The sequence below is a fragment of the Aegilops tauschii genome, chromosome 5, assembly GCF_002575655.3.
Source record: "Aegilops tauschii subsp. strangulata cultivar AL8/78 chromosome 5, Aet v6.0, whole genome shotgun sequence".
NCBI lineage: Eukaryota > Viridiplantae > Streptophyta > Magnoliopsida > Poales > Poaceae > Aegilops > Aegilops tauschii.
The window spans coordinates 204,150,108-204,222,196 of record NC_053039.3 but is presented as its reverse complement, the minus strand read 5'-3'; the positions used below and the strand labels follow the sequence as shown (position 1 = coordinate 204,222,196).

Sequence of the window (72,089 nt, the reverse complement as noted above, 5' to 3'; positions counted from 1 at the left end):
TGATGTGAAACAACAGCCAAGCAGGATATATCAACAACTTTCTCTCCAACTTTTCTCTGGAAAAGTTTGTGCCAATTTTCTAATAATTTTTCTCAAGAATGGCACTGACTCAAGCTTTCAAACGCAAAAAGAATCACTCAATTCCGAGTTGATATGAGGAGTCAAAAAATTCTAAAACTGGCTTGAAAAACTGGAATAAGTTGTGTTCGCGAATTTCAGAGGGCAAAAAGACCTATTTAGAAGCCGATTTTGAGGTGCCAAATATTGAACAAGCCTCTGCAACTATTTAGGTGAGGCTCATCGCTAGCTTTCATTTGAGTACTTGTGGAGCCAAAACGGACTTCGTATGAGGAAGTTATGCATGTTTTCCTGAATAGTGCACAAGACAGATTCCAATCCAAATTCAACTACGAGATTGAGTCTAGATAGATCCGAATTTTGGGTTTTTTTTCCTCACACTTTTTTTCTTTTCTTCCTCTCTTTTTTTCTCTGACTTTTTTGTTTACTTTTTTTCTCTCTTTTTTCTGTCTTTTTTTCTCTCTCTCCCTCTTTCCAAAACAAACTAGATAAGATGCAGATTGGATCAAGCGAAGATGTGAACGATCTCAACTATGATTATGACAATGAACGATGGGTAGCACGTGCAGGAAACTGATGGATGGGTGGTGGACAGCGGAAGTGATAACGATGCAGCGGCGGCGTGACTAATGTGAACAGAAGTCGAAACTCTAAGCAAACTAGACACTAAGACCAGCAACTCGACTCGATGATGCAACCGATAATTCAACTATGCAAGCAATAAAAAGAAAATTGCAAAGGCTCAAACTGGCTTGGACAAAGGATGAATAGATCTAACTTTTTTGTGCCTTTTCCTTGGACAATAGATAAGAAAATAAATCTAATCTAGTAAAACCTGGAAGTTCTCATCGAGCAACCTAAAACTGTACCACTTGATAGAGGCGGGGTGTCCCAATCTTTCAATGAGATGATAACTATCGATTTGGTGGAGACGACTTTGATGATCCGACTACAAACGTTCAACGACGTGGCGCCTTAGCAATCGCTAAACAAATCTCCCGAGGTTACTGATGATGCTAGAAGCAAGATCAGCCTGACCACGAAGGTCTATACCTGCAAACAATCGAACAACGAGCAAGAATATGATAAAGCAATATGAATATTGCAAATATATATGAAGTATTGATAATGGTGGCGATCCGTAAGCAGTCTTGGTCTGGTCGTTGAACACAAACGCAGTACACGAAGTTTCAATGGCTAACTTCTAACTAAACAAATCCCAAGGAAAAAGCTACTAGATGGATCTACTTATATAGGAGTAAGGGGTGGCGGCCAAGGAGGTGGGAGGATGTAACACCCCCAGTGTCATGCTACAGTGACCTCACCCTAATGGTGCCATGTCATCATGTTTAACTAAGACAAATTGCCACTTGATAAAAATCAAAGCCATTTTCATATATAAATTATTTTTCAAATAAAACATTCTACAAACTGAAAAACTAAAATGTTTGAGATGTTGCAAGTATTCACTAAGTAATTGCCGTGTAGAAACCAGCATCTTTTGAATTTTTAAAATGCCCTTAACCTATTTAAAATAGGGCTAGCAGCATTAAATATACGCACATAAATTCAAAACTGAATTTGAACAGCTCCTTTTGGCCCCAAACTTTTTGTGCCAGCCTAGAACGTAGCCAAGTATTTTTGTGTTAAATATCACATCTAACAAAGATTAAATGGTGACCAAATTAATTGCAAAGCAATAGCTTTTTAAATTACAGATAAATTAAAGAGAAAAGCACACACTGTGCACCTAAAGCCTAGTGCTACAGTGTGAAGCCCAACACTTAACTGTATCAGGCCCAGCCCACCTGGCTGGTCTTTTCCCCTACCTCTGGACAGAGGCAGAGGTCATGGCACCGAGCACGCGCGCACGCCGTCCAGGCTATAGATGACCACCTGTCGACCATCCACCGGTGCCCCGATATGGATAAGCACACCCCTGACCCCCTTGACAAACCCTAGCCCTCATTTTCCCCTCGTCCGCTCGCTCTCGTCAAAATAGTCATCGCACGAACGGTGCTTGCCATGGTTGCGGTCGTCGTCGTGCCCACTGGCGTCCCCGGCGCCCGGGAGGATGCCCAGGAGCTTCCTCGTCGTCCACTACTTCGCCTACGTGCCTTGAATTGAGTCGGACCGCCTCGTACGCTCGCCATCGCCGGTCTTCTTCACCACGGCCGTCGCATCTTGTCATCGGGCTCGACATATCCGGCCACCCCTGCACTCCCTAACCTCGTCCATGAGCTCCACGGTGAGCTTCTCCGCCGATTCCCCTCTTCCCCAACCTCGATTCGGTCGTCGTTTGTCGTCCCCGAGCACATCCGAGCTCGCGTGTACGCGTACATACGTGTGTGCGTGAGCTGCTGCTGCTTAACAGCCATCTTTGCTGCTGCGTACTGCTGCCACCGCGCGCCCGCCCTGACCTGGCCTCCGTGTGCCGCTGCTCGCCGGCCATCGCCTTCTGCCGCCCCTACTGTCGCCCGCCGCCTAGCGCCGCCCCTGCTGCCGCCCGCCGCCTAGCGCTGCCCCTGTTGCTGCCTTCTGCTTCTGTCGTTGCTTAGCTGCTTAGCTTCCGCCGCTGCTGCTATTGCTTAGTTGCTGCCGCTGCTATGTGCTACTTTGCTGCTGCTAATGGCCATGGCGGCCATGTTGTGTGCGTGGGTGTGCACAGCCACACTGGCCGGCCGAGCAAGTTAGATTAGGAGTAATTGGTAGTAGTAGTTAGGTTAGTTGCTACACTATGACGTATGGACCCCATTTGATTAAGTTAATTTTTATTAGATTAGATATAGCCTTAAGACGGGTGGGCCACCCTCTAATAAGCCTAATTAGAAATTAACTAAACACTGTTAAAATATTACAGGGTACGACAACCCGGTCTTACAGGACCTTTGACTGGCCAACCGTGGACCAGTCAACTGCTTAGTCAGCAGTTGACTGGGCCCACTGGTCAGCCTCACTGGTGCACCTCTGGTGCACTGCACCGGGTGCACCCAGTTTTTAACTGCTGATTTTCGAAATAAAAAAACAAATAAGAAAATTTAGAAAAACATTTAAAACTTTGAAAAATTATAGAAAATAAATCGTAGCTCGGATGGAAATGTTTTCTACATGAAAGTTGCTCAGAACGACGAGACGAATCCGAATATGCGGTCCGTTCGTTCGCCACATGTCCCTAGCATAGTGAACATGCAACTTTCCCCCTCCGGATCATCTGCCCAAAAACGCGAAACACCGGGAATACTTTACCAGATGTCCCCCCCCTTCGCCGGTAGCACCTAATACTGCGTTAGGTCATTCCTAGCACCGCGTATTGCCATGCTATGCTTTGTGATGATTTGATTGCTCTGTTATTTATTGTGTTCCCCCTTCGTTACTTCTTTCTGGTAGACCCTGAGACCGATGCCGGTACCCCTGTGATCGACTACATCGACGACGAACCCTTCTTGCCAGAGCAACCAGGCAAGCCCCCCCCCCCCTGATCACCAGATATCGCCTATTCCTTCTCTCTACTGCTTGCATTAGAGTAGTGTAGCATGTTACTGCTTTCGGTTAATCCTATTCTGCTGCATAGCCTGTCATTGTTGCTACAGTTATTACCCTTACCTGCAATCCCAAATGCTTAGTATAGGATGCTAGTATTCCATCAGTGGCCCTACACTCTTGTCCGTCTGCCATGCTATACTACTGGGCCGTGATCACTTAGGGAGGTGATCACGGGCATATGATATATACTTTATACTGTTACATTACTTATGATACTGTTCGGAGATGGGGGCTGAAGGGGCAGGTGGCTCCATCTCGGTAGAGGTGGGTCTGGGTTCCCGACGGCCCCCGACTGCTACTTTGTGGCGGAGCGGCAGGGCAGGTTGAGACCACCTAGGAGAGAGGTGGGCCTGGCCCTGGTTGGCATTCGAGGATACTTAACACGCTTAACGAGATCTTGGTATTTGATCTGAGTCTGGCCACTGGCCTATACGCACTAACCAACTACGCGGGAACAGTTATGGGCACTCGGCGTCGTGGTATCAGCCGAAGCCTTCATGACGTCAGCGACTGAGCGGCGCGCGCCGGATTGGACTGGAACGCCTGCTAGGCTAGGTCTGCTTCCGGCCCCCACGCAACGTGAAGGTGTGCAATGGGCGATGGGCCCAGACCCCTGCGCCATAGGATTTAGACCGGCGTGTTGACCTCTCTGTTGTGCCTAGGTAGGGCTGCGACGTGTTGATCTTCCGAGGCCGGGCATGACCCAGGAAAGTGTGTCCGGCCAAATGGGATCGAGCGTGTTGGATTATGTGGTGCACCCCTGCAGGAAAGTTTATCTATTCGAATAGCCGTGATCTTCGGTAACAGGACGACTTGGAGTTGTACCTTGACCTTATGACAACTAGAACCGGATACTTAATAAAACACACCCTTCCAAGTGCCAGATATAACACGGTGATCGCTCTCTAACAGGGCGACGAGGAGGGGATCGCCGGGTAGGATTATGCTATGCGATGCTACTTGGTGAACTTACCATCTACTCTCTTCTACATGCTGCAAGATGGAGGTGGCCAGAAGCGTAGTCTTCGACAGGACTAGCTATCCCCCTCTTATTCTGGCATTCTATAGTTTAGTCCACCGATATTGCCCCTTTACACAGATAGCCATGCATATGTAGTGTAGATCCTTGCTTGCGAGTACTTTGGATGAGTACTCACGGTTGCTTTCTCCCTCTTTTCCCCCTCTCCTTTCTACCTGGTTGTCGCAACCAGATGCTGGAGCCCAGTAGCCAGACGCCACCGTCGACGACGACTCCTACTACACCGGAGATGTCTACTACTACGTGCAGGCTGCTGACGATGCTCAGGAGTAGTTTAGGAGGATCCCAGGTAGGAGGCATGCGCCTCTTTCGATCTGTATCCCAGTTTGTGCTAGCCATCTTATGGCAACTTGTTTAACTTATGTCGGTACTCAGATATTGTTGCTTCCGCTGACTCGTCTATGATCGAGCACCTGTATTCGAGCCCTCGAGGCCCCTGGCTTGTATTATGATGCTTGTATGACTTATTTATGTTTTTAGAGTTGTGTTGTGATATCTTCCCGTGAGTCCCTGATCTTGATCGTACACGTTTGCGTGCATAATTAGTGTAAGATTGAATCGGGGGCGCCACAAGTTGGTATCAAAGCCGACTGCCTGTAGGAATCCCCCTCCCAACTCCTTGGCCGAAGTTGAGTCTAGTCATTGCAAAACCTTTACTAACATGGCTGTGTGGCCTATGGGCCCACGTCGCCATTGGGTGGTATTAGGATCTTTTATTCCTCGTCTATACTCTGGGACTCTGATCTCTCTTCTATTCGGTTTAAATGATTTTACTAACTCTGACTCTAGGTTCTCATAATTACTTCCTCCCGGAGAGCCCTTCACTCCAGATGATCGGTTGGTGCACCAGAAGATTCTGAAGATACTCTCCGATGTTCTCTCGAGACTTTGTGCCCACCGCTTTTGCTATTCCTGACCACCGATAAATCCTTATGGATAACTTCTTACCCTTGCCATTCTTACATTCATCCCTAGCTGCTCTTGTTATTACAAGATGCATCGAATTGTTCTTCGACTTTTAAGAATCTCTTGAGCCATTGCATTACAGATCTTTGCCACATGAATACCCCTACGGATAATTCCTCGCACTTATCGAGTATCCGCTCATTCCCAGTTGTTCATGTGTTTCGCAAAAGACTTTGAAATACCATCGATCTTCCGAAAATCATGAGCGACCTATTGCTCTTGAAATTCTTGCTTGCTTGCATTATGGTTAATCCCATAAGTCTCGTAATCTTATTGGCATCCCTTGCCTTTATCATCTTGAGTCCCTTGATTCAATATGTCGCGAATGTTCGCAATCCTTAATCAGATCCTAGAATTCATCCTTTCGGCTCAGACGTCATTTTAACATGAGCTGGATCTCGACCAATCAAATTGCCATCGATTATTCCCCTAAGCCTACTCGACTTATCTATGCTTAACAGAGCCCTTTGCTCCTGATCCCTTGATTTGGAAATCTTAGTTCCTTTGCCTTTGAGCTTTGAATTAGTCAGTTGTTTTTATAATCTGATCCCCTTGCATTCCTTATTATGGTTGAGTACCGTTATTCACATTATATCCTTTGCGGTCCGCTATATCCTTTGGTGGATTATTATCCGGTCGTTCTTGCATATTCTCAAAACCTGGAGTTCTTTCCTTGATACATGATGCCATTAGTAAATCCTATTCTCTGATTGGCCAACCATGCTATGCTTTTGAACTGGTGGTATTTACTCTCGAAGCTTGGTATATGTTTCTAAGATGCCCATATGGGTCGAACCTATGCCTTCTTTAGTCTGTGTGAACCCGAAGTTTATGCGGGTTATATCTATTGGTGTTTTGTCGGATAAATTTTCAACTCTATAACTTCTTCGAAGACGGGAAGTGAATGAAAGATTATGCATTGGAGAAGTGGGAGTCGACCTTGAACTTTGTGTTCATGCCCATGGACACGATGTAAATCTTATCATGGAAGCTTCTCGTAAAATAGTTACCCCCTTGTTACAAGTTCTTGTATCCGTGGTTTGATCATTTACAAATGTGGTTCTGACCATATTGTTCCCCTTGATTCAATTTCTCAGACAAGTTAAACCACTTGTCCTCTGCAATTGCACTTGTCCAACCTTTACTTTGATCTATCGCCGAGTATTACACTCTGGTATCCCAAGAATATCATGGAACTGCATAACTTCTTATGGGTTCTTCATCAACTGTTATTTCTCACCGATTCCAATTTTCCCGGGTTCTCGGTTGTCGTCAACCGAGAACACCGATATGTGAACCAATCCCGCATTCCGGTTTGATAATCCTAAGTAATTTTCATTTCTTATGAGTTTAATAATCCTTCAAGACATTCCTAGCCTGATCGGCTATATCATTATCGTGCTGATTTTAACTGTGCTACCTGGTCCTTAATCCCGGAGCACGACTTCCGATGATGAGCTAAGCTTCCGTCGGTTTCCTCGTATTATCGTTCCACCTCAAACAACAATGCTTGATCCCGAGTTGATGTTGTATCCGTGGATCCAATAATCTATCGCTGCAACAGTCCCTTTGTTTGATGCAGTCGTTGTTCGATTGCTTCTTCGTGCAGCCTCTCGACAAAATTTGTCGTGATCATCATCAACCTTTTGGGTTCTTCCGGGATATCTATCGAATTCTTGATGAGAAATACCATCCTTGCCCCTTGACGATTTGTGTTATCATCGGCATCTTTGTTGTCCTCCCTCCAACACAAACTTATTCATGTTTCGTGTAGTACCTTGAGTTCCTTACTATCCACCTTATGTTATGTTCTACCTTGGAGTATTACCATCTTTTACATCAAGGATGTTGTGAGGATTGCTCCACCTCTTAAGAATTCTTGAAATAGTGACACTTCTCACCATCACCATTCTTTCTTGGTTCCCGTTTTGATTCTAACCGGGATACCAACAAGTGAACGGTGTTGTTTGGATTCTGTACTTCTAGCAACCCTATTGCTTCAAAGTTAATGGTTGACATTTCATTCTTAGACCATTGGTTGTCGAATCACCATTCTAACATTGATCATGCTACCTAAGCTCATATTTCGGGTGCAACTTTCAACCAATGTTTACTCGTGGATGTTCTCCTCGAGCATACATCATTATATCATTTGATCTAACCAATGTTATCTCCTTATTCACATAATTGTGGAAAATCCATCTTTTTGGAAATCTTGACGAAATGATGCTGAATCCATCAGCCACCTCCTCATCCTCTCCTTGGATTAATGATGAACTCTTGTTTCGGAACTCGCTTCCATAGTTCATTTCCTGGAAATCTTACAATGTTATCTCGTCAATTGTGTTGCACCTTTTCTTCTCAGGCATCCCGAGTCTGAGGTATCCTGACACCAATCAGATCTGAATCTCGGTCAGATATGATGGTTAGAAAATATTTCCAAGAGTTATAACTTTGATCTTTATATGCCCGGTAAGGTGATGTCATGCCTAGCACACCTGGCTGAAGGCCCTATTGATATAGTTTCCTCTTAACAAGGTTATCCGTTCTTCCATGAGGAAATGGTAAGACTTATCCTACAAATTGTTCCTGATGAATCCTTCGTGTATCCAAGGTTTGACCTTTGCTTGAAGACCATGTCAATGCTATCCCGAAGCATGTCTGTGGTAATCCGATTTTCAACAAGAACATTTGAAGCCCAATGCTAAAATGTTTCTCACTCGATTATCCAAACACCGTTGTTTGGGTAATGTCATGAAATTCCTCTCCCCTTACCTAAAAGGGTTTTCTACGTTATATCCTGTCATGGATATCATGCTCTGCTTGTCCTTGGGAAGGATATACCCCTGGAATATGTGTTTCAACACATTTTCCTTTCCATTGTTCTGTTTAATCTGATAATCATATTTTCCTTTCCATTGTTTGGTTTAACCTTTCTTGTGATCTATATGATCTAAGCAGTAATATTCTCCTGCTTATGTAAATGCCTTGTTGTACAATTCTGTCAGCAAGACCCTGTACTATTTTTGATGACATTTCGGTAGCCATCGATAGACGAGAACTTTGCCTATTGGTCCGCCTCGTTCAATGAGCAGGAAAATGGTTCTCTTCGTCCCTCGCCCTTGGTACTGATGTTGTTGCCGACATAACTGATAGGCTATCCTCTGGCATACCTTGCTTACATGATCGTGCAAAACATCATCACCCTTCCTACTTTTAACCCACATGGTGGGCCCATAACCCACAGTTCCACAGGATCGAAACCTGACTCTCCTGTGCACCCCTGGTTGCCAAAGCTATTCCTCGCGCGTGGCCCCATATGTAATTCACGAGCCACCTTCCAACATATCATCAATTCTGGTATCAGACACAAAACTTATTCCCATTGCTCTAGACCCCTTTTACACTTTGTTTCAGGCATCGAACGATTGCCTACCCGCTTGAAACTTCTCATGGTACCTTCTTACTTTGCTCTCGATATTTTCTTAAGTTTCAGTTCGAGAGTTACTTTCCGCCACCTTCCCCGATGTAAGCTACCAGATAGTCAACCTTGCAGAGGTCCGTTCTCCCGGAATATGCCCACCTTTTATTCTTTCGTAAGTATGATGGAGTTCCCGAAGAAAGGATAACAACTTCATCATGTTGGCTTGAAGCAGAGAAATGAAGACATCAACGTAAAGGATCGACCTCTTCGAGAAGAGCAACCAAGACTGACAAGATTCGTTAGAATTTCGTAACCAGATCTTTCCCCCTTATTTCACGTCTTAAATCTCGGGACGAGATTTCTTGTAGTGGGGGAGATTTGTAACACCCCCAGTGTCATGCTACAGTGACCTCACCCTAATGGTGACATGTCATCATGTTTAACTAAGACAAATTGCCACTTGATAAAAATCAAAGCCATTTTCATATATAAATTATTTTCCAAATAAGATATTCTACAAACTGAAAAACTAAAATGTTCGAGATGTTGCAAGTATTCACTAAGTAATTGCCGTGTAGAAACCAGCATCTTTTGAATTTTTAAAATGCCCTTAACCTATTTAAAATAGGGCTAGCAGCATTAAATATACGCACATAAATTCAAAACTGAATTTGAACAGCTCCTTTTGGCCCCAAACTTTTTGTGCCAGCCTAGAACGTAGCCAAGTATTTTTGTGTTAAATATCACATCTAACAAAGATCAAATGGTGACCAAATTGATTGCAAAGCAATAGCTTTTTAAATTACAGATAGATTAAAGAGAAAAGCACATACTGTGCACCTAAAGCCTAGTGCTACAGTGTGAAGCCCAACACTTAACTGTATCAGGCCCAGCCCACCTGGCCAGCCTTTTCCCCTACCTCTGGACAGAGGCACAGGTCATGGCACCGAGCACGTGCGCACGCCGTCCAGGCCATAGATGGCCACCTGTCGACCATCCACCGGTGCCCCGATATGGATAAGCACACCCCTGACCCCCTTGACAAACCCTAGCCCTCATTTTCCCCTCGTCCGCTCGCTCTCGTCAAAATAGTCATCGCACGAACGGTGCTTGCCATGGTTGCGGTCGTCGTCGTGCCCACTGGCCTCCCCGGCGCCTGGGAGGATGCCTAGGAGCTTCCTCGTCGCCCACTACTTCGCCTACGTGCCTTGAATTGAGTCGGGCCGCGTCGTACGCTCGCCATCGCCGGTCTTCTTCGCCACGGCCGTCGCATCTCGTCATCGGGCTCAACATATCCGGCCACCCCTGCACTCCCTAACCTCGTCCATGAGCTCCACGGTGAGCTTCTCCGCCGATTCCCCTCTTCCTCAACCTTGATTCGGTCGCCGTTTGCCGTCCCCGAGCACATCCGAGCTCGCGTGTATGCATACATACGTGTGTGCGTGAGCTGCTGCTGCTTAACAGCCATCTGTTGCTGCTGCGTACAGCTGCCACCGCGCGCCCGCCCTGACCTGGCCTCCGCGTGCCGCGGCTCGCCGGCCATCGCCTACTGCCGCCCCTACTGTCGCCCGCCGCCTAGCGCCGCCCCTGCTGCCGCCCGCCGCCTAGCACTGCCCCTATTGCCGCCTTCTGCTTCTCCCGTTGCTTAGCTGCTTAGCTTCTGCCGCTGCTGCTATTGCTTAGTTGCTGCCGCTGCTATGCGCTACTTTGCTGCTGCTAATGGCCATGGCGGCCATGCTGTGTGCGTGGGTGTGCACAGCCACACTGGCCGGCCGAGCAAGTTAGATTAGGACTAATTGGTAGTAGTAGTAGTTAGGTTAGTTGCTACACTATGACGTATGGACCCCATTTGATTAAGTTAATTTTTATTAGATTAGATATATAGCCTTAAGACGGGTGGGCCACCCTCTAATAAGCCTAATTAGACATTAACTAAACACTGTTAAAATATACAGGGTATGACAACCGGGTCCCACAGGACCTTTGACTGGTCAACCGTGGACGAGTCAACTGCTTAGTCAGCAGTTGACTGGACCCACTGGTCAGCCTCACTGGTGCACTGCACCGGGTGCACCCAGTTTTTAACTGCTGATTTTCGAAATAAAAAAAACAAATAAGAAAATTTAGAAAATCATTTAAAACTTTGAAAAATCATAGAAAATAAATCGTAGCTCGGATGGAAATGTTTTCTACATGAAAGTTGCTCAGAACGACGAGACGAATCCGAATACGCGGTCCGTTCGTTCGCCACATGTCCCTAGCATAGTGAACATGCAACTTTCCCCCTCCGGATCATCTGCCCGAAAATGCGAAACACCGGGAATACTTTCCTAGATGTCCCCCCTTTGCCGGTAGCACCTAATACTGCGTTAGGTCATTCCTAGCACCGTGTATTGCCATGTTATGCTTTGTGATGATTTGATTGCTCTGTTATTTATTGTGTTCCCCCTTCGTTACTTCTTTTTGGTAGACCCTGAGACCGATGTCGGTACCCCTGTGATCGACTACATCGACGACGAACCCTTGTTGCCAGAGCAACCAGGCAAGACCCCCCCCCTTGATCACCAGATATCGCCTATTCCTTCTCTCTACTGCTTGCATTAGAGTAGTGTAGCATGTTACTGCTTTCGGTTAATCCTACTCTGCTGCATAGCCTGTCATTGTTGCTACAGTTGTTACCCTTACCTGCAATCCTAAATTCTTAGTATAGGATGCTAGTATTCCATCAGTGGCCCTACACTCTTGTCCGTCTGCCATGCTATACTACTGGGCCGTGATCACTTAGGGAGGTGATCACGGGCATATGATATATACTTTATACTGTTACATTACTTATGATACTGTTCGGAGATGGGGGCTGAAGGGGCAGGTGGCTCCATCCCGGTAGAGGTGGGCCTGGGTTCCCGACGGCCCCCGACTGTTACTTTGTGGCGGAGCGGCAGGGCAGGTTGAGACCACCTAGGAGAGAGGTGGGCCTGGCCCTGGTCGGCATTCGAGGATACTTAACATGCTTAACGAGATCTTGGTATTTGATCTGAGTCTGGCCACTGGCCTATACGCACTAACCAACTACGCGGGAACATTTATGGGCATTCGGCGTCGTGGTATCAGCCGAAGCCTTCGTGACGTCAGTGACTGAGCGGCGCGCGCCGGATTGGACTAGAACGCCTGCTAGGCTAGGTCTGCTTCCGGCCGCCCACGCAACATGCAGGTGTGCAATGGGCGATGGGCCCAGACCCCTGCGCCATAGGATTTAGACCGGCGTGCTGACCTCTCTGTTGTGCCTAGGTAGGGCTGCGACGTGTTGATCTTCCGAGGCCGGGCATGATCCAGGAAAGTGTGTCCGGCCAAATGGGATCGAGCGTGTTGGGTTATGTGGTGCACCCCTGCAGGGAAGTTTATCTATTCGAATAGCCGTGATCTTCGGTAACAGGACGACTTGGAGTTGTACCTTGACCTTATGACAACTAGAACCAGATACTTAATAAAACACACCCTTCCAAGTGCCACATATAACCCGGTGATCGCTCTCTAACAGGGCAACGAGGAGGGGATCGCCGGGTAGGATCATGCTATGCGATGCTACTTGGTGAACTTACCATCTACTCTCTTCTACATGCTGCAAGATGGAGGTGGCCAGAAGCGTAGTCTTCGACAGGACTAGCTATCCCCCTCTTATTCTGGCATTCTGCAGTTCAGTCCATCGATAATGCCCCTTTACACAGATAGCCATGCATATGTAGTGTAGATCCTTGCTTGCGAGTACTTTGGATGAGTACTCACGATTGCTTTCTCCCTCTTTCCCCCCTCTCCTTTCTACCTGGTTGTCGCAACCAGATGCTGGAGCCCAGTAGCCAGACGCCACTGCCGACGACGACTCCTACTACACCGGAGATGTCTACTACTACGTGCAGGCTGCTGACGACGCTCAGGAGTAGTTTAGGAGGATCCCAGGCAGGAGGCCTGCGCCTCTTTCGATCTGTATCCCAGTTTGTGCTAGCCATCTTATGGCAACTTGTTTAACTTATGTCGGTACTCAGATATTGTTGCTTCCGCTGACTCGTCTATGATCGAGCACCTGTATTCGAGCCCTCGAGGCCCCTGGCTTGTATTATGATGTTTGTATGACTTATTTATGTTTTTAGAGTTGTGTTGTGATATCTTCGCGTGAGTCCCTGATCTTGATCGTATACGTTTGCGTGCATGATTAGTGTACGATTGAATCGGGGGCGCCACAAAGGACATCCCAAGGTAGCCTAAAACTAACCCTAGGTGGTACAAGGCTCATGGGCCCAAGTGGAGGTGATGCGACACCTTTGGACTTGTTGTTTGACTCGGATTCTGCTGTAGCGTCAGATTGTTTCGTTGATATCTCAACGCTCCGGACGAATTTGAAGGTGAATCCAATTGGGTTGGAAAGAGCACGAAATCTACTTTCCAACAAAAAAAGAATCACCCAATTCGGAGTCTGTATGAAGAGGTTGTTCGCGTTTTGAGTTAGGTATGTCTGTGCAGTCCGAATCTGAATCCAGAACGTGAGAAACTTGGACTCTATCTTCCCTTGGCCCAAAAGTGACGTGAGTGGACTTTTTAACAGAACCTAAACTTCTCCTTGTCCCTCATCTTCATATGTGGATTGTACAAATGTCTCATACACCTGCAATTAGACAAAACACAAAAGTGTGTGAAGTATTTTTGTTCTGGATAACATAAACAAATTATTGAATGGTTTGCACTAGAAATCACCTGACAAATATGCATGTATGCAATATTTTTTGTCATATCCAAGGTAGTCATGTCCTCATCAGGAGACTATCGTTTGAAGCACAAGAGCAAAGAGTTCATCATCAACACACCATCTATTACCTTTTGGAGAGTGGTGTCTCCTAGATTGGTTAGGTGTTACTTGGGAGCCTCTATCAAGATTGTGGAGTTGAACCAAGGAGTTTGTAAGGGCAAGGAGATCGCCTACTTCGTGAAGATCTACCCAAGTGAGGCAAGTCCTTCATGGGCGATGGCCATGGTGGGATAGACAAGGTTGCTTGTTTGTGGACCCTTTGTGGGTGGAGCCCTCCGTGGACTCGCGCAACCGTTACCCTTCGTGGGTTGAAGTCTCCATCAACGTGGATGTACGATAGCACCACCTATAAGAACCACGCCAAAAATCTCTGTGACTCCAATTGCGTTTACACGCTCCAATCCCATCCCTTTACTTTCTTGCAAGTTGCATGCTTTACTTTCCGCTGCTCATATACTCTTGCCAAGCTTTCTTGAAATGTATTGTGAATGTTTAAACTTGTGCTAAAACTCCACCTTAACGTGAAGAACTTAAAAACTGCTACTTTTCTTTGTTGAGGGTCTAATCACCCCCCCCCTCTAGACACCTCTTCTCGATCCTTTCACCTTCCCTGACGAGAAATGACAAAATTGGACACCGAGAGCAGCCAATGACCGAAAGACACGAGTCCAACGGTCGGATTTTGAGCACAATAGTAACATTGCTTGCGGAGCAAGTAATGCTAACTCCTTGGTCTGAGACAAATCTCATCACAGTCTCTTGCTGGCAAGTATTTGCTCGCAGCACAAAGAGATTTCTCTCGCAACTTTCATAGGTTTTGGCTAAGCATCACAACGAATCTAAGCTTCGAGAACCTATACCCCTCTTAATAGTACAGAGGTCCTATGACTCAAATAAGTAAAACAAGAACAACAAAATGAATACTACGTCTTCACTTTGTCTTTGACTTCCACGCGCTGCAGTCAATTTCTTCGGACGACCATACCGAAACAAATGCTTCACTTCAGCAGAAAACTTTGGAGGGGTTAATCCCTTCACATCAATTATCCTGTCTATATGACTTCAATATATGTAGCTTGTTCTTCTATGCAATGCAGTTGTTCTTCGGTGAAGTTCCACGAACTTATCACCAGAGACAGCATTCTCTTCGGTTGTGTATGGACTATTTCTCTCTGTATGCACTAGCAAACAAATCAGTCCATACATGTTTCTATCAACAATCTCCAAAACACAGGTAGGCAGATATTGCACCAACAGGTAAGCGACGCGTGCATCGGATGGAAAGTGCGGGAGAGGCGGGTGACGGGTTTTTGGTGGACCAGGGCGGTTAGAAGCGGGCTTGGGAGCGGTCCGGACTCCCGCAAACCTCCCCCATGTTTATCTCTGATTTGCGGGAGAAATCAGGCCCAAACCGATACAGGTCAGTGTTTGATGGCTTCTACGGTCCGGACGGTTGCAGGAGGTTTACGAGTCTGCCTTGGAGATGCTCTAAGTGGTTGGTAGGTTTTAATGGCTAAACAATATGACAATTTCTGGTGCGCACGAAGACCGAAGCGACTTTACATTGTGGCGATGCATGGAGCCCTGACATCTTTACAAAATGTTGCGTATCATGCGAGGGTTTGATTCCTGCGCCCTTTAGAATTCAGGTGCCACGTGCCATTTCACTCAGGAGAGTCGGTCTCTGAAGGTAGAAGATCAATTTTTCACAAGCAATTAAAACGACATCGACATATGAAGGGGCATTTTTTGCCACATGTTCTGCCTCGCGCATTCATTGGGTCTAACGTTGGCTGCCAAGAGAGCGCATGCCAGGCCCAGGCCCGGGGGCTACTATCGTGTCATGGCTAGCGGGTAACCACTAACCCATCTGCGCGTGATCAACTGTGGCCCCTTACTAGGAGAACAATGAAGTATCATTCTGACAAGGCTTATCTACATTTCCTCTATGAAGTTATAGTGATGCAAGGCTAGAAGATATCGAGACAGATTATCGAGAAGGACCCTAGAAGGAGAATATAGGACTTGAGTGGAAGACGCGGAAGAGGAATGTGAGACCCTAGAAGAAGAATATAGGACCCAAGAGGATGAATATGAATATGAAACCCTAGAAGAATCTAAATATGGACTTCAGCATCCGTTCCCGGGAACGCCCAAGGCGTGGGATCCCACAAAGGAATCATCCTCCCAGGAACGACTCACATCAACCTGCTCCACTGCGGGCCAGATCCGACCCACCAAGGGGACAACATCTCAGCGCTACAGTGGCCTGGTTCAATAGCGGCGCAACCCGCATGCCTTTTCCACCGCACGCTGAGGTCATCTCCCATTAAGCGGTCATGACATGTCGAGAGTTTAACCCCTTTTTATCGCGCTCCTGTCACCTGTTATGGTGCGTGGCGCGGTAATAAGAGGCAGTTACACAAGGCGGCAGTGATGGGACGTGCATTTGTTCCCGGGCTCAGGAGAAGATGACACATGCCCCCGCATTTAATACTGTAGGTATGTAGTAGGTATTTCATTGTGCATATACAATATTCTTTGTACAATTCCTAGCCACAGACAACCCCTTACACTATAAAACGAGTCCCAGGCTACGGTATCAAGGGTTGGATCCTGAGGGATTAGACACTAGCAGATAGCCCTCTCATTCCCTTCCCACAAATCATGTAATCTTCATCCCACCTTAAGCAAATCCAGCAGGAGTAGAATATTATACTACCATGTGGCCCGAACCTGGGTAAACATCTGGTGTGCTCGATGAACTTCTCCGACGTTTACATCCGTGTCACGGCGCCACCCTCCGAATCGAAAAAAGGGCTTCCTCGGTCCCGGTGTCCCGTGTCTTGCACAGGGCGACACAGAAGAGAGTGGTTCGATAGTTATGCTTAAAATAACAATTGGTTGTTAGTGCAGTCCTTATATAGAAGAGTAGAGCACTAACAATTGCTTTTCTATACCCGTGAAGAAATTTACTACTTTCATTATGCCTCTCTTCTCGCCCCCTCTTCTCGCCCCCATAACCCTTCAATTTCAGATTTACTACTTCCTTTGTGCCTCACTTCCCGCGCCTACAACCCTTGGATCGGACTCTCGGATGCTACACTTACGGACTAGGGGCATACGGAATCATCTACGGGAGGAAGTGGAATCAGACGGTTGGTGCTCAGTTTTTTTCTTCCCAAGAATTGCGGCTCGCATTGTTCTCTAGTTCTGCCACATCAGTCCGTAGCTCTTCTTTCCGTGAAATATGTCCGTAAGTGTAGCAATTTTGCTCGGGTTAAGGTGGCCCAACACATCCTGGTACTATAACTCCTATTTATTTACGTAAGCTTACCATTGTTGGATTGAACTGAGTAAGTAATTTTTTTTTAGAATCTGTGTGAATCATCCTACTTTCTATGCCCAAAATTGTCACACTTGCACTAATAATCTAGCTGAAACGAGTCGCACACAAGATTGTGAAAACAATACGTCGGGCGATTCAAAAACCTAAGCTACTAGGAGCCTAGAATCTAAAACTAAAATGATCCGCACGCGCGGGTCCGGCAACCCCAACCACCCCACCATTATAGCTAACCCTCATTGTCATTGGATTGAAGTGAGTACGTAAAGTTTCAGTAGAATCCGGACGTAGAAATAGCATTGCTTTTTGTATTAAAAAAAGTATGGAACACATCCTACTTCCTATGCCCAAACTTGTTACACTTACACTAATAATCTAGCTGAAACGAGTCGCACACGAGATCGTGAAAACGAGTCGCCAAGTCATGTTACGTCCGCATAGCATATGCTAATTAAATTTGCAAGGATTAGGCTGGGCGGATCAGTAAAACAGATTGCCCTGGCCTTTGATCCTGAAGGGCGTCCCGAAGTTCTGGTACACCTTTATCTCGCCGCTCAAGGTCGCCGTGACTACCACCAAGCCCCACGCGTTGCCGCTGTCCGGGGCGTTGGCTCCGGTCTTGCTGGCGTGCCGCGATGACGGCGTGTCTAGCGGGCCCGAGTGTGGCGACGGCGCGGCGGGGCTGCTCAGCTCGCCGCTCTTGGTCACCCTGCTCAGCTCGCCGCTCTTGCTCACGTCTTGCTTGGCGGCGTGGCTCGCCATGCTGCACACATCGTCGTTGCACGACACGACGCCCTGGTGCGACTTCGGGCTGCCGGGCAGGGACGGCGAGTGGGTCCACGGGATGGCGGCGGAGACGTCCTTGCAGTAGAAGTTCTCGTAGGAGCGGATGGTGCACCACGTCTTGGGCTTCATGCCGATGCCGATGGCCGCCGCGGCGGGCGCGCTCCGGGTGGTCCTCCAGATGTAGACGTGCGAGTCCTCGCTCGCGCACACCACGTACCGCCCGTCGGAGGTGTAGGCCGCCGCGATCTGGCTGCTCGTGTTCTTGAATCCTGCGTTGTTCACTTGTCATCTTCCTTGTCCTTTTTCTTTTTGCTTCCTCGAGACAGGATTTGTTTACAGAGTGAGTACTAGTAAGTAAAGTACCTCTGAACTTCTGGACCATGGTGACGCCGTCGAAGACGCGGATCTGCGAGTCGGCGGAGGTGACCAGCACTTCCGACGGGTTCCCCGGGGCATACTGGATGACGTCCAGGAGCATCAAGATGAGTAACCTACGTTAGATAAGAGTCATGGTAAAATCAATCAGAATTGTGGTGCATACAACCTGGAACCCGGTGATCTTCTTAGCCTGCGACTTGCGCTTCTTGCTCTGGACGTCGATCTGCGCCTCCGGGCTGATCTTGCAGTCTGTAACCGCGCCACGAGATTAAGCAAACATGTGCTCGGTCAATACCGGCTGAATTTGGAGATGCACAATGTACTACCTGCTGTCTTGTAGAACCGGCAGCTCCCTTGGTGCGAGCCGATGATGGCGCTCTTGGGTTGTTCGTGTCGACAACCAACGACGGCGTGTCAGAAACATGAATAAATAGGCGATGGCGATGTCATGTAGGGAGAAATGTCAACGGCGCCGGGGCACACGTACCTGGCCGTCGGGGGAATAGGAAGCGGCGGTGACCATCTCGTTGACGTCGGTCCAGTCGACGACCTGCCGGTTGGGGATGCTCCACAGGCGCACCTTGGCGTCCAGCGAGCCGCTGATGAAGTACCGGTCATCCACCGGGTTGAACTGGATGCTCGTCACTGCACACGGTCGCTCCCTCCCTGTTATTATGAACAAGAAACCTACTCCTACGACGTAACGTATGAGAATGAGAGGCGCCACGCTCACTGACCGTAGTCGCTGTGCGAGAACTTCTTGAGGCAGGCCTTGCTCGCCGTGTCCCACAGCCGCACCGTCTTGTCCATGGACGACGACAGCAACTGCGGCGACGACAAGCCGTACGTGTCAACAAGTGTTTATGCTATGCGTGAGTATGTATGTATGATAGGATGGGCAAGACCTGATCGGACTTGGACCAGGTGAGGTCCAGCACGTCGTCCTCGTGCCCCTCCAGGACGCACAGCGCCTGCTCGGCCAGCGCGAACACCTTGTCGGGGACCACGAGGTGCTCCGGGAGCGCGGTCTTGCCGCCCTTGGTCGTCGACTTCTTGGACAGCCCCGGCGCCTGCGACGCTCCGTCCGCCCCGCCGGGCAGAGGGGGCAGGGACCCGTCCTGCGGCACGGAGCTCGGCGGCGCGCTGGTCTCCACCACCTCCCACACGCGCACCAGGCAGTCCTCGCCGGCGCTCGCCAGCCGCCGCCCGTCCGCGCTGAACTTGATGCTCCATATGGACCCCTCGTGCGCCTGGATCTCCTGTTAGTTGCACATGCACACCACACCCACACCCACACCGTGATTATTAACTATTAAGAGTTGCTTGCTTGCTTGCATGCATTTCTCAGTGTACCAGCCGGCCGGGTACCTGGGACATGTACAATCCAGTGAGCTCCTTGCTCGACTTGCCATAGTTTTGAACCTTGAGCTTCTCCGTGGACGTCGAGGAGGAGGAGGGTGGAACGGCTGCACTGGCGGGGCCCGTACTGGGGGCTGCGCCTGTGGCCGTGCTGGCGGGGACCGGCTTACCATTGTCTTGGATGAAGCCGATGGTGGTGGCGACCGACTTGATGTTCTTGAGCCATCCGCCCTTCTTCTTGGCCGCCGACTTGTCGCCCTTGGGCGGTGCCGCGGCTGCAGCCGGCGGCATGGGCTGGTGGTGCTGGCTCGGGCCGCGGCGCATTAGGTGCTTCATGATGGGGGTGTTGCCGATGAACTTCTCGATCTCCTCCAGACCATGCTGCACGCCGGTCTGGTTCTGGTCCTTGGGCGCAGCCATGACGGCGCCCTCCTTGCTGTTGTCCTGTTTCTTGGTCTGGCCGCTGTCGTCCCCGTCGCCTTTGGTGCCTTTATCCGCGGGCGCTGACGCCGGCATGGTCACGGCGGGCATATCACGTGTCGCTTTAAACTTATCGATGAGTGAGCTGCTGCAGGGGTCGTGCGGGCTGAGCAAGGAGCGAGCACGACGCAGAGACGGCCTTCCGGAGCCGTCTCGCACGGCGAGGAAGCCGTCCGACCGGCGTCTCGTGATGGGTTTGGCCGGCGGCTGTTTGAGCATCTCGCGCGCGGCGGCCAGTCCCGACGGCGGCGCGCGAGTTGTCTCCGCGGCGGCAACGCTCGGAGTCGGGGCGTTGGCGGCGGGCGCGACGGGCAACGACGGTGCCATCTGCTGCATCCTCCTGGACACGCTCCGCGGCACGTCGATGAAGCGCTTCTTGGTGCTGTGGCGGCGCAGCGCGAGGTCCCGGCTGCTGACCATCCCCAGGCCCTGGTGCAGGCGGCGACGGCGCTCCTGGATGGACATGGGCTCGTCGGACATCCACATGTCGTACTTGGACGCGTCCTCCATCTCCGGCTCCGGCTCCTGGTCCTCGTCCTCCAGCAGCATGCCCGACTGGGGCCGGCGAAAGCTCTGGTCGCCCATGGCGGAGGAGAAGGAGGAACGGGCCTCTTCCTCGTCATCGTCGTCGTCGGAGGGGTGGTCGGTGTCGATGTGGATGCCGGACGGCACGCGGTCCAGGCAGTGGAAGAATGCCTCCTTGTCGCCGTCGGCGCCCCTCATCTCGACGTCGAGTTCTTTGCCGTGCCCGATGCGCGTGGCATAGCACCGTGGTTCGCGCGCGCGGAGACAAGGGAGAGAGAGATGGAAGGGACGGAGAGGGTGGTGGTGGCGCTGCTTGTGCCAAGTTTAGGTTGGTGATTTAGGTGGACGTGTATCAACGAGTGCTTTTCAGGTGAGTTCCCTTGGTTTGAAAGAGTCGCGACGTGCATGGGCAATGAGCAGCGTTAAGGATCCAAAGTGCTACTTCGATCCCAAACCAAACCTAGATGTAGCAAGCCGTCTTTCTTTCTTTCTTTTTGCGGGGGAGATGTAGTAAGCCATCAACAATTAATGTATCATGGCATTGCTTTAGTTGAGATTGTCCTTTCTTTCTTTCACGGCATGCTAAAGTTCAAAAAAGTTACTAAACAACATCTGAAGCTTACACCATTTGCAAGGCACAGTTTTTATGGAATGATTGAACCACGATTGCACACGTTGACAAGTAGAGCATATCAAGGAAATGATGATTCATATTTACGCCTGAATACAGGACCGGTAGCAAGTCGCACAAGGTGGATTATTATTGTTTTATTTGCAACACGGAAATACTCTACCTCCCTACCTAGGCCTGTTGTCTAACCTGGAGAGAATTGAGCTTCTTATTTATTTCTGTGAATTTCTCTTTTAAACGCTTCATCTGAATTCAAGAGCAAAATGTTAGGTTGGAGACTGATAATTAAGGTAGTTATATGGTACTGTAACTGACTAATTAAAATAAAATGGTTTCAGAGACTATCTACCTGCTTCAATTCGATTTCCAGCTCTCGCTTCTTCTGCCCAAGTGAGTGGCGCAGCTCGGTGACGCTGAAGATGCTGTCAAGATCGTCTTCAAACGCTGATTCAAGGTCTTCTCGTAGAAGAGCCGCTAATTTGTCAACAATTGGCATCAGGAGGAAGCAATTGAACTGCGAGCGATTGCATAATGAATGAGCCAAAGCATTAACAACATAAGCAGAAATATCTACATGGCTACAAAGTGCAAGGTTTACTGCATCCAGACCTTTAGTTCTGTAGTGACAAGAAAATGCTCTTTGATCCCATGAAAAATCTGGTGAACCAGTGCATACACAAGACGCTCAGATGAGGGCGCCAGCCTTCGGTTCCACAGCGTATTGTCCAAGAGATCCACCAGTCTCGTTTCTGACACACCACCGGATGGATTTGAGTCTGAAGTATGACTAGATTTCAGCTCTCCCTTTGGTCTATCCTGCTTACTGTCATTCAAACCAGTGGATTGCTCATGCAGCCCAGCTGAGTGGGCAGTATGTGTGTTAGCACATAATTGCTCCGGTGCAACAAACGAATCCAGAAAATGTCGCAATCCGGCACGGTTCTGTATCCAATGTAGCATATATCATTAGGCAGACTGATAAAAAATATTTAGTTTTAATTACCAAGTAAATAAATATACCTTGTTGTGAAGGGACCAAGTAACATAACGAGTGGTGCTCTCCAAATCTTCCATACATCTGCATTACATATTTGAACACGAAAAAACTAGGTCAACAGATAAAAACAACACATGAGAATGCATCTGTGGAACCACAAAGCATGTGAGACAAAAGTCTGACATCAGTGGTTGCAATATATGCTATGGAATACACTGAATATAACGCCCAGACATCAAAAGGAGGCAATTGATGTGGTGTGGGTATGGTTTGCTACATAAAAAGGAGGACATCCAACAAGATCAGTGAATAAATTTCTGAAAAGGAAGCATGGAGAAAATAACCAGTTGGCAAAGGATTCAGGCATTCTAGTGGCTGCCAAGTGCCAGCATTACTACTACCGCATGCTTGATAACAATAGGAAGCATTGTTGAAGGAAATGTACATTAATGTCATAAATTGGTGTAACTACTAAGTTAGACAACAACTTTAACGTCTCCTAGATAGAGTCACAGATGTTTAGTTTAACAACATGACGTTAATATGATGCCTGTAGACAAGAAGAAATGTTAGAACATATATTTAATTTGAACAAGCCTCAAGGAGTTAGTTGCAACTGAGTTTGCAATATAATGTGACTAGAGCGCACACAACCAATAAACTGAAAGATAATAATGTAAAGGTGTTAGAATTGAGAACACCATCACCTTTCACGGCAAGATTGCTCGGTAGATTCAGCAAACCTGTTGAAAGCAGCTTGGACACGCTTCACAAGTACATCATGGCTGCTAAAGTGCTCACCATCCTTCTGTTGGAGTTCTACCAGAGCATTAGTAATGGAAAAAACAAAAATACATGAATTAAATAAACCGTGGATAGAGATTAGTACCTCCAGCAGAAAAACAGATATCGGACTCAGTCTTTTCAGTATGTACAACAGCCTAAAACTCAACTGCACGAGACAAAAGAGAAGATTTATTTTAATTGAAGGAACATATTAATCAGAGGAAAGCCCAACCTTATCCAACCACAGGGAATTTCAACTACTTTCTATAATTATGTTCACTTTCATTTGATTTCAAATGATTTATACGGAAATATTTTTCACATGTTAGCCTCAGTCCAGAACAGAACGAAGCACCGAGCATGGAAAACATGATCGATGATTTCGTTGAAACCATAATCACACAAATAATATGCAAGAGCTGCAGTGTGACTGTACAAGTATGGAATGGGCAGCCATGAATAAAGGTGAAGAGGGGCATCTATGCATAGTTTATTGATATGCCCACAGTTTAGGCGAGCTCACCAACCTGATGAAGGAAAGGCTCAAATGTGTCGCATGCTTTTGCCACAGCAATTACACAAGCAGTCCTAGCAAAACAATATCAAAAGTGAACAAATATATTATATAAGTACAACAGAAGGATTTCTAACGTGTGGAAAGAGAATACCTGGAGTAATTCGTCCCATCATGAATATCTTCAACACCACAGGCGTTGACTATTTCCTCCCTAGTAATCGGGGGGCACTTGATACTTCCAACAACCAGACGAAATTCAGCCATTGCCCGATGGTATTGTGCACCACCGTAAAGACGCATTCCAGCATTCTGAGAACCAAAACATAGTATGCATTTGCATTACAAAAATACATATCAAAGACTCCAGTAGTTATAAGAGCACAGTCATGGTATATAGGTATACATTACATGAAGGGCTGAGCTTGAGCTTTCAAGGCAAAATGGTTTCCTTTTCTCCACGAGAATTTTTTGGGGGATTAAAGGGTTGGAAAGAAGTTATGAAGTCAAGCGAGTCCACAGCAACCCCCCGGTAAACAAATAATCTATTTAACCTCCTAAAATGGACTCAATAACTATAGCTAAAAGGGGAATATAGGCCACTGAGACTGAATGAGTCAGCTTGCTCCCCACTGAATGAATTCCAACCCACACATGAGAAGAACATCATCCCAGCCTCGAGTAGCGGCGAATACCAGGAGGATGGTGGGAGGGGCTTGGAGGTTCAGAAGCGATGAAACTTGAGAGGGGGGAGGAAGGGTGCGGCATGGTTTATGGCTGCTGACTCAGTCAAGTTGGGGTTGGGAGATAGAGCGGGAGGAGAGGAAGAATGATGCGTAGCATCCCATGGACACCACCATGAACCCATCATCCAACCCTCAAGCTCCAAGTGGTCCAATGACAAGGGCTCGTGCACGCGCTATCGACACCGAGGTGACTGACTTCCTACATGAGCTTCCTATACTTGCATGTGAGACATGGTTACTACCTCACTCCGGAACCTTATACATACTTAGGTGTGATGGAAACAAGCCTGGAGAAGTGAGGAACGAAGGCCAAGCCATGGAGGAGAAAAACAAGGACTCGAGAAGGAAGCAAGAAGTCCCCAAAGAGCTCATCCTGCTGAAAACTGTAAAGTCGGACAGTCCGACTTGATATCCGACTTGCAGGACCTCTCTGGACCACGTCGGATGAACCGGGCAAAATGTTGCACTTTTAGTCCGACATGTCGCATAGTCAGACTTGATGTCTGACTTTCCCGGGCTCTCTGGATTAGGTCAAATACTATGTCAGACATGGTGTCAGAAAATCCGACAAGTCAGACTATCCGACTTTGCCTGCAAGCACGAGATTCAGGCCCAGCCCATGTAACTCTCCCTTCTCCATCCCCTTCCGTTAGACTATATATATATATGCCGTACTCCCCTTCATTTCTAGGGTTAGCAAAGTTTAGACTAAATTCTCGAGAGAGCTTCGCTCATCTACCTCTTCTTTGGAGATCAAGACCTCCAATTTGGAGAAGAATCCTCTTGGATTATCAAGACCTCCATATCCTTCTGATTGGGGAAGAACTATTTCTCAAGACCTCCATATCCTTTGGATTGGGGAAGAACTATCTCTCAGGACCTCCATATCCTTTGGATTGGATAAGAACTATCTCTCAAGACCTCCAATTCCTCTTGGATTTGGGGACGAACTCCTACCCTAGTTATCTTTTACCTTGTTGACGTTTGGGCCTTGAGATGTATCCTTGTTTCTACTTGTGATTTGAGTACTTGTGTATGAATCCTTGTCGATGTGAGTGATTTCCTCTTGAGTGTTGTGCTTGATCATCGCGTTCTTCGTGTTTCACCTCAAATCCACCTCCAATCCGTGAAGATCGGGGCAATCCAATGGCTTCCTCCGTATCATTTGGTATCATGAGCAAGGCCTCCACGAATTGGATCCCTCCCCCCTCATATTTCTAGCCTAATTTTGTTTTGTTCTTGCCAATCTCGAAAAATCCCCACATAAATAGCCTCGCTCGATTTCGAGATATTAGTTGTTTCTAGTGAGATTTTGTTGGATCTGATACATGGATCTGGTGAGTCGATCTACCTTTGATTTGCGTCCACTTGGCCAATTTGTCCCTAATTTTTCTTTTCCCTACCTCCAATTTTGAGTTCTCTCTCGAGTAGACCCACAGCTGCCTGGGCAAAGTCAGACTACTGTGTATCCAACTTTGTCCAACAGCCCACATCTCCGGCATCTTCGCCAGCTTTGACCTAGGACTTCATCGACAAGATCGACAAGTACCACTACACCGCCTTCATCGACCAACAAGCTTGCCTTCGATGAGGATCCATCCATCCTTTTGACACTGACACCGGAAGCAAGGCTGGCCCTTCTAATTGTGTGAAGGTAGAGGTGTCGACCAAGTATACCATTCCCTCACACAAACTTTACCTTCATTGCCATTACCCTTGTGAGCCATCCATTCCTTTGCGAAAACCTTGATCCTACCGAGACTAGTTCATCAAGTATTGTCGGGCATCAATCACTTGTCCTCCTTAGTCACTGTCGATCTCATTGATCTTTCGGTACCTTGTGAGGTCTGTTTTGGATCCTCACATTATCTTGATAGCTATACTCTCGTGATTTTGATCTTGGCTCAAAGAGAAAAGGCAAAAGGAAGAAAAAGAAACATCAAATAAATTGTTCGCAAAAAGGTGCAAAGAGCAAAGAAATACGAGTGCCAAGGATACTTATAGGGAAACGGCAAGCTTAGATAGTAGTAGAGTGGTAGTCAAGTGATCGAATCCTTGCCCTCTACGTGCAATTGAGCAAGTCTCCCCTCGAGTTTGTGCAACATGAGCTTAGTCTTCGCTAGGCCAATACTGTATGCAAGCCCCATCATCTTTGCGTGTGCACTCTTTTTGTTCTTTTTGCCTCTCTATCCTTACAATTGAGATCGCTTGCATAGCATTTTGAGTTCATTGTGGTTCACTTCCAACTTCTACAAAATCTTGAACTTCCAACTTGCTTGACTTCGTGCCACCAATCCCTGCCAAGCTCCCCTATAAACCTTTGTGTGTAGGTGTGAGATTGGTCAAGGCTAGATACCAAGTTATTCACTTTGCATTGACATGTGTGACATCATGTGATCCTTCACCAACATCAAAAGGAGGTGACTTTGGTATTGTTCATCTCCATTCCTACTCACACTTTGCCGAGTAAGATGGATAGGGAAGGTACTTCTTGTCCAGTTTTCGACGACTAAGAGGGCCCACACGACTTCCTCACCAAGTCTCACCACTTCAGACTCCAGAGAGTTACAAACGATGCAAATATCATCTTAAATGAGCGCATCGAGAACCTCTCCGCTGACATGCGCCAATCCGATGTCCGCATGAGGGACTACCTCGTCGCCGAGATGGACGTGCAAATGGACCGCATTCAAGAAATGTTCAACAATCGCAAATTGTCTTCATCTTCAAGACGGCACTCAAGTGCAAGTACCTCCAGGATGCCATCCGGGCGCAAGTACCACCGCTCTCGACGACATCACCACCATCAAGAACACGAGCATCAAGGGCCGCCACAAACTCATAGTGGCAATGGCCTTCAAAACCGCATTCTTGACCGTGAGCATCGAGAACAACAAACACAAGAACATGAATCGCCGTCAAGAGCCGGATAGCCAAGAAGAAGCTCGCCGTCAAGAGCAAGCAAATCAAACACATGAATCCCTCTGTGTACAACTACACCTTTATGAAGAACATGCCAGGAAAGCACGAATGGCAAGACAAGAAGACGAGCCTCGCATGGAACACGTCATGAAATGTGCCGGATAGCAAATGCACCTCGCATTACTCGCCAAGAACAAGATGAAGAGCGAGTCGCCAACCGACACCCTCCAGGAGAAGAACAAAAGCGACTCCGCAACAATCAAGAGGGTGAAGAACGCTTCAGTAAGCTCAAGTGACACTTATTTTGGGACGGAGGGAGTATATAGCAAACAGACTGGAAAAGAACTTACAGCCATCATCTTGTTTGGGAGCTGGAAATTCTCGCTTCCAGTAAATGTTCCTCCATTGATCCTCTCATTAATTAAAGTTTCTCCTAAAGGCCCAAGAGTTCCGAGAAATTGTTAGCACAACACAGTTAACAAGAAGCTATCTTTCAAAATGAACCGGAGGAGATAAAACACTCACCAAACTTATCAGGAGGTGCCACCACCATGCCTTTCAGTAGCAAAGATAACTGAAACACGAGATAGTAAACAAATCTTCAGATTTATATCAAGCTTTTTTTCCTGGGTACTAGATTCAGTGAAAAGATCAGCAATATATGTCTCATTCACATACAATGAAGAAAAGGTTTTGCACCATTACATTAATTAAAATATGCTGCAACCTAGAAGTATAGCCATATATTTAAAATAACATTTTAAAGATTATTTGTTGTCCTTGTAATACATGAAAAATGCTTCATTTAAATAATGTAAGACACTGTCGGAATCTAGCTAGAGTAGTAGCACCTTTGTCAAAAATGAATCATGGAACAGGCGAGCTTTCTCCTTTAGTTTTGCTTCGTCCAAATCACTGTCCAGATACAGAATGCCATTAGCAGGATAGCAGGCTTCTTCAATGAAAAGCTTGGCTACAAAGCACATGAGGACAGAACGAACAGACCGCCTTAGCTTTCTTTCTTCACAAACTTAGTACTTCAGATAACCTGTTCTGCTATATGGAAGTGAGACTAGAACATAGTTTTTGTTCCTCTTTTCTTTACTAACAGTATAAACATACTCCAAGACAGATGAATTTATCACTTTCAGGAAAAATTGGAGGCATTACACTGAATTGCTGGTGCAGCAGATGTGCATACAAAGCTGGCTTGCGATTATCAGAGAAGAAAAAAATTCTTTTCAAAAGTGCAGAGGAAAATAGTTCATTCACCAACTCATCCAAATAGTTGTATAAGATAAGCTTCGAACTCCAACAGGGTAGCATTGTACTCTAGGAAATGGATCACAAGTGGTGTTAGGGAAAATAAATCTAGATTATAGGACCACTCAAGTGCACTAAACTATATATATACTTGCTGACAATCAAGTAAGTTATCACCTGATTTCTTGTGTGACTTTGCGCAACTTCCTCGATGCAGCGCGATGTTCCTTCTCAAGAAGTGGAATAATCGACGGAACACTCTCGATGTACCTTGTTCATATTAATTTGAATGAATCCACAGATACAAAGAATGATGAAAAACTATATGCTCTGGCCTCTGGCTCTGCAAATAATATACAAGAATACCTGTTCTGCAGCAATTCTTCCAAAAATAATCTTAAGTTACTCACTCCTATCCTGTTCTTCTCCTCCCTTGTAAGTGACCTTCCTAGCTTGTCTTCAAGAGATGTAACATCATCCAATTCTCTCAGTGAGATCGCCTGCAGAACATAGAAAAACATTAGATGCCTTTCAAGGATCCAGTAACACAAAAGGTTCTTGATAACTACAGTACGGATAGGAGAAAAGGCAAACCATAATTGGCTAACTGACAGAGAATAACCCTGGCAAGGAGGTGCTCCTTAACATGGACATTTAGTGTTCTATAAAGCAGCTCTCTTTTTGCTGCTAGGTTGCAACATTTCATTTGTTCTTACTTGGCACTAATCAATGACCCGATAGTGGTGTAACTCACCACAGCCAGATCCTGAGCACAATTTATCTACGTTCTGCAGTAGAATCCTATTCATTTTTTGAACCTGTTCATTAGTGATACTCCCAAGACATCTTGATCACAGAGAAGTATACAGAAAAATGGAGGCGTACTTTAAGAAGGCACTTTATGGTTTTTGGGAAGTTTAAACAACCATGTATTATAATATTTAAATGGAAGCTATCTAAATTATTGGAACCAATAAACAGACAGGTAACTCACAACTTTTACCTATAACTTAACTCCTTGTTAACATTTCAGAAACTAAAGTTCCCTCTGACATGATTCTACATATTTCTACTGTGTGACATCCTTTTTTTCTGAGAGAGAGAGAGAGAGAGAGAGAGAGATCCTATGGAAGGGAATAATGCATATGGACGAGTGAGACATTTCCAGCATGATCCTCGTCCAGTTGACTGTGTAGAAGAAGATTTTATTCACACGAAAAAGGGTGGGATCTGATGACCAGTTGGCCTTCACATACATATGAAGAAAATTCACAGGCAACTTAAACTAGAACACAAACATACCAGCAAGGACAAGCTCACAGAAAACTCAAAGTTCACAGAAGGGAGAACAGCAAGCTCTAAAGAGATGGAATAGTGGCATTACCTTCTTAAACTCTTCATTTGATCTGAAGACAGCTTCATGGCAAGAACCAACTCTCCCAGAAGGCACTGATGTGAAAAAGGGAGAATCTCCCAATAAGGAACCATCTAGAACACAAGTTGGTGGGTGAAGAAACACTTCAACATCAGAGGCACGTGCGAATTGTGGAATTTTCGTGTCAAGTTTTGTGGAGACTAGAACAGTCCTTGCAAGATCAGGATCAACCTGCAGTATCAAAACGGGAACACAATTTAGCTGAAAGGCAGCACCTCCTCACTTAATGAAGGATTATGTTAACTGAATTGTCTGGTTGAAAATTAGAATTTGGGACAGTCAGTGCATTTTTTTTATTTAAACATAGCTGCCCAGTAAAAGAGTTGAAACTTGGTAAAAGCTCCAGGAGTTGTGTAGTAAAATCCACCTTCATGAGACTGCAAGAGTAACGGTAAGTGCATGTGGTTACTTGAGAGCACTGAAATATTTTTATGTTCTGCTAAAGACTAGTAATAAGGTTAGATGGCCCCATAGAAAGTTCTGGTTTATTAAAGTGCCTCTGAAGACTATAGTCTTGTATGGTTAGCTTTTAGAGATAGCGTCCTCACTAAGGATAACTTTTTAAAGAGGTTGGACAGTAGCCCTAAGTTTATGTTTTGTATTCACATGAAATACTAGATCATATGTCAAATTATTTTTTGAATGTGCAATAGCTAAGTATACTTGCAGTGTAGTTGGCTGTCACAGCTCTAGCCTATGGTAATTTAATAGATGCATTAGAGAGCATTGCATGCCATCATGTTTAAATTTTCCTTTAATTGGAAAAATGGGACTAATTCAGAATCACATGATTTAAAGAGTTAAACCCTAAAAACTGCTCATCGTTACAAAATGCCCTTCCAAAAACCCTAAGATTTAGGCATGAGTCCATATGTGTCATGTGGACCCCACCCTAAATTTATAAGGTTTGGAAAGGGAATGTTTGGGGGAATTTTGAATTAAATCATAATCTAATTTAATTAGGTTTATTTTTTAGAAATAGAAATACAAACCTAAAAATCCTGAAATTGTTTATATGCGATTGGAAGGATCCAAAGATGTCACATAAATAGTTTCATAAAATTTGGTACTCTTTTGGATTCCCAATATTTTGCAGAACAGTAGCAAATAAAAGAAAAGAAAGAACAAACTAAACAAAGAGCATTTTAGCTATGGCCAGCACTGTGCAAGTGAGCCCAGCCCAGCCCACAGGGGCACAGGCGTCTTCTACCTCCAGCCAGACCTCCAGCCAGCGCGACAGGCACCTGCGTAGGACCACGCTGAGCTAACCTGGCCAGCTGCGCGATCCTCGCGCCCCTAGCTTCCCATCGACTTCCTCTGATGTTTCCTGGAGCTGGTGGTCACCCTCCCTTCCCCTAGCTCCCTCCTTGCAGCCTGTCCAGAGCACAGCCGTCGCCGCTGTGCTTCGCCCGCAAGCCAACGGCCTCCCCCCAACGAGCCATGGTGTCCTCAAGCTTTGCCTCATCGCACTCTAGCTCCCCGAGAAAGTAATCGCCCGAAGACAAACAGAATGGAGCGATCCATCGCCAGCTTCCTCCTCTGCACCGCCGTCCACCAAAGCCCGGTTCACCGCCTACCAACCGCCCCCGGCCCTGCCAACAATGCCAACGTCCCAGCAATGAGACCCTCTTTCCCATATGTTCCCGAGCACTCATGCAAGCTCTAGGTGGCACCCCGCCGTGGACTCGCTGTTGCCGCCGCATGTTGCGTCGTCACTCTTGTCCACCCCCAGCCGAACCGAGCACGCCACATGCTCCTGGAGCTCCGGGGTGTCCCTTGGGACCCTTAGTTATCTTGGACGCGTCCCTTCCCATGCTCGTCGACCCCAACGACTCCGGCTGCCCCAGACCTCCTGTTGGTTGCACTAGGAGCGTAAGGGCTAACCACCCAGAACCTTGGCCAGCCTCCCCATGGCCTTCCGGCAGGACACCGCCGCGATTTATGGTCGCCGGCGGCTAATTCCTGCGAAGTTGACGTGGCAGGTTTAGCTTAGGACTAATCAAGTTTAGCTCGGTCACTGACGTGTGGGCCCCCACTGGTTAATTAACACTAACTTAGCTTATGTTAATTTAACCCTAACTTCCATGGGACCGAACTGACGTAGGCGTTGACTGGCCCCTGGTCAGCGACTACGGCTAGTCAAGTAGTGAGTGGCAAAAGTATTTCTGGGAATATTGAATTTCATAAATGCTTTTATGATTTCCAGAATATGCTTTAAACTTTGGAAATTCATAGAAAATTCATCCTAGCTCAGAAATATGTACAATGTGTCAAAAATTTCAGAAAAATGCACTCTATTTGTTTATGCCACATTCATGCATGTATGAGCGACCTAAAATTTCTGTTTAGGGCAAACAAGAATAATCTCTTACCTTTATTTATTTGGAGTTTAGGAAATACTATAAATAGATCATTTCCACTTCAATTAAATTGCTTGATGATGCATTACATCAACTCAGATCCATTTTATGCCATGACATGCATCCATGGAGTGAGCATTGCAATGTATTGATTTTCGTCCTTTGCTTTCTGGTGTTTACTTCTTCTCGATAGATCCATTGTTGGACGTAGGTTCCGACGACACCGAAGAGCAGAATCCATCTACTGAGCTTCTAGGCAAGCAAACCCCCTTGAACACGTTGATAAATCCTACTCTTGAAACTTACATTCTTGTTCCACCACATTGGGGTTTATCATTTCAATTGCCTTCATTTTCAATAGCTAGAACCTATCCTTTGCATGACCTATCCTTGTAACCTTACATGGCTTAATCTTGATCCTAGCATGATTAGGAGTTGCTTGATACTCATAAGACGGCCCTACTCCATGTCGTGATTAGCCATGCTTAGAGTTTTGCAAGTCTTGATCCATCATGGGCGATGAATCGGATGTGGTGGTGATCGTGTTCATGATATGATTGGGGAATAACTGTGAATATGACTAAAGGTGAAGATGAGAGGCCATATTGGAGAACATGGTGGGTTGTCTCATTTACGCCGCTCTTAGGACTCGAGTTCTCACTTCTTTGATCCAAGACAGTGTACTACCACACGAGGGCAAATGGACCCCCTCTCGACCTATTAACTTGCCTCAGACTGGTCCAGGAGTCGAGCCTAGTTTAGGCTTTCCATTTGACATCGTATGTGGAGAAGGTGTGGCATATCTTGTTAGTGATGAGGACATCAATACCATTGTTACACCCACAGCCCCTGCTGTTACATATACTGGACCAATTACTAGAGCTCGCGCACGCCAATTAAATTACCAGGTACTTTCGTTTCTTGGTAATGATTCTAATGTTCATGAGAATATGATACTGCCTAAATTGGATACATTTGTTTTGCTTACAAATGAAGGGCCTAGCTTGGAGAAGGATGAACATTGGAGCAAGAACAAGCATGGAGTTGATGGCATGCGCAAAGGGAACAAGAACAGAGTTACAAGTGATGATTTCAGGACTTTTAAGCCACCATAAGGAGTGCATGAAGCCTTGGACGAAATATACAAGATGCCACTTCATAAATTTCGTCCAGAGACTATTTTAGGTGCTGCGTCACCTTATTATTGGGCCAGGCCCATGTAATTTCGAAATACATAAGTATAGGCTGTTTTTAGAGTCCATATGTGTGGGGCAACAAGAGATAGGGTTGGTTTCGGACCCCTTCCCCCAAGGGCCACGAAATTTCCCCCTCTTCCTCCATATATACAGCCCTTAGGGCACCGTTTAGACTTTGGGTTTTGTTTAGATTAAAAGTTCGCCATAGCTGCAACTTCGCGTACTTCGTTTGTGTTCAACGACCAGACAAAGGCGTCACAGAACCCCACTTTCATTAATAAAGCTTTCCTCTTATATTCGCAATAGCCAGATTGCAATCTTAGTTTCTTGCTTGTTCTTCATTTGCATGCAGGAAACAGACCCTCGTGGTCAGGTTGATCATGCTCCGGCGTGGTCAATAACCTCTCGGAGTTGGTTTAGCGATTGCTAAGGCGCGACGTCCTCGCATATTCGTAGTCGGATCGTCAAAGTCGACTTCCTTCAAAACGATAGCCACCATCTCATCGAAAGACGGGACACCTTTGCCTCTATCAAGTGGTATCAGATTTCCAGGTTGCTCGGTGAGATTTTACAGTTTTTCGTAGTTTAGATCGAGTCTGTTCTTCATACCTATAGTCCACAAAAAAGCCAAAAAAGAATTAGGGTTAGTTCATCCTATCTGAACCAGTCTGAGCCTTTGCATAGTCTTTTCAGTATTTTGCTTTGTTGAATTTGCGGTTGCATCGTCGTGTCAAGTTGCTGGTCTTAGCGTCTAGTCTTTTAGAGTTTCAAGTTCTGGTCATAAGTTGTCACGCCGCCGCCGCACCATCATCATCGCCCCTGCCACCACCGCTCCGAATCCGTATCCATATACCACCACCGATCCATATCCATATACTACCACCGCTGCCATATACCACCACCGCTGCCATATACCACCACCATATATCCACCACCAATCTGAGTTCCTTTCATAGTAGGTTTGTTTTCGAGATCCATCTAAATTCCGATTCGTGTTTCCTTGCCTGAGTAGGTCTCAAAAAAAAAAGTCTGGAGACCCCCGGGCAGTTTTTAGGCCAAAATGTCGGCGACCAATTTTTTTTTCCCTATCCTATTTTTAGGCTTTTCTGAGTCTTTTGAGACACACGCCATCATAGTGATTTTTTGTCGCACTTTTTTGTCGTCGCTGCCCTGATTTTCGGAAGAAAAAAAATAGTCAAAAAAAATTCGTGCCCATCCTGTCATTTTGACCTGGGAAGAGTTTTGAGACACTCGCCATTATAGTGATTTTTCGCAAAAAAAAAGAGCGCCAAAAGAAATTCAGAGTGTGCTTTTCCCTTGTTTACGTGCAGCGCCATGATTTTGTTAGTGTTCTAGGCTCGCGTCTCTAGCACGGTCTAGCCTAAGACCAGCACAGTACCGTCGTTGAGCGTTTCTTCAACTTTGCATATCTGAATTGATTATTGCTGACCCTTTTTGCTACCATATTATAAGCCTTCCCAGCTCCACATACATCTACATCGTGCGTTTGACTTCTCCTGGTAATCGCTCTATCCAAGCTTTGAGAGTTTTGACTACATCGGTTGCCGATCACCGCCTGCTGCTGGGTAAGAACTCGTAAGAATTTGAGATTTGCTTGCCGGATTTGTGACACCCACCACCACCACCACTAGTTAGTAGTCTGTAGGATCATATTCTTGTGTGTTTCTATTGCTGCTAACCATGCCAGGATCACAAGCCGACGAGATTGACTGGGAGAACTTAACGAACAAGGAGTTTCATGATAAATTTCAGCAAATGATGACTGAACAGGTGCAAGATGTGCTGACCAATTTTGAAGAGGCCATGGATAAGATTACTGGCTTTGAGAAGACGTTCGAAACAAAGCTCGATAACAGATTTAATGAACTGCTTGCGCGCCTTCCACCACCGGCTGCACCTGCCGCACCTCTGCAACAACAACAACAACGACGACGACTACCTCCACGTCGCGAGACAGCCCTCCGCCGAGCGAGCCGTGTCCTTCTTCAGCCTGGCCAACCTGTTAGTGTTGCTGTTGATACTTCTGTGGCTCCTGCTGCTGATGGGGAGGAGGATGATTATGCGGGAGATTACGAAGATGACGTTGATCAAAATCAGAACTACGTGCAACCACCAGCACCCGGTCGTCCACATGCAAATAATCGCAATGGTAGGGCTGCATTACCAGCTCAGGTACGAGATCATGACCATCTTCCTAAACTGAATTTGAATATTCCACCATTTGAGGGTAGATATGTTCCTGATATATATCTTACTTGGGAGTTAGAAACCGAACAACGTTTTACATGTTTAGAATATCCCGAGGAGACGTGTTGCTGCTGCACTTTGTGCTTTCACTAGTTTTGCTTGTGTGTGGTGGTCTGAACATCGTAGATTATATCCGAATAATATTCCAATTACTTGGGCTGCTTTGAAAACTGCTATGCGTACTCGTTGGGTTCCACCATATTATCAACGTGAATTACTTCAAAAATTGCAGCGTTTAAGACAAGGAAAAAATTCTGTAGAGGAATATTATCAGGAATTACAAACTGGCATGATTAGATGTGGTATTGTTGAGGATAATGAAGCTATGCTTGCACGTTTTATGGATGGATTAAATAGAGAGATTCAGACCATTCTAGAGTATAAGGAGTATAATAATATCACTCGTTTATTCCATCTTGCTTGTAAAGCTGAGTGCAGGATCGACAGGCATTGGCGCGAACTAACTTTTCTGCAGGTCGACCTTCATCATGGACACCACGTGCATCCTCTACTTCCACTACACCATCACCTCCATCAGGTGCCACCTCCAACCATGATACAAGAAAGCAGGCACAACCACCACTATCTGCCAAGAGCACACCTGCCGGGCCTGCACAAAGCTTTTCTTCTTCCATGGCATCAACAGGGCACACAAGTGATATTATTTGTCGTCGTTGTAAGGAAAGAGGTCATTATGCGAGAGAATGCAAATCTCAGCGTGTGATGATTGCTACTGAGGATGGTGGGTATGAGTCAGCTAGTGACTATGATGAGAAGACTTTGGCTCTTATTACACATGAAGAACACGGTGAAGATGATTCTGATCATAAGACGCAATACATGGCTCCTGAAGATGCTGACAGGTATGAATGTTTGGTTGCTCAACGTGTTTTGAGTGTGCAGGTTACACAAGCTGAGCAAAATCAGAGACATAATTTGTTCCATACAGAGGGAGTTGTGAAGGAACGTTCTATTCGCGTCATCATAGATGGAGGGAGCTGCAACAACTTGGCTAGCATGGAGATGGTGGAGAAGCTATCTCTCACCACAAGACCACATCCACATCCTTACTACATCCAATGGTTCAACAACAGCGGCAAGGTTAAGGTAACACGTACTGTTCGTGTGCATTTTAGTATCTCTACATATGCTGATTATGTTGATTGTGATGTGGTACCTATGCAAGCATATTCCTTATTACTTGGTAGACCATGGCAATTTGATAAAAATTCTGTACACCATGGTAGAAACAATCAGTATACTCTTGTTCATAAGGATAAAAATATTACTTTGATTTCTATGACTCCTAATTCCATTTTGAAAGATGATATTAATAGAGCTAATAAAGCAAAACAGGAGAAAAATAAGAGTGAAAATCAGATTGTGGCAAAAGAATTTGAGCAACAGATGAAGCCTAATAATAAACCATCTAGTGTTGCTTCTGAAATTAAATTGAAAAGTGCATGTTTACTTGCCACCAAATCTGATATTGATGAGCTAGATTTCAGTAAATCTGTTTGCTATGCTTTTGTGTGCAAAGAGGCATTATTTTCATTCGAGGACGTGCCTTCCTCTTTGCCCCCTGCTGTCACTAACATTTTGCAGGAGTTCGCTGACGTCTTCCCACAAGACGTGCCACCGGGATTACCACCTATTCGAGGGATTGAGTATCAAATTGACTTAATTCCCGGTGCATCGCTACCCAACCGTGCACCATACCGTACCAATCCAGAGGAGATTATGCGTCAAGTACAGGAGCTGCTCGACAAAGGTTATATACGCGAATCTCTTAGTCCTTGTGTTGTTCCTATTATACTAGTGCCTAAAAAGGATGGTACGTCGCGTATGTGTGTTGACTGTAGAGGCATTAATAATATTACTATTCGTTATCGTCATCCTATTCCTAGGCTAGATGATATGCTTGATGAATTGAGTGGCTCTACAATATTCTCCAAAGTTGGTTTGCGTAGTGGATACCATCAAATTCGTATGAAATTGGGAGATGAATGGAAAACAACATTTAAAACTAAGTTTGGTTTATATGAGTGGTTAGTCATGCCTTTGGGGTTAACTAATGCACCTAGTACTTTCATGAGACTAATGAACGAAGTTTTACGTGCTTTCATTGGACGATTTGTGGTAGTCTATTTTGATGATATACTGATTTATAGCAAATCTTTGAAAGAACATTTGGAACACTTACGTGCTGTTTTTATTACTCTACGTGATGCACGTTTGTTTGGTAACCTTGGAAAGTGCACCTTTTGCACCGACCGAGTATCTTTTCTTGGCTATGTTGTTACTCCACAGGGAATTGAAGTTAATAAAGCCAAGATTGAAGCTATTGAGAGTTGGCCGCAGCCCAAAACGGTCACACAAGTGAGAAGTTTTCTTGGACTCGCTGGTTTCTATAGGCGTTTTGTGAGAGATTTTAGCACCATTGCTGCACCTCTCAACGAGCTTACAAAGAAGGATGTGCCTTTTGTTTGGGGTACCGCACAGGAAGAAGCCTTCACGGTATTGAAAGATAAGTTGACACATGCTCCTTTACTCCAACTTCCTAATTTTAATAAGACTTTTGAGCTTGAATGTGATGCTAGTGGAATTGGATTAGGAGGTGTGTTATTACAAGATGGCAAACCTGTTGCATACTTTTCTGAAAAATTGAGTGGGCCTAGTCTGAACTATTCTACTTATGATAAGGAATTATATACTCTTGTTCGGACCTTAGAAACATGGCGACATTATTTATGGCCCAAAGAGTTTGTTATACATTCTGATCATGAATCTTTGAAACACATTAAAAGTCAAGCAAAACTGAACCGTAGATATGCTAAATGGGTTGAATTCATTGAGACTTTCCCTTATGTCATTAAACACAAGAAGGGTAAAGAAAATGTTATTGCTGATGCATTGTCTCGTCGTTATACTATGCTTTCACAACTTGACTTTAAAATATTTGGTTTGGAGACCATCAAAGATCAATATATGCATGATGCTGAATTTAAAGATGTATTGCAGAATTGTAAAGAAGGTAGAACATGGAATAAGTTCGTCGTTAACGATGGTTTTGTGTTTCGTGCTAACAAGCTATGCATTCCAGCTAGCTCCGTTCGTCTTTTGTTGTTGCAGGAGGCGCATGAAGGAGGACTAATGGGACACTTTGGCGTGAAGAAGACGGATGACGTACTTGCTTACACATTTCTTTTGGCCAAAGATGAGACGGGATGTTGAGCGTTTTGTTGCTCGCTGCACTACATGTCAAAAAGCTAAGTCATGACTCAATCCTCATGGTTTATATATGCCTTTGCCTGTACCTAGTGTTCTTTGGGAGGATATATCTATGGACTTTGTTTTAGGTTCACCTCGAACAAAGAAGGGGAGGGATAGCATATTTGTTGTCGTGGATAGATTCTCAAAAATGGCACACTTTATACCATATCATAAAAGCGATGATGCTGTTAATGTTGCTGATTTGTTCTTTCGTGAAATTATTCGCTTGCATGGTGTGTCAAATACTATCGTTTCAGATCGTGATACTAAATTTCTTAGCCACTTTTGGAGATGTTTATGGGCTAAGTTCGGGACTAAACTGCTTTTTAGTACTACATGTCACCCCCAAACTGATGGACAAACTGAAGTAGTTAATAGAACATTGTCTACCATGCTTAGGGCTGTTTTGAAGAATAACAAGAAAATGTGGGAAGAATGCTTGCCTCATATTGAATTTGCTTATAATCGTTCGCTGCATTCTACTACTAAGATGTGCCCTTTTGAAATTGTGTATGGTTTCCTACCTCGTGCACCTATTGATTTGTTGCCTCTTCCATCTTCGGAGAAGGTTAATTTTGATGCTAAACAACGTGCTGAATTGATCTTAAAAATGCATGAGTTAACTAAGGAAAACATTGAGCGTATGAATGCTAAATATAAACTTGCTGGAGATAAGGGTAGAAAACATGTTGTGTTTGCACCTGGAGATCTTGTTTGGTTACATTTGCGTAAGGATAGATTTCCTAATTTGCGCAAATCAAAGCTAATGCCACGTGCTGATGATCCTTTTAAGGTGTTAGAGAAAATAAATGATAATGCATATAAACTTGAGCTACCTGCAGATTTTGGGGTTAGTCCCACTTTTAACATTGCAGATTTGAAGCCTTATTTGGGTGAGGAAGATGAGCTTCCGTCGAGGACGACTTCATTTCAAGAAGGGGAGGATGATGAGGACATCAATACCATTGTTACACCCACAGCCCCTACTGTTACATATACTGGACCAATTACTAGAGCTCGCGCACGCCAATTAAATTACCAGGTACTTTCGTTTCTTGGTAATGATTCTAATATTCATGAGAATATGATGCTGCCTAAATTGGATACATTTGTTTTGCTTACAAATGAAGGGCCTAGCTTGGAGAAGGATAAACGTTGAAGCAAGAACAAGCATGGAGTTGATGGCATGCGCAAGGGGAACAAGAACGAAGTTACAAGTGATGATTTCAGAACTTTGAAGCCACCATAAGGAGTGCATGAAGCCTTGGACGAAATATACAAGATGCCACTTCATAAATTTCGTCCAGAGGCTATTCTAGGTGTTGCGTCACCTTATTATTGGGCCAGGCCCATGTAATTTCGAAATACATAAGTATAGGCTGTTTTTAGAGTCTGTATGTGTGGGGAAACAAGAGATAGGGTTGGTTTCGGACCCCTTCCCCCAAGGGCCACGAAATTTCCCCCTCTTCCTCCATATATACAGCCTTTAGGGCGCCATTTAGACTTTGGGTTTTGTTTAGATTAAAAGTTCGTCATAGCTGCAACTTCGCGTACTTCGTTTGTGTTCAACGACCAGACAAAGGCGTCACAGAACCCCACTTTCATTAATAAAGCTTTTCTCTTATATTCGCAATAGCCAGATTGCAATCTTAGTTTCTTTCTTGTTCTTCGTTTGCATGCAGGAAACAGACCCTCGTGGTCAGGTTGATCGCGCTCCGGCGTGGTCAATAACCTCTCGGAGTTGGTTTAGCGATTGCTAAGGTGCGACGTCCTCGCACGTTCGTAGTCGGCTCGTCAAAGTCGACTTCCTTCAAAACGATAGCCACCATCTCATCGAAAGACGGGACACCTTTGCCTCTATCAGTTAGGATGTGGGCCGGCTTATCAAGTGAAGTACCATCTCGGCATGATGGGCTTGGGGATTGTGCCTCACAATGTTTGAGTCTGCATCAGAGATACTCGGCCGGACTCACGATTACGGGTCAGACCCTTATGAGTGACTCCCTGGACTAGAGTTGAGTGTAAGGTGAAAGTCGTGGTCGATAAGCCTCTTTCGGCATACAATGTGAAGTGTGCTAATATCAATGACATTAAGAGACGATTCGGACGTGTGGGCAAAGTTGTACACCCCTGCAGGGTTAAATCTATTCGATTATCCGTGTGTGTGGTTATGTGACTACCTGGTGAACTAAGCCTGATCATAGAACAACTTCAACAATTACGCTAAAATTGCCAAGATAAGTGTGAGTGCCTTGAATTGCTTCCTCGTGGGTGAGTCGAGGGAGGATTCATGGTAGTGTATTGATGTGGTGATTAAGCTTACAGTAGTTCCCAAGTCAAAGCTGGCATTCTGCAAACTAGTCCACTTACCTTTACCTCAATACAGATGCATAATTTAGCTAGTTCTGATGTAAGTCTTGTGGAGTACAACTATACTCACCCTTGCTTTAACTAACTTGTTGCAGAGGAGGCCAACGATCCATTGGTGGCTTCTACGTGGAGATCAATATCGACGAGTAGCTTTGAGGTCCCAAATGGCAGTCTGGTACCTTGGGAGGATCGTTGTATCTTATTTTACAACCTCTTAGGCTTTCATTAAACTTAGTCTATATCAGAGTATCAGACAATAATTTGCTTCCATTGATGCTTGTAGTGTGTTGGGTCATGTGACCTCTACTTGTAATAGCACTGCTATGTTTGCTCTTTAGAACCTTTGAATAGTATATCTGCATATGTTTTGAGTCATAGTTTATGTTGCGTTGCTTGTTGTTTCCACACACACGGCAAGCATGATGCGTGTATGTTTGTGTGTAGGGTCTTGGAATCTTTGATATACACTTGCTAGCAATTAGTCAACACAGGGTGAAGTGACTCATTTAAAGTGAGAGTTTGGGAGCTATATCACTCTACTCCAACCGCACATTCATTTACCGGTTGTGGCTGGCTACAGGTTGATGCTCCGGCTCAGTTAGATTGAGTATTGGTGTTCAGAACAAGTTCCAATGCAGGCTGGAACAGTTCAGATAGAGGCTGATATTGTCTGAACACTAATATATGGTATTCAGGACCAGATCCGATAAAGGCTGGAACAGTTCTGGTACAGGTTGTTATTGCCTGAGTACAATTCTCGGTTTCCTGTGTGATGCACTGAGGCTTGACTTCTATACCTTAGATCTCGGGTCCTGACATTGGCTGTGCTTTTGATATTACTCTCATGCCTAAGTTCTTTTTCACTTTATGTAATTGGGTGTAGAACTTCCCACTTCATCGTAAACAACTAGTTGCTTCAAGGGTAGCTTCTTAGGTATGATCAGTTTGGAAGACTAGGGCTGCTGCTTGTTTTCAGAAGATTTCGCCCACAGGATCCAAGTACTGTAATTTTTCAAATGGCTCGCTCATTGTCTTCTTGGGTTGGTCTTCACAAGAAAGGACTGCGAAGCAGGGTGGCCTCTGAGGTGCTCGGCCAGAGACAGGATGGTGTCCAATGGTTCTCAGGCTTGAGGATGGTTAAGAAGGTTCTGTGTTTCCGTCAGGGTGTTAGGGAGTACCAGACTTTTAGTTTGGTAGGGTGTCCTAGCACATTGCCCGTGAGTTGCTACGAAGAGAAGACGAGGATTTAGGCCACCAACTACAAATAGGGAGATCGTCGAAAGATAATGGTGTCACAGGACCGCTGACTCGCAATTGAAAAGAGAGCAAGATGCATGTCGCGAGGTGTTGAAGATTCTAAAGCGGCCATGGAAGGACCATTGAAAGATTTCAAAATCAGACACTATTTCGAGTTTTGAAATGCAGGAGAATGGGCATTAGGTAGGAGACATCACGAGAATAGTGATCTGGTAAGAAGCCAGGTCTATCGTGCGTCAAACTACATAATAATGTTATCTCCTTCTAATGCTATGGTACAAAATTTAGAGGGTTGGGCAGAGAAACTAAGATCAAGAGCATAGTTTTGGGCTGGAGTCTCATTTGTGTATTTGTTTATTTATGTCTTACAGAATTGCTGGTCTTACATGTGTGTAAAAGTGCATTTGTTTATTTGTGGCATGTGCCACATGTGAGTGAGAGTGCATTTATTTATTTATGTCTTCCCGGAGGTTGCTAGTCTCGTGTGTGAGCAATACATATACTCCCTCCGTCCCAAAATTCTTGTCTTAGATTTGTCTAGATACGGATGTATCTAATAATTTTGGGACGGAGGGAGTATTTATTTGTAAATGTTGCAAGGCTTAGTCCCACAAATGAGTAATAGTGGAATAAGAGGACGAGGAGTGAACTCAACTGACCACCAACTCCAAACTTTATAAGTAGGAAAGATTTCCGTATGAGAGGTAGAGCTGGTATTCCAGTTATCAAGTTTGTAAAGCTTAAGTCTGTACCTGCTGTTTGATGTTTCCTGGTTGTAGTACATATAGTTATCTATGATGCTAAGCTCGTAGGGTAGTAGAGTATGCTGGATAACAGGGCGTAGTTCCTTGTTATCCCTCATAACTATCCAGCCATTGTTGTCTTATCAGCTCAAGGAAATGAGGCTGGGAGCAATAAGCTCCTTCTTCAAAGAAAATGAGATACAGCTAGTGTGGATTCATCCAAGGATGTTGTACAGGACCTTTCCATGGAAAAGTTTCAAAATAACAAACCTGCATCACCACTCTCCTTGTAGTTGCATTGCTCCAATCACTACAATCTTCAAGGCACAGAATTATGGTTTCTTTATGCTGGATTTTCGCATGAACAAGGGCCTCAACAGCACAAGCCTGACTCTGCAGGTTGCAAGATTACCAACGAAGGTCACTTCGTAAATATTAGAGTGTCGAAGAGTCCAGACGATAGCAGTAAGTACAGTTTCTGTGGAAACAAAGGAACATAAAAGGCTACAACAAAATAGTGTTAACTGATAGAGTACCTGCAAAACTCGGTTTTTACGGCCAGGAGCTGCAAGAATGAGACCTGGAGTGTCAATAATGGTGAGATTGGGGCAATGTTTATATTCTATCCTTATTATAATTTCCTTCGCTGAAAATTGGGAAGGATCATTCTCCAGCCTCTTGTTTTCAGCTTCAATATATGCCTGAAAGTAGTTATTCTTATTAAATAATATTGGCATGCAGTGGTAGAGGGTCAGTGAATCAAGTAATCCGACAACAGTTCAGTCTTATCAATGTTTCAAGTTGACAATACCAACAAAGTGAAACTTGTTTTCTACAAAATTTAGTAATGCAATGCAAAAGGTACTGCATCCTTTGCTTGAGAACCATAGCAATTGGGTCACGCCATCTATCAGGTTGTTGCATAGACAGTACTTATTTTATACACCTCCCATTTATAGCAAGTCAACTAGTTCACATAGATTCAGTGTTCTAAATAAGACTGTTATGCCCTTTTCAAAGGCCTTTTACAAGGTAAAGGTACCTAACCTGCTATGATTATTAGCAGCTCGTGGTCTGCCTTCTTTAACGCGCGGGGGGTGGGCATTCAGAAACTTGCGGGATTTTCTCCTTCCAAAGGACGGCATCTTCCCGGCACATTTGCAGGAGGCGGTCCAAGCTCGACTGTTGCTCCTGGAACGCAACAGCATTTCGGTTCTTCCGTAGGTCCCAGAAGCAGACCAGAAGGAAAGCAGCACCCATCTTAGCTGAATGACCACGCGCGCGCGGGGGGGGGGGGGGGGGGGGGGGGGCGGGGGGGATGGAGGAAAATAACCTCCGACGCGCCGCCGGAAGTTCAGTGCAAACTCACAGTCCAACATGATGTGGTTTGCATCTTCCTGGACATGGCCGCAGATTGGGCAACACGGCCCATCAGCAATGAGGATTTCCTTCTTGAGCAGCTCAACATGGGTTTGGATGCGTGCACGGACTACCAACCACCCAGAGGCGGAGCTTCTTGGGAGCCAACCTGGGCCATGCCCACCCCCCCCCCCCCCCCCAGCTCATAGGAAAACATGTACATATGCCTTAATATTTGGCCTAATTTTCCACTAACATCAGCATAAAGAAATTATGTTTGCCCCCCTTCAGCCCCCCCCCCCCTGATTTCTTCTCAAGCTCCGCTACTGCAACCACCCAAAGAACTTCACCCGTAGGGGGGTAGGGGGGGGGGGGGGGGGGGGGGGGGGTTGAAGGCGACGTAGGGACGCTCAACCCCTCCAAAGCAGCAAAACCGGTACATCGCCACCACGCCTAGAGCCGTTTAAACATAACATCCTTTTACACATCTTTAGATGGCATACATTAAAGGCATCTGTGGTGAAAGACCAAAGGGGAAATATCAATGATAATTTGGATCATTATAACATACTACAAGATATACGAATACACCAATTAAGATGTTCATTTACCATTTAATAATTCTCATCATTCTGAATATATCATGGATTAGAAGATCAACAATGGCAGCATCAACTGTGAAGCATATGGCAAGTACAAACATATGACACTGGTAAAATCCTTTTTCTTTATGTATACAGGAAAAACGAATTTTGTGCTTATTTTGTTAGGGAAAACATATGTACAAATGTCTCTGAATATTTAGGGAAAACATATGTAAAAATATGTACACAAGATTACTTCCTTATAAAAGCCAAAATGTGGGATGACCATTCAGCAACCTTTTACCAATACTTAGATATTTGATTTATTTATTCATTTTTGCGAGGAGGAATTATTTAGGTCATTGATAGAATCTTCCAAGCAATAGTTTACGACACCAGCAATAGCGCAAACATATAACGGTGCGTTACAAAGACGCCGCCAGGATAGGTAGAAAAATGACACCGGCATATCAACAACCACATGTGGGCATCTGAACTTACCTGGATGTCGGCGAGCGGCATTGCGCGGTCAGCAGCCCCGGCGTCGTCCTCTGCGTCCCCCTCGCCCGAGCCGGCGAGGAGTCGGCAGTTAGGGGAGTGGCAGCGCGGGTTGAAGCGGAGATGGAGCGCGATGGGTCGACGGGTCTTGGTGCCGCCACCGACGTGGTTGAATTGGAACCCCATGAGTGCCTCGACCAGCGCGCTCTTCCCGTCCGTCTGGTGGCCGACCACCACCACCGCTGGTGCCGGCACCGCTGCGCCACCCAGCTCGGCCGCCAGACGCTGCAGCTCGTTGTACGCCTCATAGAGAAGCCCCCGCGCGCTCTCCTCCTCATCCTCACCCGGCGAGAGCAGCTCCGGCCGCGGCGTTGCCATTTATCAGAATGGTTTTCTGGGGGTTTTGCGTCGGGGAGGAGAGTGGGGAATGGCGAGGGGTTTGTGCGTTATCCTTTCTATAAGTAAGTAATTTTTATTTTTCAAAATATATATCAGAGGCTCAGAGTCAGAGCTTAGAGCGCAGATTCGGTACACGCACTTCCCGTAAGTTTACGTGCGCCCGTAAAAAAAATTACGGTACCACGAGCTCTCCGACAAAATAGATGTTAGATCCATCCTGTAAATGTTTTGCAGAACGCGTTTAATTTTGCATAGCTTTGTAAATTATAGATTTATGAACCGAATGAAATCATAATATAAATTAAACATATAAATATAAATAGTCCAAAAAGCAACAAAATACAACAACCGTTTTCATTACAACAAATGTTCAATTTTGAATAATTATTACGACACCAAATTGTTCAAATCACGCACAAATACATATGAATAAAAATGAGAATCTATCCCCGTAGAGTTGCCAACGATGCTCAGTAAGATCATGCTAGAGTTGATTGTGCGAATTACGGTTCTGGATCTTTCGGTAGATGTCAAGAAATGCACTGATTTCATATGCGTCCTTGCCATGTTTCACACGGCTACCAACATTGTCATAATAAAGCTCTAAGTCGAAATCCCTCTCATCTTTGATGATCATGTTGTGTAAAATTACACAAGCACTCATGATGTTTCTAAGGGATTGTTTATCCCATAAGCGAGTGGGACCTCAAACAATGGCAAATCGAGCTTGCAACACACCGAAATGCCCTCTTAATATCCTTTCATCAAGCTTTTTGTACTTCGGCAAAAACTTTGTGTTTCTTGGTTTTGGGGTCACCAATGGTCTTCACACTATTGACCATGAAGGATAAATGTCGTCGGCAAGATAACACCCTATGGTACACTCATGGCCATTAACGGTATAGTTGCAAGTTGAAACTTTGCCACTATCTAGCTGAGCAAATAGATGAGATCGTTGCAAAACATTGATATCATTGAGAGACCCAGAAGAACTAAAGAAACAATGCCAAATTCATAAATCATGTGAAGCCACGGCTTCAAGCACAATGGTGAATCTATGTTTGTGGTTGATGTATTGCCTTGCCCAAGCCACCTAATAGTTCTTCCATTTTCAATGTATGCAACCAATACTACCTAGCTTGCCCGGCCATCCCCTTTCTTCGTTGTTGCCATGATCTTCTTTGTGTCTTTCTCGTTTGGAGCTCGAAGGTATTCTAGGCCAAAAACGTAGACCATTGTCTTCGCAAGGCATGGACGCATTTGACGGTGGTATCTTTTTTAACGCGGAGATATTCATTCGTGTAGTCGGCGGAAACACCATATGCAATCACTCTCATGGCCTTGAGTTGATATGCACTAAAGCCAAGCAAAAAGGCAGCATTTCTACACCGAGTGAAAAAATGGCAATCTGCTCGCAGGCTTCAATGATGCGCACGAAAAGAGATCAACACTTTCGATATCACCTATGGAATAGGTGAGCCGGATACATCGATACCTCGGCGAAGTAGTCCTTCATGAGCATCTTGTCGTCGAGAGCTCCACTACTGGAATCAGCAGATTTGCCGTCAGCTAGCGGACTGCAAAGAAAGGCTTTGCCATCAGCCACCAGAAAACGGACGGCAAAGAGCAGTGGACGACAACGGAAGGCTTTGCCATCAGTCGTATCTTCGCCGTCCGCTAGCGGACGGCAAAGAAGCTTTGCCGTCTGCTAGCTGACGGCAAAGAGGGTGGGTGGCGGGCTTACGAGGACGACCTAACGGCTGTTTTCTTTGTCGTCTGCTGGCGGACGGCAAAAAGTCTTTGCCGTCCACCAGCGGACGACAAAGAAACTGGCCGTTTTAATAGCCGTTTCCCCCCGGCCCCACCCCACTAGGTACGCTCTTTGCCGTCTGCTAGCAGACGGCAAAGAGCTGTGACCTACTAGCAGAAAAGGGGCCGCGCCCGCGCCCCCACCTCTCTCTCTCTCTCTCGATCTCCATCCACGCCGCCGCCCTCGACCGCCGCTCCGCCCCGCCACCTCGCCCCGCCGCCACGCCGCCCCGTCCCATCGCCCCACCGCCCCGCCGCCTTGCCACCTCGCCACCCCGGCCCGGCACCTCGCCCCATCGCCACGCCGCCCCGGCCCGGCGCCCCGCCCCATCGCCCCACCGCCCCGCCCCGCCCCGGCCCGGCTTGCCGCACCACCCTCGCCGCGGCACTTGGCCCGCCCCGCCCCGGCTTGCCGCCCCGGCAGCGCCCCGCCCCCGCCGCCCCGGCGCCCGCCGCCGGAGCCAAGGTGATTTTTTTCTACTGTTATTTGTGTTTAGGTTTAGGTTATAGTGGTAGGATTAGGTTACTTCCAGATTTAGGTTTAGATAATTAGAAGAAGAAAAAATTGAAAAAAAGAAGAATAAGTAGAAGAAGAGGAAAAAGGAAAAAAGGAAGAGGGTTGCCGAGGGGATAGATGGTGGAGCCAGTGGGTCCCGTCGGTCCCGACGCCCATGCCGAGAACCCCCCGGTCCGAGTGCTGACCCGTCGACCTTGCGTCGCCATACCTGAGGGCGCCCGGGGACGAGCGGGTTAGGGGGTTCCTCGGTGTCGATGGAACCCTAAATAACAAGTATTATCGGTGCGAGATACATGTGGCCGTCGGTGTCGAGCACTACATCCACGTCCCACAAGTACGCCGACGTCCGGCGTCCCAAAGCAACAGTTCTCGGCGTCGATGGCGGTCGAACACCATTGCGAATTTGTTCGACCGTCATCGGCCACCAGAACTATTGTTGCGGGACGCCGGGCGCCGGCTTCACTTGCGGGATGTGGATCTAGTGTTCAACGCCGACCGCCTCATGTAACTTGCGCCGATGGTAGTTGCTATTTAGTTTACCCGGGGACGAGCGGGTTAGGCCTAAATAGCAAGTATCGTCAGTGCAAGGTACATGTGGTCGTCGGTGTCGAATACTACATCCACGTCCCACAAGTGACACAGGGGTCCTGCGTCCAGCAGCAACAGTTCTCGGCGTCGATGGCGGTCGAACACCATTGCGAATTTGTCTGGCAGCCTCAAAGATGACGATTGAAAGCTAAGTGTTGAAACTTGAAACACCCAAACTAACTCAAGTCGGTTTGGTTGTTTGAAATTTCAAAACTTGGCTTTAATACTCATCGTAGAGGCTGCCAGACAAATTCGCCAAGGTGTTCGACCGTCATCGGCCACCAGAACTATTGTTGCGGGACGCCGGGCGCCGGCTTCACTTGTGGGATGTGGATCTAGTGTTCAACGCCGACCGCCCCATGTAACTTGCACCAATGGTAGTTGCTATTTAATTTACCCGGGGACGAGCGGGTTAGGTGGTTCCTCGGTGTCGATGGTACCCTAAATAGCAAGTATCGTCAGTGCAAGGTACATGTGGTCGTCGGTGTCGAATACTTGCTATTTAGGGTTCCATCGACGCCAAGGACCCCCTAACACGCTCGTCATGTTGTAAATATTTAGTTAGGTCGGCGGAAGAAACAAAATTGCTATGTTACTCATCTTTCGATTTAAATGTGCAGCTATTTCGTCGCTGCGAGGGTCTAGTGTTCGACGAGCTCCGCCCCTGCGTTCGTTGGTGAGCACAAATGACATCTCCTCCTCCCCCCTTCATTTCTCTGTTCCGGTCTTCGTGCCGATGAAACTTGCTAGCTATAGGTGTTAATCATCAGTATGCATAACCACTATGCGTCTCCCGTTCAAAAGGGTTACATCTATAAATATGCATGCATTTGCATATTTATAATTGTGATTCTTTCGAATTGTCCAACGTTATCTATGGACAGCCCGAGTATGTGTAGATTGGGTTCGTTTTCCCATATGCTCTGCTCCGGATCCGATGCAGAATTTCGTCAGTGCCTCCCTGTTGTTCTCAGGGTACACATCCTCTCTGCTTATTGCCGAGACGTGTATCAGGAGAACAGCGGGGAGGTGCTGCCGAAATTTTGCGTCGGATCTGTAGCAGAGCATGGGAAAACGAAGCCAATCTACACATACTCGGGTGGGATTAGGACATATCTTTACCTATTAGCGTGTAGGTTGCATGGACGTAATAAAACTGACAAACTCCATTAACTGATGGATATGGTTTGCTTAATTATGTATATATTTCTTGTGTGTCCAGTAGGAAGTCAATATGAGCGATCGTGCGTGGATGTACACCGGTTACACTAGTCAGAAAGTTTGGACCGAGGAATGGTTAACAAAAACCAAGGGGTTTGTTAGAGCCGCATTTGCATATGGCCAGGAATTAAGCTGGTGCCCCTGTGCCCGGTGCGACAACTATAAAAAGAGGGACGAGCTTGAAATGAGTAAAGACATGCAGAAGTTTGGTTTTACGCCTGGTTACATGGTCTGGGCATTACATGGTGAGTCTGCCCAACGTGCCAGAGCCGAGGTGGTTCGCCGTCGCACCGACGAGCATGGTACCCGGACCGCAGACATGGTGCAAGACTTTGACGATGCTCGGGACTCGGATGAGGAGATGGAGGAATCTGCAAAGGCCTTCAGTGAAATGTTGGAGTCCTCAAAACGTCCTCTCCACGAGCACACTGAGCTTTGTCAGCTGGATGCCATCTCACAAATAATGGCTTTGAAGGCTCAATTCAACTTGGGCAGAGAATGCCACGACGCGATGATGACAGTATTCGGACGATTTCTACCCAAAGGCCATGTGCTACCTCCAAACCTGTACCAGTCAAACAAAATCCTCCGTGTTCTTAAGATGCCCTATGAGAAGATACATGCCTGTGAGAAAGGATGTGTCTTATTTAGGCTTCAGTATGAGGACTTGAACTATTGTCCCATTTGCAATTCTTCCAGGTATGTTGTGGTAGACAACGGTATGGGTGAGAAGACGCAGACCAAAATACCCGTTAAATGTTCTCCGGTATATGCCAATCGTACCAAGACTTCAACGTCTTTTCATGGTCGAAGAGACGACCAGACAGATGACATGGCACAAAAAGGGCAAAAGAACCGAACTCAGATGTGAATGTGATGATGGTGTACACATCGGATGGTGAAGCGTGGAAGCGCTTCGATGCATTACATAAGGAAAAAACGGCAGATCCAAGGCATCCTTGAGTCACCATCAGCACGTATGGGTTCAGTGTGTTTGGTCAGGCGGCAGCCCCATACAATTGTTGAAAGTGTGTTAAGTCGGCTAGAGGGGGGTGAATAGGCGATTTTTATGAATTCTTCACTGAGGAATTTCAGGGTGAGAAAATTCCTAAGCGAAGAACTACTTGCAGCAGAATAAGTACTTAGATGCATACATTACAGAACATAAACATGGACATCATGATGAAATGAATACAGACACAGAGTACAGGAAGCGTAAGCACAGGATAAAATAGGATGAAGACAAACAGACTGAAGAAATTGAACTGAGGAAACTGAGAAAGTCTTCAGTCAAAGTCTTCAGACAGATATGAACAAGCACACAACACAATTATGAGGAAATGAAAGAGTTGAGGAAATAGAACCAGTAGGCTTGGTGAAGACAATGATTTGGTAGACCAGTTCCAATTGCTGTGACAGTTGTATGTCTGGTTGGAGCGGCTAGGTATTTAAACCTGAGGACACACAGTCCTCAACGTATTCTCCTTGAGCTAAGGTCACACAGACCTCGCCCAATCACTCGTGGTAAGTCTTCAGGTGACTTCCAAACCTTCACAAACTCGGTCACTCGGCGATCCACAATTTCCTCTTGGATGCTCTAGACCATGACGCCTAACCGTCTGGAAGATGCACAGTCTTCAAAGGTAACAAGCGTCGGATCCACGCAGGATCAATCTCTTCAGTGATGCTCAATCACTTTGGGTTTGTAGGTGTTTGGATTTGGGTTTTCCTCACTTGATGATTTTCACTCAAAGTCCTCGGAGGATGGGATGCTCTCAAATGACAAGTGTCAGTTTCTCTCGGAGCAGCCAACCAGCTAGTGGTTGTAGGGGGCGGCTATTTATAGCCTAGGGAGCAGCCCGACATGATAGGACATAAATTACCTTCAATGATATGACCGTTAGGTGGGTAGATATTTTGGGACAGCTGGCGCGTAGCACAGCAACAGTCGGATATTTGATTATCAAATTCCTCAGGGCTATCATGTTCCTCACTTGTAGGCAATCCGCACTGGCGAATTCCTAACTCCTTAGTCAGAACAAATTCCTCAGAGACCAGAAGAACTTCGTCTCTGTCACGTAAGAAATTTGACTGAACTGTATGAGATTTCCAATGGCTTCACTCGAAGGGATTGGTAGGTGTAGGATTTTGAGTTGAGCATCACATGGAAATTTTTCCTTAGTATTTCCTCGACCCACTTTAACAGTACGGTGTTTCCTATGACTCAAGAAAGAGAAAATGAAACTACGAAAACAAAAGTCTTCACGCTTCATGTTCCTCGAATGAATACCAAGTCTTCAAGGTCACACCAATTTCTTCACTTTCAAAGTCTTCAGAAAGTCTTCAGAAATCCAAAGTCTTCAGTCGAAGAACTTCATTTTTAGGGGTCGACTTTCTCTGTAAATATCAAACTTCTTATAGACTTATAGACCCGTGTACACTCACAAACGCATCAGTCCCTTAACCTATAAGTCTTCAATACACCAAAATCACTAAGGGGCACTAGATGCACTTACAGTTGTTGGCCCGTGTTTGTCATTGCACTCAATCTCCCCCCGGGCAGATTATGCAAAGAAAGAACATTTTCCTGACGTTGATAATTCTAGGGCCCAACTATCCGGGGAAGAATATGAATATGTACATGCAGCCGCTTAAGGATGAATTGCAAGAAGCTTGGGATAATGGGTTCAAGACATACGACGCCTTTAGCAAACAGAACTTCATAATGCGTGTCTGGTAGATGTACTCGACGCATGACTTGCCGGCGTATGCGCTATTCGTTGGCTGGTGTGTGCATGGAAGGTTCCCGTGCCCCACATGCAAAGGAGCTCTTGATTTTCGTTGGCTGACGGCAGGGCACAAGTATACTTGCTTCGACTTGCATAGACCGTTTCTAGATCCTCGCCATAAGTTCAGGAAAGACAAGAAGAACTTCATCAAAGGTAGAGTTGTCAAACACTCTGCACCACATGCATTGACAGGCCAACAGACCCTAGATCAGTTAAATGCTCTCGAGCCAGATCCAGAGTGTCCAGGGTATTTCAAGGGGTATAATAAGGAACACGCCTGGACTCACAAGACATGCTTGTGGGATCTGCCTTACTTCAAAGACCTCCTTTGCCCACACAACATCGACGTGATGCACACTGAAAAGAATATCGCTGAAGCCATTTTTGGTACATTGTTCGGCATAGAGGGGAAATCAAAGGATAATACTAAGGCTAGATTCGATCAAGAGGAGCTATGTGATAGACCGTTACAAAACATGCAAGAACCGAAAGGAAAGCGGAACTGGACGAAGCCAAAGGCATGGTTCAATCTTGGAAGGCCGGCTATGAAGGAAATTATTTTGTGGGTGAAAATGCAGTTGATGTTCCCCGATGGGTATGCATTAAATCTAAAGAGGGGAGAGAGTCTTGAAAAATTGAAAATATTTGGTCTAAAAAGTCATGATTGGCACATATGGATTGAGCGGATAATGCAGGTGATGTTGCGTGGCTTCATCCCTGAGGATGAATGGCTAGTACTGGCAGAGCTGAGCTATTTCTTCTGTGTTCTTTGTGCGAAAGAACTATCGCCTGGCCTCCTAGAAGAAATGGAACAGTTGGTGCCGGAGTTGATCTGCAAGTTAGAGATGATCTTTCCGCCAAGCTTCTTTAATCCAATGCAACACTTGATTTTGCATCTCCCGACCGAGGCACGATTGGGGGGGCCCGTGCAAAATCGTTGGTGCTACTCAACTGAGAGGATGCAGAAGATGCTTCGAGCAAAACGTAAAAATAAACGTAGATGTGAGGCATCGATGGCCGAGGCATTCATCACCGAGGAGGCGGCAAACTTCGTGACAGCACACTACGAAGCCAAAAATCGTCATTTGCATAATCCAAAGCCTCGGTACAATGCTGACGACCCTAAAAAGGGTCGATCCAACCTCAGCCTATTCAAAGGAATCTCGCACCAGCCTGTGGTTGGAAACCAGTATCGTTGGATGTTGAAGAGTGGCGGACCATTTCGCTGTATCTCTTCAACAACCTAACAGAAGTGCGGCCGTACATCGAGTAAGATCTCGGTACATTGTTTCGCAACTTCTAATTCCTTTGAACTGCTCTTATTCCTGGATATTTGATGCAGTTGATACGTCGCCATATTCTTGTATGGAGCGGTGATCCAAAAGGATTCCATCGAAGAGTTGAGCTTCTGGCAAAGCAAGGAGGCGAATATCCCGGTTTCATCTCTTGGTTCAAAAAAAGGTAATTTCCATTAGACCATTCCATTTCTTTGGCTAATTTGCGACTAATGCAACAATCCTTTCGTATTAAACATGTAGGCTAATTCAGAGATTATGGATGCCGAATTGAGACAAGTAGCTAATGGTTTTGACTATAAGGTCCGTTCATTTGACAAATACGACATCAACGGGTATCACTTTCGTACCTATGGCAAAGAGCTATCTATGGACGACCGAAAGTCTACAAATTGTTGTGTCTCTGCTATCGGCGAAGGAGATATCGAGTATTATGGAAGAGTTGAAGCAATTTATGAGCTTCAATTCTATGGTGAAAACCCACCAAACGTCGTAGTCTTCAGATGTTATTGGTTCCAGCCGAGGGATACTAGAAGGGCTCATGAACATATAGGGCTAGTCAAAATCAGACAAAGCACCCATTTGGATGTTCCCGATGTCTATATTACGGCTCAACAGGCAACCCAAGTTTTCTATCTACCGTGGGCCTGTCAAAGTGATCCAAATCTCAGTGGTTGGGATGTCGTTTATGAAGTGCCGCCACGTGTTAGACCACCTCCCCCCAATGAAGAGGATTATGAACCTCACATTAACCAAGACACATATGATGAAGGAGAATTCTTCCAAGAAACACGTCTTTCCAAAAAATGTTTCAAGAACCGCTCTAGTCCACCCTAGAACATTGAAGTAGACAATGATAGTGAATCCGACTTCACCCCTGAGCCGGAACAAGAAGAGCCGAAACAAGAAAAAGTTACTGATGCAGATGACCTGTCAATGCTTGAACGATTACGTAAAGGAGGCCTTCCACATGTTGATGCATTTATTGATGATGATGATGAGCACATCACTGATAGTGATGATGATGATTAATTGGGTCAGCCAAGGCCCGTCATGTAATTGGGTCAGCCAAGGCCCAAAAACATTTCAATCTGTTAAAAGTCTATTTAATTTTTGGGCCCAATTAAGGCAAGCGGTTTACTCTGCCTTTTAAAGGCTCGAAACTAATAGTGGGCCAGATTAAGACTAGACCAAACTAATGGCCCAAGATGATTGTAGGCCCAAAGTTCGGCCCATACTAGCGATTGGGGACCGGCCAGTTTTAGTACAGAAATTATTATTTTATAAACCTAACCTATTGGCTCATTGCGCACCGATCGAAGATTACGACCTTTTCTCAGAGCGACGACAGTAGAAACAAGGAATAAATTACAACATCATGACGAAGAATAAACCTAGACTATACAACAAATAAATTACAGCATATTACATCCCCTGGGCATCAAAGTTCGCCGCCAGTGATAATAAAGGGCAACCAGACAACGGATTACATAAACTGGGCAGGTCGCCACCAGTGGAAGTTAACAGGTGGACAAAATAATAGATAGAATCGACAACACTTCAACACAGTTCAAGAAAGGTTAGCCCGGCCCAGGAGCTGCAACGCAAGCAGCTTAGCAACCTGATGAGACTGCGCTTCTTTGGCGCTCATATCCACCAACTTAAGCTTCATAGCATCAATAAACGTCCTGTACTTACGGTTAATCTTGCATAGAGATTGGAGTTCCAGTCAGATTTGAGCGGGAGCATGTATTTCTGCTTGAATTTTAGACTGAAGAAGTCGAACAGATTCAGGCGGCGACTTCATCGAGCTTGTGTCACTGAGTAAGTTTGACACTACTTCAAGATGTGACTTCGTGGTTGTATCCCTACCCTCAAGCTGTGTTGCCTTCTCCTCTGGAATATGTGTTAGAGAGACAAACAATGGGTTCGTCTCACTATCATTGTGGCAGTTCTTCCTAGCAGCAGTGTTATCACCCTGAGAGAGAAACAAGTAGGTAGATAACAGGTTTTGCACGTATAAGCATCAGCGATGTCAATTCATCTCATTTCTTTGTCAGAAATAAAGAGACACGGTTTAAAATAGCATTAACATGATAGGCATTGTTCATAGTTAAGACAGCAGGAAATGGCATTGTGCAGGAGCGGCCAGCTTCACCAGACCACTGAATTACAGATCAAGAACACAAGCATAGATGTAGTTCTAAACAACTTATAAGCATGAATGGTGAGTGTACTGTCAATTTATACCATTTCAGATTGGTAAATAAAGAGACACGATTTAAATAACATCAATATAATATGGCATTGTTCATAGTTGAGACATAGTAGGATATGACATTGTGTTGTTGTTGGTAGTCTCACCACACCACTGGATTATAGATCAAGAACACAAGCGTACACATAATGCTAAAGAAGATAACTTGCTATGTTTATTTTAATTTACATGGTACGAATAAGGAACTAGGTTGTCCAACTAAAGACTGAAAATGAGAAGGACAAACTTATGTTTATGTACTTCTACTTTATAAACTTTGAACAAGCAATTTGATGCAGACGACAAAAATAAACAGCATTTGCACTCATAGCTATCCAAATATACACAACAAAGTTTGAAGGCTCGAGGAGGACAAACTTACATTAGTAGTGAAGATAGGCTCTATAAAGGCCTTGTCCATATTGATGGGGGGGCAATTCAAGAAGTTTACCGCACACTCTTCTTCAAGAGTATTGCCTTTATTCTACATTTTGTTAAGAGTAAATATAGATGTAAAAATATATGAACAAATGGCGATTATTTAACTTAAGATGCGGAGTACAGATGTAAATACAGCATACAGGCAGAAGGCACTGACAAGAGCAATGCGGAGCTAAACTTCTTCAGTAACATTGGTTTTATTCAATATTTTGGCAAGAGTAAATGTAGATCTGATGTGTAGAAAAATGGAGGACAAGGGAAAATAAGCTGCAAAGTGTAGATGAAGAACTAGCTGACAAATATAAGTAAAGTGATGAAGGACAACAGATACTTACAAGAACAATGCAGAACTAATTTTCTTCATAAGCATTGGGTTTATTCTACATTAATTTAAGCATTAATATAGATCTGATAATTTGGAGCGAACAGTGGATAAGCAAGCTATAATACACAATGATGTCACATAATTCACCAGGTATGAATGTAAGGACAACGATAGGACAATAGGTACTCACAAGAGCAAAGCAGCGACCAGCATAGTTGTGATATCCTAGGTTTTGCGGCACTAGTTCTATCACTAATATACGTCGGGTGCTATGTGATTTCTCCGGTAGCACCACCTTTTTCAAGGACTTTGCTTCTACTCCTTCAGGTTCTGCAATCACCCTCTTCCTTTTGGATGTGTGAAACATAAGAACAACATTTGAATGGAAAAACATGGTATGACGACAAATGGAATATGTGTTGATAATGGATGGGCATTGGCATCTTCATGTATATCATGAGTAAATTAAGCAGATGGCGGTGCAACGAAGCAAAAGAAATGCAAGACACCTTATGCAAGATATGTGCAACAAATAAAACCTTGCCAAATTAGAACAGGCACCTTATTGGGTGAACAGGATAGGCCATCTGCCTTTGACTCCTTGAGCTCAGAATAGTCATTAGGATCATATTCTGAATATGAATCTATAGGACGGGAGCATGTGGGTTTCATTGCATCCACAATGGACCTCAATCCCTTGATGCCAAGTTTGTTACCCATTGAACTGTTCCGCAATATTCTTCTGATGTGCGCATTCTTATATTCATTGTGATTACTGATGTCGCTTGAAGCTACGTCGGTATTTCCCCAAAGAGGAAGGGATGATGCAGCACAGCGGCGGTAGGTATTTCCCTCAGATATGAAACTAAGGTTATCGAACCAGTAGGAGAACCGAGCAACACAACTTAAACAGCCCCTGCACACAAATAACAACCACTCGCAACCCGATGTGTTAAAGGGGTACGACGCCTCCAGTGGCAAATGGACGTGAGATAAATTTTTAGTAAATTGATAGATCGAACGCTAAATAAAATAAATAAAATAAAAAATGCAGCAAGGTATTTTTGGATTTTTGGTTTAATAGATCTGAAAATAAATGCAAGGAAAAATTAGATCGCAAAGGCAAATATATGAGAAAGAAGACCCGAGGGCCGTAGGTTTCACTAGTGGCTTCTCTCGAGAAAAATAGAAAACGGTGGGTGAACAAATTACTGTTGGGCAATTGATAGAACTTCAAATAATTATGACGATATCCAGGCAATGATCATTATATAGGCATCACGTCCAAGATTAGTAGACCGACTCCTGCCTGCATCTACTACTATTACTCCACTCATCGACCGCTACCCAGCATGCATCTAGTGTATTAAGTTCATGGAGAAACGGAGTAATGCAATAAGAATGATGACATGATGTAGATAAGGTCTATCTATGTAGATATAGACGCCATCGTTTTATCCTTAGTAGCAACGATACATACGTGTTGTTTCCCTTTCTGTCACTGGGATCAAGCACCGTAGGATCGAACCCACTACCGGGCACCTCTTCCCATTGCAAGATAAATAGATCAAGTTGGCCAAACAAAACCCAAATATTGGATAAGAAATACGAGGCTACAAGCAATCATGCATATAAGAGATCAAAGAAACTCAAATAACTTTCATGGATATAAAAAGATCGATCTGATCATAAACTCAAAAGTTCATCGATCCCAACAAACACACCACAAAAGAGTTACATCATATGGATCTCCAAGAGACCATTGTATTAATAATCCAGCGAGAGAGAGGAAGCCATCTAGCTACTAACTACGGACCCGAAGGTCTACAAAGAACTACTCACGCATCATCGGAGAGGCACCAATGGAGGTGGTGAACCCCATCCGAGATGGTGTCTAGATTGGATCTGGTGGTTCTGGACTCTGCGGCGGCTGGATGAATATTTTGTTGATGCCTTTAGGGTTTTTGGAATATTGGGGTATTTATAGAGCAAAGAGGCGGTCCGGGGGGCACCTGAGGTGGGCACAACCCACCAGGGCGCGCCTGGGCCTCCTGGCGTGCCCTGGTGGGTTGTGCCTCCCTCGGGGCACCCCCAGGCGCAGCCAGGGCCCGTTGTGTTCCTTCTGGCCCATAAAAATTCTCCGTAAAGTTTCGCGGGCATTTGGACTCCATCTGGTATTGATTTTGTGCGATGTAAAAAACATGGAAGAAACAGCAACTAGCACTTGGCACTATGTCAATAGGTTAGTGCCAAAAGATGATATAAAATGACTATAAATGATTGTAAAACATCTAAGATTGATAATATAACAGCATGTAACAATAAAAAATTGTAGATATGTTGGAGACGTATCGGCATCCCCAAGATTAACTCCTACTCGTCCTCGAGTAGGTAAGTCATAAAAATAGAATTTTTTATGTGGAATGCTGCCTAACATGTCATATCATATTTCTTTCTTTATCGCATGGACATTTGGACTTTTAGTTGTTCAAAGCAATAGTCTAGTTTTGACATGATAATTTAGATACTCAAGCATATCAACAAGTAACCATGTCTTTCAAAATATCAACGCTAAAATAAGTTATCCCTAGCCCATCATGCTCAAACATTGATCCATTCATGAAACACACTTGAATATTAGCTACACCCAATACTTAAGTACAATCATATTGCCTCCTAGTTGGTGCTTTCATAAGAGAAGATGGAGACCCCAAAATAAAAATTGCATAAAGTAAAAGAAAGGCCCTTCGCAGAGGGAAGTAGGGATTTGTAGAGGTGCCAGAGCTCAAAGCGAAAAACTTAGAGATAAAAACATTTTGGGAGGTGTATCCATCCCACCAACGAAAACGACTTAGAGTTCCGAACACTTTCCATGCTAGATATGCCATAGGCGGTTCCCAAACAGAAAATAAATTTTATTCCTTTTTCCACCATACTTTCACTTTCCATGGCTAACCGTATCCACGGGTGCCCTCCATACCAACACTTTCCAAGGAATTTATTATTTGACAACATAAAGTAAATTCAATTTTTTTTTGCATTTCGGGACTGGGCATCCCTAATACCTTTGCCTTACTCTCGTGCAATGACAAGTGAATAAACACTCATCGTGAGAATAACACATCTAGCATGGAAAATATTAGCCACCCTTCACTGCTCTGCGAGCGAAACAAACACACAAAAGAGAAGTTTATTTTGAAAATTAGAGATGGCACATACAAATTTTCTTAGAACGGCAAAATAATTCCGCATATAGGTAGATATAGTGGATTCATGTGGCAAACTGGTTTAAGGGTTTTTGGATGCACAAGTAGAGGTCATACTTAGTGCAAAATGAAGGCTAGCAAAAGATTGGGAAGCGACCAACCAAGAAACGAATAATCTCATAAGAAAGCATTAAGCATAAATAACACCGAATAATGCACCACAAGTAGGATATAATTTCATTGCATGACTATTGACTTTCGTACTTGCATAGGGAATCACAAACCTTAACACCATATTCTTACTAAAGCATAATTACTCACCAACATAACTCACATATCACATCATCATATCTCAAAACTACTACTAAGAATCAAGTTTATTTTGTCCAATGATCTTTATGAAAGTTCTTATTATATCCTTCTTGGATATCTATCACTTTGGGACTAATTTTCATGTGTTGCTTTTCATAAGCTCAAACAAATATAAGTGAAGATCATGAGCATAATTCTTTTTTCTTCTTTCTCTCAAAATAATTTAAGTGAAGCAATAGAGAATTTCTTGAAAATTTTACTAACTCTCAAATAAGTATAAGTGAAGCAAGAGAGCATTTCTTCAAAAATAATAAAGCACATCGTGCTCAAAATGATATAAGTGAAGCACTAGAGCAAGTCCATTGCTCATAAAAATTTAAGTGAAGCATAGAGAGCAATTCTAACAAGTCATGACATAATTTTGGCTCTCTCAAATAGGTGTGTCCAGCAAGGATTGATGACTTAAAACACAAAATAAAACAAGCAAAGACTCATATCATACAAGACACTCCAAGCAAAACACATATCATGTGACGAATGAAAATATAGTTTCAAGCAAAATACCGATAGTTGTTGGAAGAAAGAGGGGATGCCACTCGGGGGCATCCCCAAGCTTAGTTGGTTGCTCATTTTTGGATAATAGCTTGGGATGCCGGGGCATCCCCAAGCTTAGGCTCTTCTATCCCTCCTTCATCCATTGTAAGATAACCCAAAACTTGAAAACTTCAATCACACAAAACTCAACAAAACCTCTGTGAGATCCGTTAGTGTAAGAAAGTAAACCGCTACTATAAGTACTGTATCAAACCAATTCAAATTTTATTTTTGTATTATATCTACTGTATTCCAACTTTTCTATGGAAAAAACTCATCAAAGAAAACCATAGAACCATCAAAATAAGCACACAACACAAAGAAAACAGAATCTGTCAAAATAGAACAGTCTGTAGCAATCAGACTTAAATGAAAACTTATGGAACTCCAAAAATTCTGAAACAATAGGACGACCTGAGCAATTTGTATATTAATCTTCTGCAAAATGAATCAGGACAAAAGCACTTTCTGATAAAAAATGAGAATTATTTTCGTGAGCGCAAAGTTTTTGTCTTTTTCAGCAAGATCAAACAACTATCACCCAAGAAGATCCTATCGGTTCTACTTGGCACAAACACTAACTAAAACACAAAAAACACAATCATAATAGTGGCATAATTGTGTTAACACTCAAGAACAGAAAACAAAAAGAAAAAAGAAAAATTATTGATTGGGTTGCCTCCCAACAAGCGCTATAGTTTTACGCCCTTAGCTAGGCATAAAGCAAGGATCTAAGTTTTGTCATCTTTGGTTCGAGATCCATAACATGCCCTCATGAGTGATTCATAAGGTGGCTTAATTCTAGTTCTAGGAAAGTGTTCCATACCCTTCCTCAAAGGAAATTGGAACTTAATATTGCCTTCTTTCATATCAATCACGGCACCGATAGTGCGTAAAAATGGTCTACCAAGAATAATTGGACAAGACGGATTGCAATCAATATCAAGAACAATAAAATATATGGGAACATAATTCCTATTTGCAAGAATAAGAACATCATTAATTCTTCCCATAGGCTTTTTAATAGTAGAATCCGCTAGGTGCAAATTCAAAGAACATTCTTCAAGATTAGTAAGACCAAGCACATCACATAAATATTTCGGAATTGTAGAAACACTAGCACCCAAGTCACACAAAGCAAAGCACTCATATTTTTTAATCTTGACTTTGATAGTAGGTTCCCATTCATCATGCAATTTTCTAGGAACTGAACTTCTAATTCCAATTTTTCTTCAAGAGCTCTCATCATAGCATCAACAATATGTTTAGTAAAAGCTTTATTTTGTTCATAAGCATGGGGTGAATTTATCATGGATTGCAACAAAGAAATACAATCAATCAAAGAGCAACTATCATAATTAAAGTCTTTGTAATCCAAAAGAGTGGGCACATCACTAGTTAAAGTTTCAACCTCTCCAAACCCACTTTTACCAATTTTCTCAACAAGATTTTCACCCTCCGAAATATTGGGATGCTTCTACCTAAAGTTGACTCTTCTCCAGTCCCTTTTTCATTAATATTAACTTTACTAAACAAGGAATCAATATAAGAAACACCAATCATTTTAAGATCTTCATCCCTTTTGTGAAAGAAATCACTAGAAAATGCTTTTTCTAAAAAGTTCTCTTTTAGCTCTAAGCATAGCGGTTCTTTTCTTACTTTCATCCATAGAAACATAAAGAGCTTTAATTGGTTCATCTACTTTAGGCACAAAAAATTTCATCTTGAGATTTTCCACATCATGAGCAATTCTGTCAACACTTCTAGACAAATCATCAATCTTACTCAACTTTTCTTCTATGGAAGTGTTGAAAACTTTTTGTGTATTGATTAATTCTTTAATATTATTCTCAATGTCAGAGGTGTTCCTATTATTATTATAAGATTGATTTCCATAGGAATTACCATAATTATTAGAGGAATTACTAGGAAAAGTCCTAGGATTAAAATTACCTCTATAAGCATTGTTGTTGAAATTATTTCAAGAGATAAAATTAACATCTATGGCATCACTATTTTGCTCAATAGGAGCACTTTTACTAGCAACCAATTTCATAAGAGCATCAACTTTTTCACTTAAAGAAGATATTTCTTCAACATAATTAACTTTTTTACTAGTAGGAGCCCTTTCGGTATGCCATTGTGAATAATTTGCCATAATATTATCAAGCAGTATGGTAGCTTCACCCAAAGTAATTTCCATAAAAGTACCCCCCACGGTGGAATCTAAATATTATGAGAAACAAAATTCAATCCCGCATAAAAAATTTGTATGATCATCTAAAGATTTAACCCATGAGTTGGGAAATTCCTTAGCATCATTTTCATCCTTTCCCAAGATTGTGCAACATGCTCATGTTCATGTTGCTTGAAATTCATGATCTGGGTTCTAAGGGAAATAATTTTTGCGGGAGGAAAATACATAGTGATAAAAGCATCTTTGCACTTATTCCAAGAATCGATACTATTGCGAGGCAAAGAAGAGAACCAAATTTTTGCAGAATCACGCAAAGAAAACAGAAATAATTTCATCTTCACCACATCATTGTCCACATCTTGTTTCTTTTGCATATCGCATAATTCCACGAAGGTATTAAGATGGGACACGACATCCTCATTAGCAGTACCGGAAAATTGATCTTTCATAACAAGATTCAGCAAAGCAGTATTAATATCACAAGACTCCGCACTAGTGGCGGGAGGACCAATCGGAGTGCCAATAAAATCATTGTTGTTGGTATTTGAGAAATCACATAACTTGGTGTTCTCTTGAGTCATGGTGACCACACAACAATATTGCACTCAAAAACAGATCCGGCAAGAAAACGGCGAACGGAAAAGAGAGGCAAATAAAAAGGCAAATTTTTGTGAAGTGGGGGAGAGGAAAACACGAGGCAAATGGCAAATAATGTAAATTGCGAGGAGATGATATTTGTGATTAGGAACCTGGTATATGTTGAAGATCCTCCCCGGCAACGGCGCCAAAAATTCCTTTTGATGTCGCTTGAAGCTACGTCGGTATTTCCCCAAAGAGGAAGGGATGATGCAGCACAGCGGCGGTAGGTATTTCCCTCAGATATGAAACCAAGGTTATCGAACCAGTAGGAGAACCAAGCAACACAACGTAAATAGCCCCTGCACACAAATAACAACCACTCGCAACCCCACGTGTTAAAGGGGTTGTCAATCCCTTTCGGGGTACGGCGCCTCAAGTGTCAAACGGACATGAGATAAATTTGTAGTAAATTGATAGATCGAACGCTAAATAAAATAAATAAATAAAAATTGCAGGAAGGTATTTTTGTATTTTTGGTTTAATAGATCTGAAAATAAATGCAAGGAAAAAGTAGATCGCAAAGGCAAATATATGAGAAAGAAGACCTGGGGGCCGTAGGTTTCACTAGCGGCTTCTCTCGAGAAAAATAGCAAACGGTGGGTGAACAAATTACTGTTGGGCAATTGATAGAACTTCAAATAATTATGACGATATCCAGGCAATGATCATTATATAGGATCATGTCCAAGATTAGTAGACCGACTCGTGCCTACATCTACTACTATTACTCCACACATCGACCGCTATCCAGCATGCATCTAGTGTATTAAGTTCATGGAGAAACGGAGTAATGCAATAAGAACGATGACATGATGTAGACAAGGTCTATGTATGTAGAGATAGACCCCATCATTTTATCCCTAGTAGCAACGATACATACGTGTTGTTTCCCTTTCCGTCACTGGGATCAAGCACCGTAAGATCGAACCCACTACCGGGCACCTGTTCCCATTGCAAGATAAATAGATCAAGTTGGCCAAACAAAACCCAAATATCGGAGAAGAAATACGAGGCTACAAGCAATCATGCATATAAGAGATCAAAGAAACTCAAATAACTTTCATGGATATAAAAAGATAAATCTGATCATAAACTCAAAGTTCCTCGATCCCAACAAACACACCGCAAAAGAGTTATATCATATGGATCTCCAAGAGACCATTGTATTAATAATCCAGCGAGAGAGAGGAAGCCATCTAGCTACTAACTACGGACCCGAAGGTCTACAAAGAACTACTCACGCATCATCGGAGAGGCACCAATGGAGGTGGTGAACCCCATCCGAGATGGTGTCTAGATTGGATCTGGTTCTGGACTCTACGGTGGCCGGATGAATATTTCGTCGATGCCTTTAGGGTTTCTGGAATATTGGGGTATTTACAGAGCAAAGAGGCGGTCCAGGGGGCACCCGAGGTGGGCGCAACCCACCAGGGCACGCCCTGGTGGGTTGCGCCTCCCTCGGGGCACCCCCCAGGCGCAGCCAGGGCCCGTTGTGTTCCTTCTGGCCCATAAAAATTCTCCGTAAAGTTTCGGGGCATTTGGACTCCGTCTGATATTGATTTTCTGCATGTAAAAAACATGGAAAAAACAGCAACTGGCACTTGGCACTATGTCAATAGGTTAGTACCAAAAAATGATATAAGATGACTATAAATGATTGTAAAACATCCAACATTGATAATATAACAACATGGAACAATCAAAATTATAGATACGTTGGAGACGTATCAATTACGTACAATATGTGTAAAGCATGAAAACACAAATAGTTGTGAGATTATCTTTGTAATGCAGAGGTTATTGTAATATAACAGAGGCTCCCTCTAAACCCTTGTGTGCTATCACTGGATTCTGATGAGAGAGCCCATGTGTGCTGTAATATGGTGAGTAGATTAATATAATTTGGCACAACTACACAAAAAATAGGTTCGATGTTGGGAGCCCCAGATGTAAGGATAGTTGGCAGATGATAGGTTCATAATATATCGTATAGAAAGTTTATTGCCAAACCATGATAACGAGGGCGCAGAGCCAGTAGGCAGGTCGTAGTGTAGATAATAGGGGTACACCATAACCATCATAAATAAATCGGGAAAGCGGAACTGGCTGGAAAACACAGGGTTTTGCCGCTACTAATATGCAGCCTATCAATCACCTACAGGCCAGCTCTATTCATCTGAAGGCGCACAGCTATTACTATCAGTTTAGTCTATCAAAGACCACACGGCTCCCACCATTTCCGAGGTATTATGGCAGACCAACTCGAAGTGAGAAATCATTTAGCAGAACCGGCCCAATAGAGCTATCGACTGCAGATGTCCCTGCTCCCCTTCCTGACAAGGAGCATACTGTGCTTACTAAAGAAGAACATAAGAGGAACATGTTAAAGAATAAAAGGGGAAGTATATTATTGAGATTCCCCTTCTTTCTATACAATGTTGGTTGCCCACCCATGATGAATCAGAGCGCCCAAAGAAATGCAATTCCATGATGTCTCTCTATATGTGATGACATGCATTTGGAAACTCAATTGGGAGCATTAGCTAACCAATTAAATGTGTGTCTGTTAGCTAATGTCAGTATCATATCACATTCGTATTTGAAGAACCTTAGGACGTATGATTGGTGTGTTATTTAGCTTTAAAGGGTGGAAAACTGCTAGCAGGACACAAAACACCTGCGCAGATTGTAGTGTAGATATAATGGGAAAACCCTAAGCATCAGGAGTAAAATCAGGAAAGTGGAACTTGCTGGAATATATGTGCTAGTATTACCAGTACGGCTAGAAAGGCTTCGGATACCAGCTCTCTTCAACTGAATGTGCGGTACTGTTAATATCAGTGTAACTCTCAAAGGCGACACAGCTCCCCGCATTTCTTTGCTAATCTTATAGGATTCAAGTGGGCAGGCCACTACAATTCCTATTCCTATGTTTACAAAAACCTACGAATTAAAGAGGCCCGAAGAGTTGAAAGTGTCCATCACAACCGACCGAATAGACCTCTACACTGCAAATGTCCCTGCTCCTCTTCACTACAAGGAACATACTGTACTACTATCATACTCCATCCGTTCCAAAATATAAGTCTTTGTAGAGATTTCCACTATGGATCATATACAGATGTATACAGATACATTTTAGAGTGTAGATTCACTCATTTTACTCCATATGTAGTCCATGGTGGAATCTATACAAGGACTTGTATTTAGGAACGGAGAGAGTACTTATTAAAGAAGAACGGAAGAGGAACATGCTAAAGAAGAGCAAGCATATTTTGGATAATAAAATGTTCATTGCGCAGTGCCCACACATGATGAACCAGAGCGCATTAAGAATGCAACTCCCTGTTGTCTCTCTATATGTGGTGCACGTGCTTTTCGAAAGTAAAGTAGGAACATTAGCTGACCAATTAAATGTTATCTGTTTTAGTAATATCAGCATCATATCATATTCGTATTTGAGCAACAAGTTTGGAATTATGACTGGTATGTTGTTTAGCTTGATGGATTCAGGAGCAGTGCTAAGCAGCTACGATGATGGTACTGAATATAAAGGAATGTTTGCATGCAAGTCGGGTGACTTTTGTCATTTGGGTCAGTCGACCATTTCAGGCGGTTGGATGAAGATCCTACGTCTCCTAACCCTTCTTCTTCCTCGTCTCTGATTCTTCCCATACAGAACACCGCACGGGCCGCTGACCGAACCACCGCCCCCACCCTCCCGTGAACCGCCCCTACCGCATGTGTTCCTCCGCCACCCCCACCCCCCAACCCCGCCCCTACCGCGTTGTTTTTTTTCATTCGACGAGGCCCCACCACTGCCAGGCCACCACCCCCCATAACCACCGTCCCCACCTGAGCCCCTTCCTTCGCACCGGCGAACTCCGGCTAGCTCTAAAAAATCGACTGACCCAATTTTGAAATTTAGTCTACTTTCATTTAACTAGTGTGGAATATAAAAGGGGAAAACCATTAGCATTGCGAGTATAGTGAGCCTGCCATGCGGATATGAAGGTGCAAACCGGACAAAGGCAACTTCGCAACCAATGTTTGCTTTCAACTAACAAGTAAGTGATGGACAAGAAATCAGAGTAAAGCAGTGGCGATCTATTTTCTTGGTGTGATAAATAAGTTGAGCAGATACGAAAGAGTACCGCCTCTGGTGCGACACCGTGTATGCATCTGCTGAGAAATTGACGATGCCGCGGTAGCGGTGGCTATCGGTGGCGTGGAAGCAGATCTAGGAGGGTAGACGGTGGCGGCGGGGGAAATATCCCAGCGCGGTGGACGAGACGGTCGTAGGAGCGATGCCGGCAAGGTGGACGACGGCGGGGATGAAGCGAGAGGACAGGATGCAAGGATCCCGGTCCGAAGTCGTGGATGAGAGGGGTTGATCTCTTGAAATGGACGAGGGTGTCGGGGTATCATCTCCGGCATGGTGGAGGAGGATGGCGGTGTATGGGGTGGCAGACGGAGGAGGCTGGGGTGGAGAGGGTGTTTTGGCGCCCACGGAGTACGAATGGGGAAATGGAGGGAGAGGGGAAGGGGGGAACCATGTCTTCATGACGCGCTTGTCTCAAATGCGATGAAATTTACAAACTTAGCCCCCGTTTTAAAATTTCCTACATCACAACAATATTAGTCGGTTGGGGATAGGACGGTAATCTCGCATACACCGAATATTTGCTAACAAGAGTTTGTTTTGGTGCCTACCGTGTATGAATCGGGGAGGGAGTTGATTTCGGCCGAGGAGACACTGTGTTTTGACGCCCACCGTGTATGAATCCGGGTGAGAGGCAGTTATGTCATGTTTGAGTGAAATTACAAACCTACCCCTATCAAAACCTATAGAAATCGTGCCGATAGACTTTGCGTGTCAGGGATAGGCAGTAATTTTCATCTCGCAGATTTTGGTTTCGGGCGGTTACTGCGACTTTCCCCGCTTCCTTCAAATTTTTGCAGAGCAAGAGTGCACGTTTACCGTGCCAACTCAATTTGAATCCAGTTTGTATTCTATTTTTGTTCGGGCACGATCCATTTTCGATTGGAATAAAATTCTATATAGATCATTTTTTATATATACTTTCAAAAGCACAACACCCTTTATACATAAATATGGTTTACAAATGGCATGATCTCAGATTCATAAGGCTGGATCCATCTTAATTTGGATTTTCAAATATTTGAAACCACTTTATGTTGAAATTCAATGTATGCATTCCTCGCTAACTGTCTCCAATTAATGTGTCTTCCATGCGTTTTTTTACTTCTCAAACATGTATAATGTGTTTCACACACGCAACATATAGTGTAATCCCGTTTAGACATTAATTTCATATAAACCATGCATTGTCTCTAATTAAAGAATCTATGGATCACTAATATTGATAAACTATATAACATTACACGTGTCCCCAAATTCAAATGAATATGCATGTTTGATACACCAATTTTCGTTATGATATTATCGATGTCGTGATCTCTAGTTTAAATATTTGAATCCCCTTTAATCCAGATATTCGTCTCATATAGCTACCACTCATGCTTATATAGGAGTATCTCTCTAGACCTATACGCGTTCATCGTCTCTCGGGTATCTCTCATGCTACGTGTATGTCGACAATGATCTTTTATCTTCGTAACATACTGACGGTACTCTCTCCCTCGACCTTCATCGCTCTATCTCTCTCTAAGTATATCTCACTCCGTGCTATGTGTCTCTAACTATGATTCTCCATGTGAAATCTCTTTCTCACACAAACACAAACTTCGTCTCCCGGGGTCTCATTTCTCTCTACTATTCCCCTGTGTGCCACTCGCACCCCCCTCTCACACAGAGATGTCTTTCGCTCCTTAGGTATGAGAAGCTACGACTCTTCCTCTTAAATATCTCTTTCTCACACACAAACACAAACTCTGTCTCCGAGGGTCTCATATCTCTCCACCATTCTCTTGTATGTCGCTCACACACACTCTCTCTCCCTAGAGATATCTTGCGTTCCCTGATATGTCTCTCTAGCTATCACTCTCGTTGTGAAATATCTTTCTCTCTCGTAGACACAAAACTCCGTCTCTTGGGATCTCATTTCTCTCTGATATTTGTTTGTATGTGACTCACATGCACCCTCTCTCTATCTTTCTCACACCCACACACATAACTCAGCCTTCTGACCCACTCGACTCTTATCTCTAACACACACACACACACTAGCTAGCATCTTTATCTTTCTATTTATCTGTTTCTCCATCAACCTTCTTTCTTTCCCTCACTCTTGCTTCCTATCACGCAAACTATATATGTTTCTCTCTACATGCAGTCATGTGCCCTCTTTTTATCTTTCTCTCACACACACATAACTTCACCCTCTGAACCACTCGGCGGCCATCTCCAACACTCAAACTAGACGATGTCCCTCTAGCTAGCATCTCTATCTATCTATCTATCTATCTATCTATCTATCTATCTATCTATCTATCTATCTGTAGTTTCTCCGTCAACATTTCTTTCTCGCACACACTCTTGCTTCCTATCACGCACACTATATCTGTCTCCCCATACATGCATCTATAGGTTGATCTCTTTTGCACAATCGTTGTGTCTCGCTCCCCCTGCTCGCCATAGATGCATGCTCCAGCACGCCACTATCTCTTAAAGACAAAAACACATGCTCAATTATCGGGCCTTCTTCCCTGCACTCTCACATGCATGGGTATTGTCATACCGATTCGTCTCTCCCATGTCGTTGATCTTATGACTTATGTCTTCTTTCTTTTATCTCAATCATGCGCGCGCGCACACACACACACACATCCCACGTATACATGTATACCTCTCGCACATGCATGTTCAAGGTCTCCTATGTCTCCATACGTAGTTAATTACCCTCAGCCCTAACCCCACATCGTATCGTTCTCTTCTTGTGTGCACATAACTTCCGCCTAGATGGGTAAAACACACACTCACACTTAACAATCTCCTTCTAGCTACCCCCCTCTCTCACTCTTCCCCTATATCCCCGAAACCAATAAGACCATCCCTTCGTTTAATTCCCGCCTACATGCACCATCGATATATAGTAGTCTTCCTCGGTGTCTCTTGAACAAACACGTTCGCTCGATGTCGACTCCTCTCACACGCACACGCCTTCTCTTCCCTCTCTACGAGCCTTTTCTCTCTCGCACCCCCTCGTTGGTGGCCTCTGCCATACACATCACCTCTCTACGATGAAGCCACACACACTTAAATTACTTTCGCCACCGAGGACTCCGCGTCACACACCCACACACACACACACACACTAAGACTCCATCTCACACACACATGCTCTAGGCAGAGCATTTGTTCCTACCACCCTTCGTCCAACCTTACCCGTATGATAAATAATCACCTTAATTTACTTGTATAACATGGACAAATTCCACTTTACTTTAGTAGTTAGCAAACTTCTCATCTCTACTCTTATAAAAAACCGAGTTGGTGATGATGGTGTGCCTGCCATCTTGTAATATGGACCGTCCGATCTATATCTGATGGGTAGAAAGCAAACTATGACAGTTTTACAAAAGATACCCGCAC

The 72,089-nt window shown here is 44.7% G+C and overlaps 2 protein-coding genes and 1 long non-coding RNA gene across 3 annotated transcripts; 1 reads left to right on the top strand and 2 right to left on the bottom strand.

Moving 5' to 3' along the window:
• The first annotated feature begins 1,543 nt into the window (after positions 1-1,543).
• Positions 1,544-5,153, top strand: LOC141023351 (uncharacterized). The gene is made up of 2 exons (XR_012184486.1): positions 1,544-2,326; positions 3,466-5,153. It is a non-coding gene; the product is annotated as an uncharacterized lncRNA (long non-coding RNA).
• A 12,316-nt stretch (positions 5,154-17,469) lies between these two features.
• LOC109753888 (uncharacterized) lies at positions 17,470-21,226 on the bottom strand. Its single transcript, XM_020312808.4, has 8 exons — positions 19,727-21,226; positions 19,264-19,617; positions 19,096-19,183; positions 18,846-19,003; positions 18,685-18,736; positions 18,525-18,607; positions 18,344-18,437; positions 17,470-18,249 (listed from the first exon to the last, which is right to left on the bottom strand). The coding sequence occupies exons 1-8, from the start codon at positions 20,918-20,920 to the stop codon at positions 17,675-17,677; spliced, it is 2,598 nt and encodes an 865-aa protein (XP_020168397.1). The 5' UTR covers positions 20,921-21,226; the 3' UTR covers positions 17,470-17,674.
• Positions 21,227-21,349: 123 nt separating this feature from the next.
• LOC109753889 (dynamin-like protein ARC5) lies at positions 21,350-46,378 on the bottom strand. The gene is made up of 17 exons (XM_020312809.4): positions 45,928-46,378; positions 44,020-44,184; positions 43,754-43,876; positions 29,966-30,187; positions 28,948-29,081; positions 28,759-28,851; positions 28,170-28,233; positions 27,844-27,892; positions 27,669-27,751; positions 23,805-23,962; positions 23,664-23,724; positions 23,240-23,302; positions 23,058-23,158; positions 22,374-22,431; positions 21,963-22,295; positions 21,703-21,867; positions 21,350-21,599 (listed from the first exon to the last, which is right to left on the bottom strand). The coding sequence occupies exons 1-17, from the start codon at positions 46,300-46,302 to the stop codon at positions 21,525-21,527; spliced, it is 2,322 nt and encodes a 773-aa protein (XP_020168398.1). The 5' UTR covers positions 46,303-46,378; the 3' UTR covers positions 21,350-21,524.
• Positions 46,379-72,089: the final 25,711 nt, after the last annotated feature.

Coding starts and splice junctions, on each gene's coding strand:
- LOC109753888 (XM_020312808.4), bottom strand. CDS start 20,920: ATGAGGGGCGCCGACGGCGACAAGGAGGCATTCTTCCACTGCCTGGAC. Junction 18,737..18,845: donor CCTATTCCCCCGACGGCCAG/GTACGTGTGCCC, acceptor GAACAACCCAAG/AGCGCCATCATCGGCTCGCA. Junction 18,438..18,524: donor AGAAGATCACCGGGTTCCAG/GTTGTATGCACC, acceptor GACGTCATCCAG/TATGCCCCGGGGAACCCGTC.
- LOC109753889 (XM_020312809.4), bottom strand. CDS start 46,302: ATGGCAACGCCGCGGCCGGAGCTGCTCTCGCCGGGTGAGGATGAGGAG. Junction 44,185..45,927: donor TGCCGCTCGCCGACATCCAG/GTAAGTTCAGAT, acceptor AACTACTTTCAG/GCATATATTGAAGCTGAAAA. Junction 22,432..23,057: donor GAGCAATCTTGCCGTGAAAG/GTGATGGTGTTC, acceptor TATGTAATGCAG/ATGTATGGAAGATTTGGAGA.